The sequence below is a fragment of the Dendrobates tinctorius genome, unplaced genomic scaffold (genome assembly GCF_039654945.1).
Source record: "Dendrobates tinctorius isolate UK_male_01 unplaced genomic scaffold, ASM3965494v1 ptg000159l, whole genome shotgun sequence".
Lineage (NCBI taxonomy): Eukaryota > Metazoa > Chordata > Amphibia > Anura > Dendrobatidae > Dendrobates > Dendrobates tinctorius.
The window spans coordinates 12093021-12154251 of NW_027361826.1; the positions used below are offsets into that span (position 1 = coordinate 12093021).

At 47.4% G+C, this 61231-nt stretch overlaps 1 pseudogene; it reads left to right on the top strand.

The window, feature by feature from the left end:
* Positions 1–17867: 17867 nt before the first annotated feature.
* Positions 17868–56575, top strand: LOC141052318 (neural cell adhesion molecule L1-like protein; annotated as a pseudogene).
* Positions 56576–61231: the final 4656 nt, after the last annotated feature.

The window sequence follows — 61231 nt, forward strand, 5'->3', positions numbered from 1 at the left end:
ATACCATAGCATTATAAAGTGCAGCATTTAAAAAAATATATAATTAAGGTGCACATGTGCAAAAATGTAAATAGCTATATATACAAGAGTACATGAACAACACTATTATTACTGTGTCAACCAATAATATGGCGTTCAAGATGAAGTGTTCATAAGTGTTCATCCTGACACCAGAGGGGTCCTCATATGATGGTCACACAAGAATCCCGTATCACACATACATTTCATGAATAGCCATAAGGAAAAGATAAATCTTCAATAATGTATCAGCTACAAACAGACAAAAAACACACAATTAAAATAAAAGCGCAGAGATATCAGGAACCTTGAATATTCCCTATACAATGGACATTGTTGATGTTAATGGATTATTCAAAGAAATGGGAGAAAGCTTCATTTTTCAGTTAAGCCTTTGGGGGGCCATGGATCCCAAATGACTGATCCATTGGCATTCTAATTGTGCCAATATCTGTTTTAAATCGCAACCCCTAATTCCCCCATTAACACAATCAATCCCCCTTACCTTTAGACTTTTCGTATCACATCCATGAAAAACCTTAAAATGTCAAGATAACGACCCATCAGAGGACATAAATTCTGTACTCCTGATGATATTTTCACAGGCCCAACAGTCACCACAGGGGTAACAGCCCATCTCGGTTTACTTTCAGAAGAGGTGAAGGGATTGGACTCCTTGGCAGTATAGTGGCTCCTCAGTAACATGTCCTTCAGACTCCTACCCCTCCTGGCCGTTATAAGGGGATTTTTTGGCAATTGTGCTGCCAGAATTGGGTCTGTTTTTAGTACAGGCCAATTCTTGTGGAGAATGTTTTTCATCTCTTTCCACTCCGGGGTGGGCCTGTGGGGAGGTCTTCATGTGGTGCTCTTCTTACCTTTTCCTACCGATGGCTTCTGTCAGGTCACTGATCCCTCAGCGATCTGCCCCCTATTTTACACACTGACTATATGCTTTGCAAAAAAAAATTCACATTCAGCAGGCAGGCGCCGGCGGTTTGCTAGAGAAAAAAAAATCGTTTCCACCAAGATTGGTGATCCAATAGAAGCTACTGCGCAGGCGCGGCCGGTGTCAATTTCAGAGAGAATTTTACTTTCATCTGAATAAATTTATATCAGCAAATAAATGAATTAAATGCATATTAAAGATGTGATCTTGCTGCATTTGATGATCTGGAGAATAGAAGCAATCATGTGATCATGGGTTTACCAGAATCTATTACCCGTAGCCAGCTTACAAGTATATGCACACTAGACCTACCAAACGCTCTGGGCCTTAATACACCATTGAAGGTGAAATGCGCTCACAGAGTCGGCCCACCACCACCACCTCCACAAGAATCCCCTGCTTATAAGCCCGGGCCTGGTACTGCGAAATACCTGAGCTATGCAGACAAAGTGGACATCTTACAACGGTACAGAAAATCCTCTCCACCCCTGGTGCTCGATGGACGTAGAACGTTAATTTTCAGTGACTACTCGGTGGAAGTAACAAAGAAAGACGCGTCTTTAGTGGAATATGCAAAAATAAGCCGCGGAGACACCATCACGTGTTTCTCAACGCAAGCAATGACCAGCTAGGTCTTTGTCCGGGAAGGAACAACCACGGGAAGGGCAGTCTCCAATGAAGGAAACCACCTATGCCAAAACATGGTATCCATCCACATACAGCTGTTTCGGGGTATTGCCCCTCATCAGTGTGGAGTAGGAAACTGGCTGGTAGGAGCAATGCCTAGTAAAAAGACTATGAAGAGGAGGATGAATGAACTCATGGAGATCAACATCCGACACTGCGGAGACACCATCACGTGTTTCTCAACGCAGTGATTCTAGAGCACTGCCCCCATCCCTTATGGGAAATATGCAAATCATGCAAAACAGAAGCCGCGGAGACACCATCACGTGTTTCTCAACGCAAGCAATGACCAGCCAGGTCTTTGTCCGGGAAGGAACAACCACGGGAAGGGCAGTCTCCAATGAAGGAAACCACCTATGCCAAAACATGGTATCCATCCACATACAGCTGTTTCGGGGTATTGCCCCTCATCAGTGTGGAGTAGGAAACTGGCTGGTAGGAGCAATGCCTAGTAAAAAGACTATGAAGAGGAGGATGAATGAACTCATCCCCCGAAACAGCTGTATGTGGATGGATACCATGTTTTGGCATAGGTGGTTTCCTTCATTGGAGACTGCCCTTCCCGTGGTTGTTCCTTCCCGGACAAAGACCTGGCTGGTCATTGCTTGCGTTGAGAAACACGTGATGGTGTCTCCGCAGTGTCGGATGTTGATCTCCATGAGTTCATTCATCCTCCTCTTCATAGTCTTTTTACTAGGCATTGCTCCTACCAGCCAGTTTTCTACTCCACACTGATGAGGGGCAATACCCCGAAACAGCTGTATGTGGATGGATACCATGTTTTGGCATAGGTGGTTTCCTTCATTGGAGACTGCCCTTCCCGTGGTTGTTCCTTCCCGGACAAAGACCTGGCTGGTCATTGCTTGCGTTGAGAAACACGTGATGGTGTCTCCGCGGCTTCTGTTTTGCATGTTTTGCATATTTCCCATAAGGGATGGGGGCAGTGCTCTAGAATCACTGCGTTGAGAAACACGTGATGGTGTCTCCGCAGTGTCGGATGTTGATCTCCATGAGTTCATTCATCCTCCTCTTCATAGTCTTTTTACTAGGCATTGCTCCTACCAGCCAGTTTCCTACTCCACACTGATGAGGGGCAATACCCCGAAACAGCTGTATGTGGATGGATACCATGTTTTGGCATAGGTGGTTTCCTTCATTGGAGACTGCCCTTCCCGTGGTTGTTCCTTCCCGGACAAAGACCTGGCTGGTCATTGCTTGCGTTGAGAAACACGTGATGGTGTCTCCGCGGCTTCTGTTTTGCATGTTTTGCATATTTCCCATAAGGGATGGGGGCAGTGCTCTAGAATCACTGCGTTGAGAAACACGTGATGGTGTCTCCGCAGTGTCGGATGTTGATCTCCATGAGTTCATTCATCCTCCTCTTCATAGTCTTTTTACTAGGCATTGCTCCTACCAGCCAGTTTCCTACTCCACACTGATGAGGGGCAATACCCCGAAACAGCTGTATGTGGATGGATACCATGTTTTGGCATAGGTGGTTTCCTTCATTGGAGACTGCCCTTCCCGTGTTTGTTCCTTCCCGGACAAAGACCTGGCTGGTCATTGCTTGCGTTGAGAAACACGTGATGGTGTCACCGCGGCTTCTGTTTTGCATGTTTTGCATATTTCCCATAAGGGATGGGGGCAGTGCTCTAGAATCACTGCGTTGAGAAACACGTGATGGTGTCTCCACAGTGTCGGATGTTGATCTCCATGAGTTCATTCATCCTCCTCTTTTTAGTGGAATATGCACTGAGCTAGTATAGAAGAAAACCCGCTTCTCATTACAATTCTCAGCAAATCTTAAAGTGTTTTTACCTGGAGGAAGAACACAAACATTTTCAGCAGCAGAAAAAGCATCAGACTTTCTTAAAGACAGAGAAGATCTTCTCAAGGAAAACAGCAGAAAAAAGAATCACCAACAAAACGTCTGAGTATTGTCGGGACTTATTCTGATTATCCCCTTTTGAATGATTAAAACTTTTTCTCAAAGAGATAAAAATCTTACACTATGCAAAAGACTGAGAAATCTTATATCGCTATGAGAAGAGAAATTTTGGGTGTTGATATATAATTTACACTTAAGGTGACTTATTTGGGTAATCAGACTTGTACACTCAGCAAACAAATTCTCTCGGTCAGCTTCTCCCCCATACCCCTTCAAAATTATAGTTTTACAAAATAAGAATTTTACATATACACATGAATATTGTCAGGAACACCGCACTGAACTTGCTCACTGAGCCAGTGCGCGTGTCCTGAGTAAAGCGAACTGTGCTCAAACATAGCTGTGGAGCGGGCAGCAGCCGAGTAGATGCGTACTTCAGAACAGCAGGACCTGAAGCACGTGACTACTAGGGGCGTGGCCTAAACTCCAGAGAGCTAGGACCTGCAAGATAACTCCTAGCAGGGTAACTGCGAGACAAAGTTACCAAGGGGCATAGACAGGGAGGATAGTCAGGACGTAGCCAATGAGCCATACACAGAGATAGCTGCAAGGTACAAGAGGGGCGAGCAAGAGTAGTCAGATCACAGGCAATGAGTCATACACAGAGAGGGTAGCGCAGTACAGAATCAACAGGCAAACTCACAACGGGGAACAGAACCGGGTCAGAACCATATAAACAAGCTATAACAACGAACAGGCACACAGAGGTCACCACACTCGGCCAAAGGCAAAAGTATAACTGGCAGGGATTGGAACTTCCCAGGGGTTTATGAAGCTCTCCCAGAACCAAAGAGAGGCCACAATCATTAACCCCAGGTGTGCAGGTCAAAACCTGCACTGAGCTCCAGACATTAACCCCTGACGTGCAGCTCAAAAACCTGCACTGGGATCATGACAAATATAGATTGAATATTGGTAAAAAAATAATCAGGTACACAATATCCCTCACAAAAATAAAACTAAAATAAATATACAGTATATATGGACGAGTGTTTTTACTTTACGAGGGCTCTAGCTACCTTGCAGTTTCAAATAAGGCTATAGGTTTAAAGATTGCTTCCACTACTGGACAACCCCTTTTTAAGGAAATCTGTCGCCAGGTTTTTTCTACCCCATCTGAAAGCAGCATAATGCAGGGGCAGAGACCCTTATTCCAGCAATATGCCACTCACTGGATTTCTTGCTGTTATTTTGATAAAATCACTGTCTCATCTGATGGAGCTCTAACAGTTATCTGAATGCTGATCTCTGCCTAAACCACTGATTGACAGATTTCTGTGTACACTGCACTTTGGTTGTAAACTGAAAATCAATATGCTCGGGTGCTCATTGCTCGATTCGAGCAAATTGGAATACTCGGGTACTCGGACAGAACAACGAGCCCAATGTAAGTCTATGGGAGACCCGAGCATTTTTACCGCAATCCCCCCTTGGATCCTTTTAAGGTCTAAAAATGTCAGAAAATGATGGAAACACTGCTCAAATGACACAGGGACATCATGGGGATCGCTCCTGGAAGCATTCCTGATACCTAGTTCACAGCTTTAAACAATGTTGTCAGAGTTTCATGCCATTTTTCCCGGTGCACCAAAAAACATACATGTCAGGAACACCGCACTGTACTTGGTCACTGAGCCAGTGCGCGTGTCCTGAGTGTCAGGATCCTGTCAGCGCCGGCGTGTAACCTCCGCTGAGCAGGGACTCACCCGCACTGTAGGGGTACCGGGGTCAGGTACAGCCAGAAAGTACCGATGCACAGGACCTGTGGATGCTGAAGTTTAGCAAGCAGACACGGGACCTACGGTCATGTGACTGCAAGGGGGCGGGGCTTACCGTCCTGCTTAGTGAGATGGAAAGATACTATACAGAATTACTCAGAGTCAGGCAAAACGGGGTTGACACACAGAGATTGCCGTAATGTACCAAGGATGAGACAGAGCGGATAGTCAGGGCCAAGCAGCAGTCAAAACCAAACAGACATAGAAGGTACCAAGCAGAATCCAAAGCAATATCCAGAGAACAGACTGTCATACACAGATTATCAAGCAACCAGAACACAGCACTAACACTCTCAGGGGTCACCACACTATGCCAAGGGCAAGAGTATAACTGACAGGGATGGGAGAGTCCTGAGGCTATAAGAAGCCTCTCCCAAAACCAGGGAGAGGCCACAATCATAGCCCCAGGTGTGCAGGTAAGCCTGCACCGGGATCACAACCTTTAACCCCAGAAATGCCAGTCATCAGCACTGGTTCCAGACATTAACCTCACGTGTGCGAGTCAAACCCGCACTGAGATCATAACAGTACCCCCCTCTCAACGGGGGACCTCTGTTCCCCCAGGCTTGCCCGGGTACTTAGCATGGAAAGCCCGCACCAGGCAATCAGCATGCATCAACCGGGCCGGTACCCAGGACCTGTCTTTCGGTCCATACCCCTTCCAATGAACCAGGTACTGTACCGACCGCCGTACCAACCTGGAATCTACGATATGACCAACCTCGTACTCCACCTGCCCCTCGACCAAAACAGGAGAAGCAGCAGACTCGGAGTCTCCCCGGACTGCTTCAAAAGGTTTCAGTAGAGATTTGTGGAAGACGTTAGGCTGCTGTTGAGGTAGGCATAGGAAGCAGTATTGTGGAAATATCCAAGCGAGTTTATTAAAATGACATAAACCGCTCTGGATATTCAAAACAAAGGTACAGCCTTACTTCTATTCAGTAAAACACGCCCCTGCAGTTCCTTGACATCTGGATTGAAGCTTCCAATGATGGGATGATCCATACAGATGTATACAGGAAGCCGACAGCCACAAACTCGTGTTTACAAGCAGGCTCTGCCCACCCAGCAAGCATCATCCGTAGCATCCCTATAGGTCGGTTTTTACACGCTAAGAGATTTTGTTCGGATCCAATAAGGTTTGAGAAACAGTGAGCAGAACTCACCAGGAGATTTGAGGATAGGGGCTACAGTCGAAGGATGATCAGGAGGGGGTATAAAAGAGCGGTTGCAACATCTAGGAATGAACTGCTATATAGTTACCAAATTGCAGATAAAGAGAACAACAAACAGGTAAGATTTATCTCCACCTTTAATAGTTAGTGGCATAACATAGAAAAATTCATCAATAAACATTGGAATGTCCTTCTTACGGACCCCATTTTGAAAAGGGCTTTACCTCCTTCCTCCCAGTGTGTAGCTCGACGTTCGGCCAATTTTAAAGATCTTTTGGTGCACAGTCACTACAATCCCCTAAGAGTCTCCAGCAGTTGGTCCCTAGGCCCAGGGTTCTTCCCATGTGGCCTATGTAATCTGAACAAATCCAAGAAATTCAAAAATTTTGATGGATCACGCCTTTACGATATTCGGAAACACCTCACATGTAGTTCCAAGGGGGTGATATATCACGCTGAATGCCTGTGTGGGAAAGTATATGTCGGGCTGACCACAAGGGAACTTAAATTTAGAGTGAGGAAGCACATGTTGGATATTGAGAAGGCCTCCACTGTGGATAATTACATTTTTTTTTAAAACTTTACCATGTCACTTTACTAACTCAGCAATTTTTTACTGCCCTAATACAGCTCTGGCAAAATTTAAGAGACTACAGCAAAATTTTCAGTTTGTCAGATTTTTCCCTTTATAGGTATATTTTTGAGTAAAATGTAAATTGCTCTTTTATTCTATAAACTACTGATAACATAGCTTCGAATTTCCAAGCACTAAATTTTGTATTTATTTTCTGAAAATGAGAAATGCTCAAAATAACAAAAAAAATGCAGTGCTTGAAGACCTCAAATAATGCTAAGAAAACAAGTTCATTTAGAAACAACTGTTTAAACTCAGGAAGAGTTCAGAAATCAATATTTTGTTGCATTACCATGATTTTTAATCACAGCTTTCATGTGTCTGGGCTGCTTTCCTCCAGTCTTTCACGCTGCTTTTGGGTGACCTTATGCCACTCCTGGTACAAAAATTTAAGCAGTTCTTCTTTGTTTGATGGCTTGTGACTATCCATCTTCCTCGTGATTACATTCCAGAGGTTTTCAATGGGGTTCAGGTCTGGAGACTGGGCTGGCCATGACAGGGATTTGATGTGGTGCTCCTTCATCCACACATTGATTGACCTTGCTGTGTGGCATGGCGCATTGCCCTGCTGGAAAAAAACAGTCCTCAGAGTTGGAAAACATTGCCTGAGCAGAAGGAATCAACTGTGTTTCCAGGATAACCTTGTATGCGGCTTGATTAATCCGTCCTTCACAAAGAAAAACCTGCCCAATTCAAGCCTTGCTGAAGCATCCCCAGATCATCACTGATCCTCCACCAAATTTCACAGTGGGTGCAAGACACTGTGGCTTGTACACCTCTCCAGGTCTCCATCTAAACCATTACACGACCAGGTGTTGGGCAAAGCTGAAAATTAAACTCATAAGAGAAGATTACCTTACTCCAGTCCTCTATGGTCCAATGCTTGTCACGGGGCAGTTGCGGGGAAACAGGAGACGTGGAACCAGGGCCCCTGCCTGAACTGCCCCGCAGGCTAAAGGGGGTGCCCTGACTCTCCTTAACTTGGGGGTACACTTGATGGTAGGGAGGCCCAAGTCCCCGACCTGTCTCTATCTCCTGTTTAGCCCTGAGCTAAACACCCAACCCCCTCCCCAGGAAGTGAGACAGGGAAGTGAACTGCACCAATAACACGAAAGGAAATATAAAACAGACACCACGGGGTTAAAGCAACTAAAAACCAAAGCTTAGCTTTATCTGCTGCCAATGCTCCCACCAGCAGAGTAAGGCACCCGATCAGCATCCAGCAGCATCACCACTGTTCCAGATAAGCTGAACCCCCTCTGCACCAGGCAGGTCCCAGTCTTCTCCAAGGTTGGTTAGCAAATGACCAGTATTACCAACAGTGAATTGCAGCACCAGGTGGCCTTATAAAGGGAAGTGGGAGTAGTCACCACCTGCTGACTAACTAAACATGTAGTAACACCAGCGGCCACCGGGGTGGGGAGAACCCAGCAGCCGACCAACTACAGTTGTAGTAACACCAGCTGTCACTGGAGGGAAAAACTAATATTAACTCCCGATGGCCTGAAAGGAAAAACGTTTATATCAGAGCATCCGGACTCTGACACAGATGACTGACTCCTCTGACGCCTCCTCCTAAGAGGACTCCGACACCCAGGGTTAGCATGTGGTGAGGGTAGAGACTTGCCCCTACTCCCTGGCAGCACCTCTGCTGCCCCCACTGGAGAAGAAGGGGACGGTTGTAGAAAGATGGCAGAGACAGTAGCCCCCAGGCAGCAGCCCTCACACGACTGATCCCAGCTGACTACTTCCCTAGACCGCCAATCTATGTTTGGGTTGTGTTTTTCCACCAAGGGAGGCCTAAAACGATGGATGATGGAATTCACCCCCAAGACGTAGCATGACAGGGACTCTACATGATATGTCCCTATACGCAAATGTATTTTTTCCACGACTTGGGTCAACCTCCCCTGGCTCAGTGGGAAAGAGTCAATGGCCTAGACGCTAAGGGGTTTGGCCAGCGTCCTACACCTCAGGCCATGGTTCTGGACAAAGTGAGCATCCAGCAGATTGACTCACGCTCCACTGTCCACAAACACCGGTATGCCCTCAGGTACCCTGCCAACCACCACTTCTGCTGACAAAGTACACAGAGTGGGCAAAATGGAGGAAATATACACTCCCTGGTCGCCTCCCTCCACACGACCAGGGGGACGCGGCTTCTTAGGTGGTACGGAAGTTTGGCGCAAGCTGAGCAGACCCTGATAAAATGACCAGTCTGCCCACAGCTAAAACATGCCCCCAAACCATGATGAACCGCAGGCAGCACCATTGGGGAACAAACTCCTCCCACCTGCCTGGGCTCGTCCGACTGCACCATTGAGTCCTCCTCCCTAGCAAGGACTACAGGGGGCAAATTCGCCAAAGCCGCAAAATACTCGTCCACCGACCGTAGAGATGATGAATCGGCCGGCAGGGAGAAGGCTCAGGATAGGGGAACAACTTTAAGGAGAGATATGATGAATCCCACCCGCTGTTCCTCACTCCCTAATGAACGAGGGCGGAGCCTGAAGTGTAGCTTGCAGGCCTCCTGAAAAAAACAAAAAATTATCTCTCCCTCCAGAAAACCTGTCTGGGAGAGATAACTTGGGTTCTGGTTGAGCCTGAACCTGAGCTGAGGCCCCGAACCCCACGAACTGCTGCAGCTGCTGCTCCACCACACCATGCAGCACCCCACACTCCTCAGTGCGGGTCTGCAGCAATTCGAGATAGGTCTGCATTAGAGCCATGGCTCACCAGAAAAAAAATGGGTGCTGGTAATAATGTCATGGGGCAGTTGCGGGGAAACAGGAGACGTGGAACCAGGGCCCCTGAACTGCCCCTCGGGATAAAGGGGGTGCCCTGGCTCTCCTTAACTTGGGGGTACACTTGATGGTAGGGAGGCCCAAATCCCCAACCTGTCCCTATCTCCTGTTTAGCCCTGAGCTAAACACCCAACCCCCTCCCCAGGAGGTGAGACAGGGAATAAATCCCTCTGCTAGTAAAGCCAGAATTGAGCTCTTCTTTTCCTCACTCAAGACTTGTCTTTTCAACTCCTTTGGCATGATTAAAAGTTATTTTTTCATTCCTATTAATTTTGGGATATTACTAGCACTTGTTTTGCCATCCAGCTTGTCCTATTGCAAAAGGATTGTGAACACCGCAGCAGGGTTTTTATACTTTCCTTTGTTAAATAAGATTTGGTTCAGGTGATCACCTAATCAGAAGCACATTGAGTAGAATGAGGTGTAGTCTGGTTGGAATTCAAGTGACACTGGAATGGAATGGCTGTGAGACATGTAGAGAAGCTGATTTTTATAAAACTGTGCAGTTGTCTCTTAATTTTTGCCACAGCTGTGTGTGTATGTGTATACATACACTCACTGGCCACTTTATTAGGTACACCATGCTAGTAACGGGTTGGACCCCCTTTTGCCTTCAGAACTGCCTCAATTCTTTGTGGCAGAGATTCAACAAGGTGCTGGAAGCATTCCTCAGAGATTTTGGACCATATTGACATGATGGCATTACACAGTTGGTGCAGATTTGTCGGCTGCACATCCCTGATGCGAATCTCCCGTTCCACCACATCCCAAAGATGCTCTATTGGATTGAGATCTGGTGACTGAGGAGGCCATTTGAGTACAGTGAACTCATTGTCATGTTCAAGAAACCAATCTGAGATGATTCGAGCTTTATGACATGGCGCATTATCCTGCTGAAAGTAGCCATCAGATGCCTGTTCTTAGCTGAGAGGAGTGGTACCCAGTGTGGTCTTCTGCTGCTGTAGCCCATCTGCCTCAAAGTTCGACGCACTGTGCGTTCAGAGATGCTCTTCTGCCTACCTTGGTTGTAACGGGTGGCAATTTGAGTCACTGTTGCCTTTCTATCAGCTCGAACCAGTATGCCCATTCTCCTCTGACCTCTGGCATCAACAAGGCATTTCCGGCCACAGAACTGCCGCTCACTGGATTTTTTTTCTTTTTCGGACCATTCTCTGTAAACCCTAGAGATGGTTGTGCGTGAAAATCCCAGTAGATCAGCAGTTTCTGAAATACTCAGACCAGCCCTTCTGGCACCAACAATCATGCCACGTTCAAAGGCACTCAAATCACCTTTCTTCCCCATACTGATGCTCGGTTTGAACTGCAGGAGATTGTCTTGACCATGTCTACATGCCTAAATGCACTGAGTTGCCGCCATGTGATTGGCTGATTAGAAATTAAGTCTTAACACACAGTTGGACAGGTGTACCTAATAAAGTGGCCAGTGAGTGTATATATATATATATATATATATATATATATATATATACACACACTGCCGTTCAAAAGTTTAGGGTCACTTATGAATTCCCTTATTTTGAAAGAAAAGCTGTTTTTGCCAATGAAGCTAACATTATATGATACAGAAATACACTCTATACATTGGTAATGTGGTAAATGACTATTCTAGCTGCAAACGTCTGGTTTGTAATGCAATGTCTTCATAGGTGTATAGAGGCCCCTTTCCAACAACCCTCTCTCCAGTGTTCTTATGGTACTTTGTGTTTGCTGTGTAAGAAGGCTAATGGATGGTTAGAATACTTGCACAAGGGTATGTTAGCACAGCTGAAAACAGTTTGGCTGATTAGAGAAGCTATAAACCTGACCTTCTTTTGAGCTAGTTGAGAATCTGGAGCATTACATTTGTTGGTTCCATTAAACTATCAAAATGGCCAGAAAAAAAGAACTTTCATGTGAAACTCGACAGTCTATTCTTGTTCTTAGAAATGAAGGCTATTCCATGCGGGAAATTGCCAAGAAACTGAAGATTTCCTACAACGGTGTGTACTACTCCCTTCAGAGGAGAGCACAAACAGGCTCTATCCAGAGTAGAAAGAGAAGTGGGAGGCCGCGCTGCACAACTGAGCAACAAAATAAGCACATTAGAGTCTGTAGTTTGAGAATTCGACGCCTCACAGGTCCTCAACAGGCAGCTTCATTAAATAGTACACACAATGCCAGTGTCAACGTCTACAGTGAAGAGGTGACTCCGGGATGCTGGCCTTCAGGGCAGAGTGGCAAAGAAAAAGCCATATCTGAGACTGGCAAATAAAAGGGAAAGATTAATATGGGCAAAAGAACACAGACATTGGACAGAGGAAGATTGCAAAAAGTGTTATGGACAGACGAATCCAAGTTTGAGGTGTTTGGATCACACAGAAGAACATTTGTGAGACGCAGAACAACTGAAAAGATGATGGAAGAGTGCCTGACGCCATCTGTCAAGCATGGTGGAAGTAATGTGATGGTCTGGGGTTGCTTTGCTGCTGGTAAAGTAGGAGATTTGTACAAGGTAAAAGGGATTTTGAACACGGAAGGTTATCACTCCATGTTAGGCTGGCGGAACGCACCAAGTAATATAGATGTTAATGAGGTGCGTTCACAGCCTGGGGTTCACCGTGCAACGATGGAAACTGCTGCTAGACAAAGGCGGATAGTAGCACGCTCGGGTTACCTCACCCGGAGTGTGCGAGGCGAACCCTGTTACTTCACAAGGTCGCACTAATATAATGTGAGCGCTAGCGATGTGGTCACAGAACTCTGCCCAGAGGCATGGAGTCAGAGTCCTTCTAGAACCACTTGTGCTCAGAGCCGCTGCAGCGACGCTAGAAAGTGACGCTAGGAAAGTGCTGTGCCCTGTTAGCTGTCACAGAGTGCAGCGGATAGACTCGTACCGCCCAGAGGCATAGGAGATATGGCGGCACTATGGCGCTAACCTTTGAGCTAAACTGGAGCACTGTGGCACATGCTTTGCCACCATGAGGCGCTGACTCAGGCTGAACTAACCCTAACACATACGTATCAAAGGAAGGGGTTAATGAGTCAGTCACCAGTTACATGCATCCATCATCACTCACACAAGTCTCAACAAAAGTCTATCTCAGCACATGGCCGAGCGGCCATGCGAACCTTTTATAGCAGCGTCCTTCCGGGACCTTCCTGATGGTCCAAACCGAGCCGGAGAAGGACCTGAGCATGTGACCTCCGATCTCCAATGAGAGATCGTCCCACGGGCATGCTCAGTGGACTGACAGGAGTACTTGGTCCCTGGAGTAGATCGCTGCTGACCAGCATGCGTTGCTATAGCTGGGCCAGAGGTGGCAGAAGCAGCAACCAAACCTACAATGCTGGTGTGAGCAGAGCGCTGGGATCGACGAGTCTGCTGAGCAGGTTCCACTGTGGTCGGAGAAGAATGGGAGACCGCCGAAGGCAAAGCTCGGGATTCCTGCTGTGCAGCGACAGGAACCCAACATCTAACACTCCATTTTGCAATGCCATGCCATACCCTGCGGACAGCACTTGATTGGAGCCAATTTCATCCTACAACAGGACAATGACCCAAAGCACACCTCCAAATTATGCAAGAACTATTTAGGGAAGAAGCAGGCAGCTGGTATTCTATCTGTAATGGAGTGGCCAGCGCAGTCACCAGATCTCAACCTCATTAAGCTGTTGTGGGAGCAGCTTAACCGTATAGTATGCAAAAAGTGCACATCAAGCCAAACCAACCTGTGGGAGGGGCTTCTGGAAGCATGGGGTGAATTTCTCCAGATTACCTCAGTAAATTAAAGGGAATCTGTCACCTATTTTTTTTCCCTATGAGATGCGGCTTCCTCCATCAGGGGCTTATCTACAGCATTCTGTAATGCTGTAGATAAGCCCCCAATGTAACCTGAAAGAAAAACGAGTTATATTCTACTCACCGGGGGCGGTCCGGTGCGGCCAGGTCCGATGGGTGACGCGGTCCGGCTCTGGTGCCTCCCATCTTCTAGTGATGACGTCCTCATCCTTGCTTCTGTTGCGGCTCCTGCACAGGCGTAATTTTCTGCCCTGTTGAGGGCAGATGAAAACATAGCTGGGATTCAGGATCAATGAAAACAGCATGGTTAAACAACGAAATACTCTCCATAAACCATGGAGTACCAGAAAAAGAACTCCCGATGTAACCTGAAAGAAAAAAAAGAGTTAGATTATACTCACCCCGGCGTTGGGTCCGATCCGATGGGTGTCGCCGTCCAGTCCGGCACCTCCCATCTTCTAACGGTAACGTCCTCTTCTTTGCTGCCTGTCGTGGCTCCTGCGCAGGTGCACTGCTCTGTTGAGAGCAGAGTCCTGCAGTGCGCAGGCACCAGGATAGGTCCGGCGCCTGCGCACTGCAGTATTCTGCTCTGCCCTCAACAAGGCAGAGCAGTGCGCCTGCGCAGGAGCCAGCAAAGAAGAAGTCACTGTTAGGCTGGTTTCACATTAGCGCTTTTTAAGCGCACGCACGGCCGGGGGTAGCTCCGCCCCGAGCCGGCTCTCTGCCCGGCGTGCCCGCCCCTTGCTTGTAGCGCCGCCTCCTAGCGCACAGCGGCCCCTGCGATCGGCGCACCCTATCTTTAGCATAGGGTGCGCAGATCGTGCGCAGGCCGTGCGCTAGTTGCGCTTTGATCTGCGCTGCGCACTTTTGACGGTGCGCCGTGCGCGCCAAAATCAAACTTTTCGGATTTTGGCGCGCACGGCGCACCGTCAAAAGTGCGCAGCGCAGGTCAAAGCGCAACTAGCGCACGGCCTGCGCACGATCTGCGCACCCTATGCTAAAGATAGGGTGCGCCGATCGCAGGGGCCGCTGTGCGCTAGGAGGCGGCGCTACAAGCAAGGGGCGGGCACGCCGGGCAGAGAGCCGGCTCGGGGGCGGAGCTACCCCCGGCCGTGCGTGCGCTTAAAAAGCGCTAATGTGAAACCAGCCTTAGAAGGGAGGCGCCGGACCACAAAGCCCATCGGACCAAGACCGGACCGCCCCCCGATGAGTATAACCTAACTCTTTTTTATTATCTTTCAGGTTACACTGGAGGCTTAGCTACAGCATTACAGAATACTGTAGATAAGCACCTGATGTCAGTGCCGGCAGCTGATAGGTGACAGATTTCCTTTAACCCCTTAATGTCTAATGACGGACACAGTCCGCATCAAAGCCGGGACATGTCAGCTGTAATGAACAGCTGACATGTGCCCGCAATAGGCGCGAGCGGAATCGCCGTCCGCCCGCGCCTATTAACTAGTTAAATCCCGCTGTCAAAGCTGACAGCGGGCATTTAAATAGCATTTCCGACCGCCGGGCCGGATATGACATCATCGCCGACCCCCGTCACGTGATCGGGGGTCAGCGTCATGTTGCATGGACAACCAGAGGTCTCTTTGAGACCTCTATGGTTGTTCCAGGCATATGGCTTTCAGTGCCACCCGGTGGTCGGCGCTGAAAGCACAGCAGTAAATCTGCTACATATGGGCGATCTGCTCATCGCCCATATGTAGCAGAGCCCATCGGGTTGCGCATGCTTCTAGCCTCCTTCGGAGGCTATTGAAGCATGCCAAAAGTAAAAAAAAAAAAAATTAAAAAAACCTAAAAGTTCAAATCACCTCTCTTTCGCCCCAATCAAAATAACACAGTAAAAAAAAATCCCACATACACATATTAGGTATCGCCGCGTTCAGAATCCCCCGATCTATCAATAAAAAAAAAAGCATTAACCCGATCGCTGAACGGCGTAGTGAGAAAAAACTTTAAAACACCAGAATTACGTTTTTTTGGTCGCCAAGACATTGCATTAAAATGCAATAACGGGCGAGCAAAAGAATGTATCTGCACAAAAGTGGTATCATTAAAAACGTCAGCTCGGCTCGGAAAAAATAAGCTGTCACCCGACCCCAGATCATGAAAAATGGAGACGCTATGGGTCTCGGAAAATTGCGCAAGTTTTTTTTTTTTTTTTTTAGCAAACTTTGGAATTTTTTTTCACCACTTAGATAAAAGAGGATATAGACATGTTTGGTGTCTATGAACTCGTAATGACCTGGAGAATCATAATAGCAGGTCAGATTTAGCATCTAGTGAACTTAGCATAAAACAAGTGAGGGATTGCACTTTTTTGGCAATTTCACCGCACTTGGAATTTTTTTCCCGTTTTCGAGTACACGACATGGTAAAGCCAATGGTGTCATTTAAAAGTACAACTCGTCCCGCAAAAAGCCCTCACATGGCCATATAGACGGAAAAATAAAAAAGTTATGGCTCTGGAAAGAAGGGGAGGGAAAAATGAAAATGCAAAACCAAAAGTACCCCCTGGTCGTTAAGGGGTTAAGTACGACATTTTAGTGGTAAAAATGTAATTTGCCTCAAATTTGTCAGTTATACAAGGCTAATAGGTGGAACTGGACCCCACAATGGGGGTCCTTTTAACCCCCTCTTAGCCACATAGATGCCTAGACCATTATTATTTAAGGGTCCAATCAACCCCGATCGGCTCCAAAATCAGTTGGGGCCGACATAATATGCAGCTGTCACCTGCGGGGGGCACTATTCACTTATTGTTGATCATAGTTTTAAAACAGCAATCTGGAACTAGGCCTCTTGGCGACCAATGGTTTAATGCGCTGCTGTACTATATACATAAACGCAAACTCAGCTCCACTATACCCATATCACGTGTCTGCAAGCAGATCAGCACCACATCAATGTTACACATGCACGGCTCAGCCGTAACCGCGTTACACACAGACACGGCTCCGCCGCACCCGCGTTACACACAGACACGGCTCCACCGCACCCGCGTTACACACAGACACAGCTCCGCCGCACCCGCGTTACACACACGGCTCCGCCGTACCCATGTTACACACACACACGGCTCCGCCGTACGCACGTTACACACACGGCTCCGCTGTACCTATGTTACACACGCACACGGCTCCGCCGTACCCACGTTACGCACACGGCTCCCGCTGTACCCACGTTACACACACACACGGCTCCGCTGTACCCACGTTACACACACACACGGCTCCGCTGTACCCACGTTACACACACGGCTCCACTGTACCCACGTTACACACACACACGGCCCCGCTGTACCCACGTCACACACACGGCTCCGCTCTACCCACGTTACACACACGGCTCCGCTGCACCCACGTCACACACCCACTTTCCGCTGTACACACGTTACACACACGCACGGCTCCGCTGTATCCACGTTACGCACGCACGGCTCCGCTGTACCCACGTTTCGCACACACACGGCTCCGCTGTACCCACGTTACACACACACGGCTCCGCTGTACCCACGTTACACACACACGACTCCGCTGTACCCACGTTACACACACACACACGGCTCCGCTGTATCCACGTCACACACACACGGCTCCGCTGTACCCACGTTACACACACACGGCTCCGCTGTACCCACGTTACACACACACGGCTCCGCTGTACCCACGTTACACACACACGGCTCCGCTGTACCCACGTCACACACGGCTCCGCTGTACACACGTTACACACACACGGCTCCTCTGTACACACGTTACACACACACGGCTCCGCTGTACCCACGTTACACACACACGGCTCCGCTGTACCCACGTTACACACACACGGCTCCGCTGTACCCACGTCACACACGGCTCCGCTGTACACACGTTACACACACACGGCTCCTCTGTACACACGTTACACACACACGGCTCCGCTGTACCCACGTTACACACACACGGCTCCGCTGTACCCACGTTACACACACACGGCTCCGCTGTACCCACGTCACACACACGGCTCCGCTGTACACACGTTACACACACACGGCTCCTCTGTACACACGTTACACACACGGCTCCATATTCAGGATCTAAAAGCAGAGGACGCTGGCTCATACACATGGGAGGTGTCAAACACTAAAGGAAGGACTTCACTTCAAGCAAGCCTTTTACTTCGAGGTATGGCACATTCACTATTGGAAGATTACACAGTGATTTGCTTTATGGAGTGGTGCAGTAATCTTCTCTACATATTTCTGGATAAGAGCCTACAAAGGGTTACGTGTCCCCTGAGAATCCATGGTTTAGGAGATGGCACTCTATAACATTGACGTGCCGCGTTCAGTGCGATCCCCACCTGTTTTCTTCTCTGAGAATCACCTGGTTAAAAGATGGACAGGAGCTCCGAAAAGTCAACAAAAGGTATTTGTAACCGAATTGGTGAAACTTCAAAATCGTTTTTGTCTATGTGAGAGTGTAGGTCTCTGTCTTATCCGGTCTGGATATTTAACAGGACATTTTCCACCCTATCGCTGTTCCACCCATGAATGTCCCGTAGCGTGTTACAAACACATTATTTTCTGTAAATGTTCAGAAGCCCCTCTTGTTTTAAAGCATGGCCCAATAGAAAGAGGACTGTTAGGATGCTAAATTTGCACCTTTTTCTACCACACTTTTTTCCTTCCACTCAACTTTCCATTAATATGCTTGGATACAGCACTCTGTGAGCAGCCAGCTTCTATAGCAATGACCTTTTGTGACTTACCCTCCTTGTGGAGTGTGTCAATGACTGCCTTCTGGACATCTGTCAAGTCAGCAGTCTTCCCCATGATTGTGGAGCCTACTGAAACAGAATAAGGGACCTTTTTAAACATTTAGGAAGCCTTTGCAGGATTTTATCCCCTTTCTGCCATGTGACGTACTATCCCATCCATGTGCCCTGGGACTTAATTCCCAGGGACGGGATAGTACGTCAAAGCGATCAGCGGCACCCACGTGGTGAGCGCCGCTGATCGCGGCCGGGTGTCAGCTAATTATCACAGCTGACACCCAGCACAATGTGTCAGGGGCAGTCACGGACCGCTCCCGACACATTAACCCCTTGCACACCGCGATCAAACACGATCGCGATGTACGGGGGTTAAATGGAAGCATCGGCAGGGAGGGGGCTCCCTCCGTGCTTCCCTGAGCCCCCCACAGCAGCGCAATGCGCCGCGCTGCTGCGGGGGGCTCCAGCCCTGCAGGTCCCCGGATCCAAGATGGCGACAGGGACCTTCGGGGGCCTGCAGGGAGCTGGCTTCCTCTGTGCCTGCAAAGCGCAGGCACGAGGAAGTCTGCAGCAGTGCCTGTGACAGATCGCTAATCTGTCACAGTGATCTGTGATGTGACAGATCAGCGATCTGTCACAGGACAGTGATGTCCCACCTGGGACAATGTAATAAAGTTAAAAAAAAAAAAGTGTAAAAATAATTTGAAAGAAATTGGTAAATAAATTAATTAAAAAAAAATTCCCTAATAAATTCATTTTTTGGAAAAAAAAACACAATAAAAGTACACATATTTGGTATCGCCGCGTCCATAACAACCCGCCCTATAAAACTGTCCCATTAGTTAACCCCTTTAGCGAACCCCTTAAAAAATAAAAATAAAAAACGAAGCAAAAAATAATGATTTATTATCATTCCACAAATAGAGAAAACAGATATCCGGTACCGTTGTATGATGCATAAAATACCCTCAATGTCAGCACATATATTTTCACATCCACATCGAATATAACACCTTAATCCCATTTAGAATGAGTGCTCAATCCCATATCGAAAAAACAAGAAGTTTCAATGTTGAAAGGAGAAAAAGCAGGATGGCACTCACCGTTCGCATAAAGTAGATTACTTTATTTCACATAAACAAGGCATAGGCACGGGAGCAATATGCTGAAAGACGGACGACAGCCGTTTCGCGCATGGACCTGTTGAAGCGCATTGGGCGCGAAACGGCTGTTGTCCGTCTTTCAGCATATTGCTCCCGTGCCTATGCCTTGTTTATGTGAAATAAAGTAATCTACTTTATGTGACCGGTGAGTGCCATCCTGCTTTTTCTCCTTTCAACATTGATTTATTATCATACCGCCAAACAAAAAGTGCAATAACGCGCGATCAAAAAGACGCATATAAATATCCATGGTACCGCTGAAAACGTCATCTTGTCCCGCAAAAAACGAGCCATCACACAGCATCATCAGAGAAAAAATAAAAAAGTTATAGCTCGCAGAATAAAGCGATGCAAAAATAATGATTTTTTATATAAAATTGTTTTCATTGCATAAAAGCGCCAAAACATAAAAAAAACACATAAATGAGGTATCGCTGTAACCGTGCTTACCCGAAGAATAAAAGCGCTTTATCAATTTTACCGCAGGCGGAATAGTGTAAACGCACCCCCCCAAAAGAAATTCATGAAACTCTGGTTTTTGTTCATTCTGGGTCCCAAAAATCGGAATAAAAAGCGATCAAAAGATGTCACTTACCCGAAAATGAAACCAATAAAAACGTCAACTCGTCCCGCAAAAAATAAGACCTCACATGACTCGGTGGGTCAAAATATGGAAAAGTTATAGCTCTCAATATGTGGTGATACAAAAACTATTTTTATAAAAAGCGTCTTTTAGCGTGTGACAGCTGCCAAACATAAAAACCCGCTATAAATAGTAAATCAAACCCCCCGTTATCACCCCCTTAGTAAGGGAAAAATAATAAAATTAAAAGAAAATGTATTTATTTCCATTTTCCCATTAGGGCTAGGGTTAAGGCTAGGGTTAGGGCTGAGATCAGGGTTAGGGGTGTGTTGGGGTTAGGGTTGGAGTTAGAATTGGGGGGTTGCCACTGTTTGGGCACATCAAGTGCTCACTAAATGCAACATGGCGTCTGATCTCAATTGCAGCCAATTCTGCGTTGAAAAAGTCAAATGGTGCTCCTTCCCTTCCAAGCTCTGCCATGCGCCCAAACAGTGTTTTACCCCCACATATGGGGAATCAGCCTACTCAAGACAAATTGCAAAACAACTTTTGGGGTCCAATTTCTCCTGTTACCCTTAGGAAAAGAAAAAATTGGGGGCAAAAATATCATTTGTGGAAAAAAATTATTTTTTTATTTTTACGCCCGGGCGTTATAAACTTCTGTGAAGCACTTGGGGGTTCAAATTGCTCACCACACATCTTGATAAGTTCCGTGGGGGGTCTAGTTTCCAAAATTGGGTCACTTGTGGGGTGTTTCAATAGTTTAGGTACATCAGGGGCTCTCCAAACGCACGACACCTGCAGACCATTCCATCAAAGTCTGCAATCCAAAACGTCACTACTTCCCTTCCGAGCCCCGACGTGTGCCCGTACAGTAGTTTTCTCCCACATATGGGGTATCAGCGTACTCGGGACAAATTGGACAACAACTTTTGGGGCCCAATTTCTCCTGTTACCTTTGGGAAAATAGAAAAAATTGGGGACTAAATGATCATGTTTGTGGAAAAAATATGATTTTTTTATTTTCATGCCCGGGCATTATAAACTTCTGTGAAGCCCTTGGGGGTTCAAAGTGCTCACCACAAATTTAGAGAAGTTCGTTAGGGGGTCTAGTTTCCAAAATGGGGTCACTTGTGGGGGGTTTCCACTGTTTAGGCACATCAGGGGCTCTCCAAACGCACATGACACCCACAGACCATTCCATCAAAGTCTGCATTCCAAAACGTCACTACTTCCCTTCCGAGCCCCGACGTGTGCCCATACAGTAGTTTTCTCCCACATATGGGGTATCAGCGTACTCAGGACAAATTGGACAACAACTTTTGGGGTCTAATTTCTCCTGTTACCCTTGGGAAAATAAAAAAATTGGGGACTAAATGATCATGTTTGTGGAAAAAATATGATTTTTTTTATTTTCACGCATTATAAACTTCTGTGAAGCCCTTGGGGGTTCAAAGTGCTCACCACAGATCTAGAGAAGTTCCATAGGGGGTCTAGTTTCCAAAATGGTGTCATTTGTGGGGGGTTTCCACTGTTTTGGTACATCAGGGGTTTTCCAATCGCGACATGGTGTCCGATCTCAATTCCAGCCAAAAAAGTCAAATGGCGCTGCTTCCCTTCTGAGCTCTGCCATGCGCCCAAGTAGTCGTTTACCCCCACATATGGGGTATCTGCGTACTCAGGACAAATTTCACAATAACTTTTAGGGTCCTGTTACCCTTGGGAAAATAAAAATTGGGGGTGAAAAAAACTTTTTTTGGAAAAAAATACGATTTTTTAATTGTACCGCTGTACGTTATAAACTTCTGTGAAGTCCTTGTGGGTTCAAAGTTCTCACCACATATCTAGATAAGTTCCTTGGGGGGTCTAGTTTCCAAAATGGGGTCACCTGTGGGGGGTTTCCACTGTTTTGGTACATCAGGGGCTCTCCAAACGTGATATGGCGTTGGATCTGAATTCCAGCCAATTTTGCATTAAAAAAGGTAAAAGGCGCTCCTTCACTTCTGAGCTCTGCCATGCGCTGAAACAGTGGTCCCCCCAACATTTCAGGTATCAGCGTACTCAGGACAAATTGCACAATAACTTTTGCAGTCCAATTTCTCCTGTTACCCTTGGTAAAAAAAAAAAATATTGAACCTGAAGTATTTTTTTTGGAAAGAAAAGTTAAATGTTCATTTTTTTTTTAAATATTCAAAAAATTCCTTTGACGCACCTGAAGGTTAATAAACTTCTTGAATGTGGTTTTGAGCACCTTGTGGGGTGCAGTTTTTAGAATGGTGTCACTTTTGGGTATTTTCTATCATATAGACCCCTCAAAGTGGCTTCAAATGTGATGCGGTCTGTAAAAATAAAATGGTGTTGCAAAAATAAGAAATTGCTGGTCAACTTTTAACCCTTATAACTTCCTAACAAAAAAAAATTGTGGTTCCAAAATTGTGCTGATGTAAAGTAAACATGTGGGAAATGTTACTTATTAAGTTTTTTGTGTGCCGTATCTCTGTGATTTCAGGGCATAAAAATTCAAAGTTGGAAAATTGCGAAATTTTCAAAATTTTTGCCAAATTTCCATTTTTTTCACAAATAAACGCAAGTTATATCAATGAAATTTTACCACTACCATGAAGTACAATATGTCACGAGAAAACATTGTCAGAATCACCGGGATCTATGGAAGAGTTCCAGAGTTATTACCTCATAAAGGGACAGTGGTCAGAATTGTAGAAATTGGCCTGGTCTTTGGGGGTTAAGGGGTTAAAATCATTATTTCAAGCTGGTGTTATATAGTATTCTAATTTACTGAGATAATGACTTTTGGGTTTTCATTGGCTGTAAGCCATAATCATCAACATTAACAGAAATAAACAGTTGAAACAGATCACTCTGTTTGTAATGACTCTATATAATATATGAGTTTCACGTTTTGTATTGAAGAACTGAAATAAATTGACTTTTTGATGATATTTTAATTTTGTGAAAAGCGCCTGTATCAGACACTGGTTGTATGATCCCAGCCAGGTTTGTTTGACTCTGAAACACTGCAACATTTCAGAGAAAAATATATTTTATATGCCACCAGAGACAAAGCAGCACGGGAGAATAGTTGGGCAGGCAGGACCATGGCGGCTTCTACAAGCCCACTCTCCTTGAGTGACACGTCTCTCCCTAGACACACACATAGGGAGAGACCTGTCAGTCACTGGCAGCAGGAGGGGAGAAGCCCCGGGGTCCCACCTGGCTGACCAACCTCTTGTGCGGCTTAGTCCCCGGAGGCTTTTAAAGTGTGTTTTTCTCTAAAATGCTGTAGTGTTTCCGAGTCAAATATACCTGGCTGAGATCATGCAGCCAGAGTCTGATACATGCTGCCCATAGATTGTTTAGGAATCCCTGCTTGATCAACCTTCTAGAACAACCCCTTCTTGATCAAAATGTTTGGCCCCCTTAAAATAATAAAGCCTATACTCACCTCCTGTGCCGGCGCCGTTTCCTCGATGTCATCACTCGTTCTCCCTAAGGCTGTGATGCGGTGTTGTGACACATGACGCCAGCGCACAATCAGCACTGGCGTCACTGTCTCCGCCTTCGGACAAATCGATCATGAAGAGGAAGTCCGGGCTGCAGCTAATCTCGGTCTTCCTCTTCATGTTCGATTTGTCCGAAGGCGGAGACAGTGACGCCAGCGCTAATTGGGCGCCGGGGTCACATGTCACAACACTGCACAAGGGCCCCAGGGAGAGTGACTGCCAACACCGTGGGAACGGCTCGGGAGAGGAGGATAATCTTTATTATTTTATGGGGGGCAAACGAGGGGTATGAGAAGTAGTCCAAGTAGTGGATAACTTCTTTAACCCTAGTCATTACAGAGCTGTTGGCCGTCTTGCCACCTCTAATATATGCATTTTGTAGCACCATAATAATTGTCTTTGGTGAAGTCGGAGATTTTCTCTTGGTTTTCGGTTACTTTACACTTTGTGTTTTTTCTTTAATACAGAATACAAGTGAAATCAAATACTTTTCTATAAATGACGTAAGCTGGGAGGATGGAGGAACCTATAGGTGCATTGGCAATACTTGGCTGGACTCTATGGAAGCTGAGAGTCATCTGACTGTGAAAGGTAAGGCTACTTTCACACATCAGGTTTTCGCCGTCAGGCGCGTTCCGGCGTCGTGCCGGATCCGGCAAATGTTTTGTAAAACCGGATGTGACGGATCCGGTTTTCTGCCGGATCCGTCTTGCGCATGACAGCCAAAACCGGATCCGTCTCATCCGGTTCATCCGGTTTTTGATCCGTTTTTCGACGGATTACGCCGGATCCGGTTTTTAAAAACGCCCCTTGTGGCCTTCCGAACGGGATTGGCTACTGAAAAACTATATATACCGTGTTCCTACAGCCCTTCTTTGACAGGTTGTAGAGGAGAAAGTGCAGGTTGGAGAGAAGAGCAAGTTACTGGCGAAGATGGATGTTGTCATTGGAAATATTTTGAAGAATTTGGCAGATTTTACAGCGGAGGCGAATCGTTTGAGGGTGATTGTTCTGGAGGAGAGAGCGAGACAGCAGCGCATCAGGCATCGTAGACGAAGTTTGTGGATCCACCCCATCACAGCCAAGAGAATGACGCATGGGGTCTATTCTACACTCTGCATGGACCTTAGACGAAACCCGGAGAAATTTTTTGGATATGTTCGGATGAAAATGGAGAATTTTGATTACTTGGTGGAGCGCATTGCACACCCCATAAGAAAATCGGACACCTATTGCCGCTTCTCTGTTTCACCCGCAGAGCGTCTGATGGTGACTTTAAGGTAAGCACATTTATTGGATATGCTCGCATCAGAGCACACTTTCACTGCAATCTTGTTGGTGGTAGTTTGTATCTCCAAGTGTTATAGCTGAGTTTTGGTATGTAATGCTGTTATTTTAAACTAATTGATTGTTTTTTAATTCCCCACAGATTTGTTGCAACTGGAGAATCCCTTTCGTCACTGCATTTCCAGTACAGACTCGGGATTTCCACCATATCTGGAATAGTGAAGCACACATGCCGTGCACTGTGGGACTCCTTAGCTGAAGAGTTTTTACCAGAGCCCACAACAGAGAGGTGGATTAAAATTTCTGAAAAGTTTCAACAGATATGTCAGTTTCCGAACTGCTTGGGCGCTGTGGACGGGAAACATATCCGCATTGTAAAGCCAGCCGGATCGGGATCGGAATATTTCAATTACAAGAAATATTTTTCAATTGTCCTCATGGCCATCGCTGACGCGGAATACAAATTTATTGCTGTTGATATTGGGGCCTATGGCCGCTCCAATGACTCTCAAGTTTTCAAACTGTCTGCCATGGGGCGTAAACTGTATGGAAACACCTTCCAGTTCCCATCCCCTAGACCGCTGCTGCAAACATCTGGTCCACCTATGCCATTTGTCTGTGTAGGGGATGAAGCCTTCCAGCTGTCAGAACACCTTTTGAAACCGTACGGTAGCAGAGGATTGTCAAGAACAAAACGCATTTTTAATTACCGCCTCACAAGAGCAAGAAGAATGGTTGAATGTGCCTTTGGTATTCTGACAGCCAAATGGCGGGTCCTATTGACTGCGATCAACCTCAAGACAGAAACTGTGGACGAGGTGATCAAAGCTTGCGTGGTACTCCACAATTTTGTTATCTGCAAGGAACCCATTTCCATTGAGGACACCTCTGAAGAAACCACCTTGCAAGATTACCAGAACATTACCACTAGAAGTTCTGTGATGGTTTCAGTAATGAGGGACAATTTTGCACTATACTTTATGTCACCTCAAGGCAGAGTACACTGGCAGGATGACAGAGTGTGAAAGATTTGTGCCCTTAACCAAACTTGTGTACCTTCTGTACCAACAGTATATACCTTTGCCAACCAAAGTTGGCTATCTTGTCATAGTCTTACTATTTTTACCTTTAGGCCACAGGTGTGTACCTGGTTGTGTTTTATGCAAAGTATTTCACCTTTTAACAAAAGTTGTGTACATTGTTAGGAAATCACCAACAATAAACACAACTTTTTAGGTGAAATACTTTGCTTCAAACACAACCAGGAACACAACTGTGGCAAAAAGCTAAAATTTATTTACCTTTTACCCACAGTTATATACCTGGTTTTGAGAACCTTTTACCTTTTAAATACCCTGTATTTAACCTTTTTTTTTAACATATTTCGCCGCAGAAAGAAATGACAGACAACCAGTGTAAACAATAATTTAACTTTTATTTACATTATTTTTTTTTTAGTAAACTGTTTTTAAATTTAAATAAACTTTTTTAATAAAGGTTTGAAACCATAAAACTGGTCATTTTTATTAAAATACACACATTATAAATTTGTGTAGTGTGGGGTGGAAATACTGCTGGAGGTGCTGCGGGACACTTCGACACTGGGAGTGTAGAGAGAGGACTGGGATCGTGGTGGGGAAGGAACAGTCAGAGGTGAAGGTGTGGAAAAAGCTAGAGAATGGGTGGACATGTGGGAGGCAGAAGAGGTGGTGGAGTGGAGGGTTGGGCAGGGACTGTAGGAGCAGATGATATTGATGGAAAGTTGTATGGGGAAGGAGTTTGGTACGGGGAAGGAGTTTGGTACGGGGCAGGTTGCTGGAAGTGGGGAGATGTCTGGTAATGGGGAGGTTGCTGGTACTGGGGAGGTTGCTGGTACTGGGGAGGTGGTTGGTATGTAATGGGAGGGGGAGGATGGAAAGTGGCTGGAGGGGGTGCAGGTGGAGGTGTAGGGAAGGTGACCTGACGGACGGACGGACTAGTCAGAGTGAAGAAGGAAAGGTTTGCACGGTGTAGGTAGGTGTCAGTTATTACAGTGGGGAAACAGCTAGGAAAGTGTAGTGGACGTGCAGTACCTTGGGTTGACCATTAGATGGCAGGGAGGAGTGTGAGCAAAGGACTTGACAACAGCTTAGGGCTTTAGAAATCGTTGGTCATGGGGAGGCGGGGTTACAGTGACAGGGGACCGGGAGAGCTATAAATACTGAGGGAGGGTTCCAGAAAGTTCCAGTCCCCAGGGGGAGCTCAAGTGACAGGTGGACTGCGACAGTCTGTGGACTCTGAGGAGAACCATACAAGGGGGACTGAGGAGAGAGAACGTCAGGGGGATGGTCCTGACAGGAAGAACCGCAGAAGGGACGAGGCACTGGGTGTAAGACACCGTATTTGACACGACGACTGAACAGTAGAAGCGCTGTTGGTTTACGGGCCTAAGGCGGCCACAGTGACTGACCTGTCAGGAGCGTCGACGAGTGAAGAGGGGACGGTGTATGCATACACGTCCCTAGTGTAAAGTGCGGTGTGTGGAAAGCGGCCCTGGAAACGGAGGGCCGTGAGGTGAAGGAAGTGCGGTGTGCTTCTGAGGCCGTCAGGCGGACGGCAAGTGAGAAATAAACTTGGACTTGTTGCACCCAGAACCTGCCTTCATCTTGTCTCTGTTTCGTCTCTGCGCGGTAAGTAGAGGGACCACCCCCCAGCTTGGCCCACCGACCCTACATTTGGGGTAGTCGGCAGGATCGCCGCCGCTAATACATCATCTTCTGCGGCAGGCCTGCCTTAAAGGATGGAGAAGGACTTGGACTGTGCTGCTTGGATTATAAATACCTGTGGATTACAACTGGCTTACCTGTGGATTACAAATTGGGAGAGCTGTGGTGACTCAGTGGTGCTGACAGAAGATCCGGGGCGGTATCAGGTGCTGCGCAAGATGGCAGCATTACTACAGCGCAGGGGAGAGGTCCGGGTGTTTGCAGTCGTGTTGGACTGGGACCCCCTCCAATGTACCCCCGTGGACAGCAGTATGTGCCCGGAGGCCGACGCTCCCATGTACTGGACCCTGGCAGATGGGTGGAAAGGCTTGCCGATGCCCCACCCCACAGAGGGAGTGACCCCAAGGGAAAGCTGGGGTGCGGCTGCTTGGCGCCATTTGATTGCTGCCCACCGGTCGGTATGAGACGCTGCGGGTGTCGGGGCATCGGCCGCCTGGAGTGGCGATGGCGGCGAGAGAATGGACTGCGCCAGAACACGTCATCCTCGGGTCCCTGGACAAGAAGCGGAGCTGGTGCGGAGCCCGTGCGGAGCGGCCGCCATTGATACCGGCGGAGAACTTCCCCATGGAGCTCCTGAGCCTGGAGGCTAGGCCTGCTGAACAACGAGTTGGAGAGTGGAGACTGCGGGAGGAGCCGCGTGGTGACGTGATGGAGACAGCGGCGCCGGGGAAGGTGAGAATTCCTCCGGCTCTGCCGGCGGCTTCACAAGCGGCCCCTATCATTCTGCCACAGCAAGCAGTCTCCAGCGTATCGGAAGGTCTGGCTGCAGAGGGCCCTATGGTATATGCGGAGTTGAGTGAGGCCCCTGCCCCCGTCCATGAGCCATCCCGGACGGAGTCATCAGGGCGGAGCTCGTTTGCAGAAGACACGGCTGTGCTCCCTCGGCCGGAAAAAGCTCCATCACCAGAACCGGCCATCACTTCGGCTCTGCTGGAAGTTTTGGATGCGGCCTACCCTGCGGCCGCGGTTATGCCAGCGTTAGAACCGGCTGCGGCCTGTTTGACAGGCCCTGTGACTCCAGCCCTCAAGGACCCGGCTGTCCCCATTTACCACCTGGCCCCAGCGGCTGTTGGGCCGCAGATATCATCGGCCGCCTTTGCCCCACACGCTTTTACAGCGAAGTCCCGCCCACCGGACTCTGGGACTGGCACGGCACCCTCCGTTTGGGTCACGGAGGTGATCAAACAGAAGAAAGTTCGGGAGCAGGAGGTAAGGAGCCTGCTCCACTCAAAGGGGGAGGCTGGCATGGCGGTGCAGAGATCACGGGGACGGCTGGTATACACCAACGTCGACAGGGGGTACGGCTTTTTCCGTGACACGACCGGCCAGAAGGTATATGTGAATGTGGCCTCCATACGGCATGGTCGGGCGCTTAAGGATGGGGACTTGGTTTCCTACTATAAAGAATACTGCCCCCGCGGGTATTATGCGGTGGCAGTGCTAGCGGAGCCCGAAGGAAGCGAACCCCCGGAAAGAGGACTTGAATGGACACCCTCAGTATTCCCAGAACTCCACGGCTGTGGGGTCCCTCACTACTGACCGCTATAAGGCGGATTGAACTGTCAGGAGTTTGCAGCAGCGTTGTGCAGGTTATAAGGACAGTTGCGTTTAAAAAAAAAAAATGTTTTGTTGTTGTTTTATCTGATGCAACTGTTTTTCTCTCTTTCTTTCTTCTTTCTATGTTCCTTGTATGGAAAGTATACGTAAATATGTTTGCCTGACAGAACGGGGATATGAAAAAGCGGAGGAGTGTCCAGGTCCAAGGGGGGAGGACGAAAGGGGATCTGCAATGTTATGTTGTTATATGTTGGTTTTAAAATTAGCAAAAGAAAATGAAAAAAAAAAATATAAAAATGGGTACTTGTGCTATTATAAAGTTGTTTAATGTATAATATGCCAAAGTAAAATGCAACAGGTCCGGGTAAGGGAAGGTCTGCGTGACCAAAGGAAAGTGTGAGATCCGGTAGGGATCTAAGAGTTGAGGAGGTCTGGGAGACCGGGATGCCGACCATGACATGTAATTGAAAGAAGGGAAAATGAGTTGGAAGACGTGAGAGAGACAGCCGTCCTAGGTCAGGTCCCCAACACCACGGACACCCCTGAAGGAGGAAGGCGGGCGCTGGTAATGATCTGGAAGGTATGAGACCTCGATCATGGCGTACCGAATAGTGGAAGGTGACAGTAGGGGAGAGTAGGGGAAGGTACACGCCATAGAGAGAATATGGGTGTACCTAGCCCAATTTGAAAGACGTTGTCATGTGGCGTGCGCGCTGGTGAGTAGCAGTAGGCTGCTCAGAGCATGGTGCTCCCAGTATGGTTCGGCCCCCCGCAGTTAGTGGGTTTGGCTCAACAGCTGGTCCGACAACAGAATGTAGGTGTAGCTTCGGAACGACAAAGGCAGGGATGACGATTGTCGAGGACGACAATGGACAAAGGAAGGGAGAGTGTAGGGAAGGTGACCTGATGGACGGACGGACTAGTCAGAGTGAAGAAGGAAAGGTTTGCATGGTGTAGGTAGGTGTCAGTTATTACAGTGGGTAAACAGCTAGGAAAGTGTAGTGGACGTGCAGTACCTTAGGTTGACCATTAGATGGCAGGGAGGAGTGTGAGCAAAGGACTTGACAACAGCTTAGGGCTTTAGAAACCGTTGGTCATGGGGGCGGGGTTACAGTGACAGGGGACCGGGAGTGCTATAAATACTGAGGGAGGGTTCCAGAAAGTTCCAGTCCCCAGGGGGAGCTCAAGTGACAGGAGGACTGCGACAGTCTGTGGACTCTGAGGAGAACCAGACCAGGGGGACTGAGGAGAGAGAACGTCAGGGGGGTGGTCCTGACAGGAAGAACCGCAGAAGGGATGAGGCACTGGGTGTAAGACACCGTATCTGACACGACGACTGAACAGTAGAAGCGCTGTTGGTTTACGGCAGGGCTGTGGAGTCGGTAAGCCAAACCTGCGACTCCGACTCCTCAATTTCCCTTACACCGACTCCAACTCCGACTCCGACTCCGACTCCCACACATATTGCTTATATTTAAGTGAAAAATTTATTGTAGTACAATGTGAACCTCAGACATTTAATCATTTTTATGATCCAATAATCAAGATATTTAGATAGAACAGAATATATATTGGTGTACTACCCGGTTTTCATTCTTTTTGGTACAGATACGATATGGATAGACAGATATGGATAAATGGATAGATAGAGCAGATTTCTAATCTGCTTTTGCTATTGAAAACATTATCTATGAGCTCAAAAACCTTTCAGGTGATGCAGTTTTTTAAAAAGATGATCAGCTTTTGCAGCTGAAAAACGTATCCTCAAAAAACACAGGAAAAACGTTGTGTGTGAATGTAGCCTTAGATCAGGAATATAACAGCCATTTATAGGACATTTCATAACTTTCCCAAACTCCTATGAAAAAATATTCAGCACATCCTGCATTGAATTACTGTACCCAATTAATAAATTATTAATTATTATATATTAATTAATTATATATTAATATATATTTTAGGAGTCGGAGTCGGTCCATTTTATACCGACTCCAACTCCGACTCCGACTCCACCAAAATGAGCACCGACTCCGACTCCACGACTCCGACTCCGACTCCACAGCCCTGGTTTACGGGCCTAAGGCGGCCACAGTGACTGACCTGTCAGGAGCGTCGACGAGTGAAGAGGGGACGGTGTACGCATACACGTCCCTAGTGTAAAGTGCGGTGTGTGGAAAGCGGCCCTGGAAACGGGGGGCCGTGAGGTGAAGGAAGTGCGGTGTGCTTCTGAGGCCGTCAGGCGGACGGCAAGTGAGAAATAAACTTGGACTTGTTGCACCCAGAACCTACCTTCATCTTGTCTCTGTTTCGACTCTGCGCGGTAAGTAGAGGGACCACCCCCCAGCTCGGCCCACCGACCCTACAGAGGAACTACTGGGGTGGGAGGAGGAGGTTGGGAGGTAACGTGCTGGAGAGCACCGTGGCACGAATGCATTACATGCATCTGCTGGCTAGGAGAGAGCGTTTCCATGCGCTCCACAACAGACCTGAAAAAGGTGTGGTTTGGCGAAGATCTTGCTTCTGAATGCATGGTTTGCAGAAGTGTCTTCACCTCCAGAATGCTGGAGTTGATCTGCTGAAAGCCTGTGGAGATTTGCTCTGACAAGACTTTTAGACAGTTCTGGAAAGATGCATTCAGATGCAAGAACTCTGGCGCATAAGTCTTTTCCTGACCCCTCTGCCGCTGCCGCCCAGTACCCGCAGGTGTACTAGCGGTGGCAGGGGCAGAAGGGTGGGGTAAAGGGAAAGCGATCTCCTCACCAGCAGCTTCATGTAATGTTGTCGGCCACGATGCTCCTGCGCTGGTGGCTGGGACAGATGGGTCGAATGTGTGGGAAGGTGCAGATGTACCGGGGCGGTCGAAGTGTCCCTCGGTGCCGGTCTCCTCAGGTATCGCCTCAGAAGGGTCCAATCGTGCAGGCTCCCGAGTGCTGCTCACCGTTCTGTGGAATAAAGAGAAAAAAAAACAATTAAAATAGTGACATGGCATGGCCCTGGCTGAAAATTTTTTTTTACATCTAAACATTTTTTTTTCACATGTGGTGTGTAATATTTACCTTCTGGTGACCATTGTATCCCGGAGGAACGACAGGGCTCGTGCGTACTTGTACTTGCTCCTGCGTCCTCCAGATCCACTCGGGGCCTGCATCTCTTTATTGAACTCCTTCTTGAAACGATCCCTCACAGACCGCCACAGCTTCACAATTCTGTCCCCTGAAACAAGAAAGGACAAAGTGGTTAGTATACAACATCAGTGTTTCCCAAACTCCAGTCCTCATGGTCCCCAGGGGTCATGTTTTCAGGATTTCCATAGTAAATAGAAATCCTGAACACATGATCCGTGGGGACCACGAGGACTGGAGTTCGGGAAACACTGGTTTACATCAAGCAACCGGTACTGTATATACTTACGCTCTTTAATCTGGGCCCGAGCATCGAGGTCCTCCCAGCGGTCCACAAGGAGCGAACAGATTTCCTCCCAGAGCCGTCGGGTAACTATCAGGTCAGCATGGCGGCGGTCAGCCATATTCCATAGCGGCTCCATAGAGTCGGGAGCACGCTTTGAAGGCTGTTAAAGTAAAAGAGAAAAATAGCAAAATTAGTCACCACACTTTAAGACATGAAATAAAAAGTGTACCAAAATTTAAAACTTAAATATTATACTTACACGCTGGTGACCGCCGCGTTGCTGTCGCCGACGACCCTGGGAGGCACTGCGAGGACCTCTTGGCCGAGCACCAGATTGGGAAGACTAGAGAAGAAAAGAAAAAAATTTATGTGTTTGGATGTTGGCATATTTGTTTGCTGTGTGATGTCTGCGGTACATTGTTTTCTATGTGTTGTGTGTAGTGTGATGTTGTGTTTCTGCGTTTGATGAAAAAATCTTACCAATTGTGAGCCCACTCCAGGTGTCTGTCCACCCCTTCCTTCTTCTTCTGGGAGCTCCTCTTCAGCTTGTGATTCCTGTTTTGAAATAAAAGGCAATGAATAGACATATATTACAGAGATGATGGATTTTGGAAATAAAAACTTACCATCAAACGCTGACGATGCGAGGGAGGGCTCCCAGAAGAAGATGTGGTGTCCTCTTGCTGGCCAGTCTCCATGGCTGTGGGTGGTGCTGCTGCTGCTGCTGCCAGTGCTGCTGCATCTCTTGGGTGGCTGTTGAATAAAGAGAAACAAAGGGCCAATGAATATCTTGATATTCCATGGCCCTAGTTTTGAGGAATGCGGGATTTGATAATTACCGTCTCTCATCTGCTGGTGGACTCCCCTCCCGTTGTTCAGCATGTTCCCTTTGCTGCTCAATTTGGGGTGGTGGTGGTTCTGATGGTGCTGCAGTGGTCTCCTGCCTTATCCTGCGCCTGGTTCCTGTCTTGGGTGGCATGTTGGGTGTGGCTGAGGGTCCCACTGTCATGCTTTTATATATGTGTGCTGTGGGCAGAGCTACTGAGCATGCTCAGGCCCAAAAAAACGGCCGGATCCGGCGCATTGCGGCGCTCATAGACTTTCATTGTGTGAAAAAGCCGGAAGCGCCGGATCCGGTGGGTCCGGCTTTTTCGCCGGAGACAAAAAACAATACAGTTGCCGTTTTTTCCAGACGCCGGATTGCGACACATTGCCGGATCCGGCGAAAACCGGACGAAACGCATGGCCATCCGGCGCAATCCGGCGCAAATGCAAGTCAATGGGGGGGAAACCGGATCTGGCATTGCATTTCGCCGGATCCGGTTTTTGTCAAAAGAGCCGGATCGCCCCTGACGGCAAAAACCTGATGTGTGAAAGAGGCCTAATATCAGTATCCAGCTCCAAAATGTAATGTGTGACTGTCAGAACTCCCATAGAAGTGAGTGAAGTGAGCCACGCGGCCACATCTCAATTCCCTGCGTCACCAGGCCTCGCTCTCACCTTTGGGCAACACATCTATATTTATAAATTATCATGTGTATATGCCATTAATGTCTGAGATCAGAATATCCATTTGAAGGGAGTCCATCAGAGCAAAATGACGGTTCAAACCAAGCACAGGCACTTCGGTACACCCTTGACGCAGCCAAGCAGTTCAGTTCCCATTCTCTACTATTTGTTTGTCTGTCAGCAAACATTTTTTGGATATCTGTTAGCTTGAAATGACTGCTCAAACCAAGCACATGTGCTTGGTGCAACTTTAGTGGGTCACAACAGTTCAGTGCACCTTCCTATCTACTTGTTTTCTATCTGCCTCCACCCGCCTCTTCCTTGATTAACAGTTCTGTCTTTATAGAACCAGAGGAGGATGGAGAGTCATGGAAAACAAGCAAGTTGGAAGGTGCACTGAACTTTTTTGGCACACCAGGGTGCATGCACCAAGCCCTTGTGCTTGGTTTGAACAGTCACTTTGTGCTGACAGACCCCATGTCAACAGCCGTATTATGAAACATTGTCCGAATAAGTAATATGTTGCCTATAGCTTACTACAAACCCACACTGTACCTCCATATGCACATAAGTTTTGCTGCTAAAAAAAATTTAGTGCCTCTTAGAAGGACAATATGGCAGCACAAGGAGGGTTAACAACTTTAACAACTTGGCAATAGTATTTGCTAAGTACTAAATAACTTTAGTTTAAAGATGATAAATAGGTAATCCATATTGTTCATATTTCATAAAGAATTTCTTTATCCATAGATGTTCCAATGCCGCCTGAAAATGTGCAGCTTTTGGAAAAGGAGGACCGTAGCGTTACATTGTCCTGGACACCAGGTGACAGTCACAACAGCCCCATTTCTGGTACGTTACTATTATTGTTTTTGTTATATTGTTTTATTCATAAGGCACCAACTTGTCCCCAAGTGTGAATGGACGGTTGCTCGGGCTTGCACAGTGCCTCTCAGGCAATGCCCATGTCACTGACCAAAGCATGAGTGCCAAGGAAGAGTCCAGCAGCGGGTGATGAGAGTTATAATGGCTTCATACAGGCAGTTTTCAAAGCAAGGATGCAGTGTATTTTGAAAATGTTACATACAGTCATGGCTGAAAGTGTTGGCACCCTTGAAATTGTTCCAGTAAATGAAGAATTTCTCCCAGTAAATTATTGCAATTACACATGTTTTGTTATACACATTGTTATTTCCTTTGTATGTATTGGAACAACACAAAAAAACAGAGCATAAAAGTCAAGTTGGATATCATTTCACACAAAACTACAAAAATGGGCCGGACAAAATTGTTGGCACCTTTGCAAAATTGTGGGTAAACAAGTTTGTTTCAAGCATGTGATGGTCATTCAGATTCACCCGTGGCAAGTAACAGGTGTGGGCAATATGAAAATCACACATGAAATCAGATAAAAAAGGGAGAAGTCAAATATGGTGGAGGTTCAAAAATATTTTGGGGTTGCTTTGCTGCCTCTGGCAGTGGATGACTTAACTATGTGCAAGGCATCATGAAATCCGAAGATTACCAAAGGAATTTGGGTTGCAATATAGTGCCCAGTGTCAGAAAGCTGGGTTTTTGTCCTAAGTCATGGGTCTTCCAGCAGGACAATGACCCCAAACATACTTCAAGAAGCCACCAGAAATGGATGGAAACAAAGCACTGGAGAGTTCTGAAGTGGCAGCAATGAGTCCAGATCTAAATCCCATTGAACACCTGTGGAGAAATCTTAAAATTGCTGTTGGTAGAAGGCGCCTTCACATACAGTATGAGAGACCTGGAGCAGTTTGCAAAAGAACAGTGGTCCAAAATTCCAGCTGAGAGGTGTAAGAAGCTTGTTTCTAGGAAGCAATAGATTACAGCTATTTATTCCAAAGGGTTGGCACCCAAATAATAAGCTGAGAGTAACAACAATTTTGTCCCGCCCATTTTTCAAGTTTTGTTAGAAATTATGTCCAATTTGCCTTTTTTCTGTTTTTTTTTGTGTTGTTCCAATATACACAAAGGAAATAAGAATGTGTATAACAAAACATGTGTAATTGCAATAATTTTCTGGGAGAAATACTTCATTTTCTGGAACAATTTCAAGGGCGCCAACACTTTTAGCCATGACTGTATGTGAAAGTTTCAGGACTTAGAGATATGATGAAGTAGGGAATAAAATATGGAACAGAGTCAAAGATTTCCCAAAGATGGTGGACTTGTAAAGTAGTAGAGACACGTAAAACAGAGATATCAAAGAGGAGAAAAAAACATCTGTACACCACTTTTAAATTCTCATCTTTTCCAAATTATTGTTATCTTCCTAGATTTTATCATCCGGTCAATGAAAAGCAAAGACGAGACAGGACAATGGGAAGATGTAGGGAAAGTTCCTGGAAATGTCACCACAGTCCATGTGCCGCTCACCCCTAACTTTAACTATCAGTTCCGAGTGTTTGCTGTGAACGGATTAGGAAACAGTCCTGTAAGTCTCATCTCGGAAAGTTATGGCACGCAGCCGGCAGGTAACCTTATGGATAATATATTTAGCAATTTCTGTAACCTCGATCATATAATGATCATATAATAGGCCTCTATGTGACCCATACATTATCTGAAAGTCCAGCTTCAGTTAACATTTTACACAGGTCAACATTAAAGGGTTATTCTTATCTTCTTAAATGGATAAAATTGAAAAACGGTTGAAAAATAAGCAACTCTGCACTTTACCTCTCGTTAAAAATATTAAGAAGGGGGTGATTTTTAATTCTATTGCATACTGCTCATTGCCTTGATCTCCAGACAGCGCTGCAGTCTATCAGAGATGGCTGGTTTCCTAGACAAGGAGAGTCATGCCAGAAGCAAAGCTACTACTGCTTGAAGCATCAGAGAGCCTACAGTTTGGGTTAGCAGCTCAGCCATACCTCTGGCTCCAACTGCAAACATCAGGAGCACACCGTTCCCCCGTCAAGCAGGAAGCTAAGAGGCAGGGGAGAAGTGAGCTCCTGAACAAAGATGGAAATTTCATTGGTGCAACCTGTGCAGCCACACAGGGGCCCAAGAAGTAAAGGGGTCAATACCACTTCCAAAGCAGGTGGAATTTTGAATTATGATGAATTATTGGATTACTATGGGCCCATTTATTATTCTTGCCCAGTGGACCCTTCTGTCTGTGTCCAACAGTGCTCCTGAAGATTATACAGAGGCGTAGCTAGGGTTTCGCTTCAGGGGGGGCGAAACTTCTGAGTGGGCCCCTAACCATGTAACTTTGATTACAACTCGGTGACGCACCCTAATAGTGGATGTAGGAGATGACCGCGCTGTTACTGAAAATAGTCTCTATATAAAGACCAACATGAATATTGCCGCCATATGGTCAGTGGTAAGTACCAGTCCTACAAAACATATAAGTGATTACTGCACAGTTATAGTTGGTGTCTTACCGCTGATGTTGTTTCTGATGGAATCGTTCTCTTTTCACGTCTTTTCCATCTGGCCCAGACCGACATGACGACTCCTCCAGCCAGGACTCAGCTACAGATAATACAACAAAGACACGTTTCACTTCTCATATTCCAGCCCCATCACCATGTATCCCCAACCTGCACAAACCCTTATCCTACTGATACCCCAATGCTGAGCCGCTGTTGCCCTCTAAATTCTAAAGCATCCCTCTATAATATAATAATGCCGGGTGCAAGTACCCTAGAAAACAGTGCCCACATTTTGTCCCCTAGAATGTAATATTGCCCTCTGTGTGCCCCGTTTCACAGTCACAGTAACCTGAGTTCCCCTATAACAATAAGTGTCCACTTTACATTTAATAATGTCCTGAGTCTCCCCCCTGTACAGCTCCCCTATACACAGTATAATGCCCCCCACTGTATACATACTGACCCCTTAGTATGCCCCAATGATTGCTCGAACACTGTATGATGGCCCCCTCACTGTAATCTCCACATTGTATGATGGCCCCCTAGATAGCCTCCATATATTGTAATACACCAGATAGTCCTCAATATAGTATAATGCAGCCCCCATAGGCAGACTCTACAGTATAATTCATCCCCCCATAGGCAAGCTCAATAGTATAATGCAGCCTACCATAAGCAGACTGTAATGTAAGGCAGCAGTCCCCCCACAGGCAGACTGTAATATAAGGCAGCACCCACCCTTATAGGCAGACTGTAGTATAAGGCAGCCCCCCATCCCCTATAGGCAGACTGTAGTATAAGGCAGCCCCCCATTCCCTCTAGGCAGACTGAAGTATAAGGCAGCACCCCCCATCCCCTATAGGCAGACTGTAGTATAAGGCAGACCCCCATCCCCATAGGCAGACTGTAGTATAAGGCAGCCTCCCCATCCCCTATAGGCAGACTGTAGTATAAGGCAGCCTCCCCATCCCCTATAGGCAGACTGTAGTAGTATAAGGCATCCTCCCCATCCCCTATAGGCAGACTGTAGTATAAGGCAACCCCCCATCCCCTATAGGCAGACTGTAGTATACGGCAGCCTGTTATGAATGGGTCACCGAGGAGGAAAAAAGCAACACACGCTAAGTCTCAGAAAACCAGAGAGGTTGGTAACTATGCAGATTGCAGATCCCCTGATCTTAACACACAACTAGAAGCAGTCGTGGAGCGTGCCTACGGTGGTCCTGGACGCCTCGTCACAACCGGAGCGCTAAATAAGCCTAAAGTAAGAAAAGAGGAAAACTAACTCCCCAGTGCAGACCCCAAAGGAAAGACAGCCCCCCACATGTATTGACAGTGAAGCAAGATGAAAACACGAACAAAGGCAGAAAAATAGGCTGAGCAAACAATGGGGCCAAACTAACTTGAAAGGACAGGAAAGGAAAGATACTGTCTGCAATCTGACAAAAAAACCCTACCAAAAATAATGTCCAACGCTTCTGATAACAAAATTAACCCTGAAGTCACTAGACTTCTCCCACTATATCAGCACTCTGGAATATTCTGAGAAAGAGCAAAAAAAAAGGCCAATCTAATAAAGGACAAAAAGACAAATTGGCAAATACAGATAAAAAAGAGTGGAAATTCAGCACAGCCCAACCGGGCTGGCTGACCACACAAAAACTGAGTTGACCAACAAGAGCAAGTGTGAACATTAGCAAAAAACAAACTGTAACAACCTTGCTGGCATCACTGCATGGCCTCCCATCCCCCGCACACCAACTTACTTTCTGCTTCAAGCCATGCTGTGATTTCTGTCTGTTGCCAGCTCTGTGCCTCTGCTCTCCATGTTTCCAGACTGTGTGTATGGGGGGCGGCGCCTGAACTCTCTGGTACTTATGCAGTCAGGGTGCACCTGTGTATTCTGTCCCTGACCAATCACCTGGAGCCCTTGACTATTTAGTTTCGCCACTCCCACTGAAACATTGCCTGTGCAATGTCTATACTCAGTTAGTATCTTGCTGCTGAGCAAGCCAGGCCCTGTTCTGTGTGTCTCCTTCTCTGGAGGATTAATCTAGTCTTGCTTTGTACCTTGTCCGCCTGCCAGGAGGCAGAATATCCTGGCCCTTGAGTCTTGTTCCCAGTGCCTTGTTTGTTCTCTGTCCGCTTGCCAGGAGGCAGAATATCCTGGTCCTTGTGTCTTTGTCCCTGAGTCTCTGTCTGAACTCAGTCTTACCTCTGTCTGTCAGTCTCCTTGTTTGTGGTTCCTTCTCTGCCGTGTCTTTCCTTGTGTCCCCCCTGTCTGTGCATCTGCACCCTCGCAGCTTTATCTGTGCATCTGCACCTTCGCAGCTTTATCTGTGCATCTGCACCTTCGCAGCTCTGTCTGCACGGCTCCTTAGCCGCTCTGCCTGCTCCGCACTCCTGCGGCTCTGCCTGCTCCGCACTCCTGCGGCTCTGCCTGCTCCGCACTCCTGCGGCTCTGCCTGCTCCGCACTCCTGCGGCTCTGCCTGCCTGCACCTCCTGTGTGAACAGGTCCAAACCTGTTCTCTCAAATACCACTCCTTCCTGCCTATATCCATATCTGCATCTCCTATGTGAACAGGTCCAAACCTGTCCTCATATACCACTACTTCCTGCCTATATCCATACCTGCATCTCCTGTGTGAACAGGTCCAAACCTGTTCTCTCATATACCACTCCTTCCTGCCTATATCCATACCTGCATCTCCTGAGTGAACAGGTCCAAACCTGTTCTCTCATATACCACTCCTGCCTGCCTGCATCCATACCTGCACCTGCTGTGTGAACAGGTCCCTACCTGTTCCTTCTCAAGCCGTGCCCGCCTGTCCTGTGTCTCAAGCCATGCCCGCCTGTCCTGTGTCTCAAGCCGTGCCCGCCTGTCCTGTGTCTCAAGCCATGCCCGCCTGTCCTGTGTCTCAAGCCGTGCCCGCCTGTCCTGTGTCTCAAGCCGTGCCCGCCTGTCCTGCGTCTCAAGCCGTGCCTGCCTGTCCTGTGTCTCAAGCCGTGCCTGTTAGCCCAGTGTCTCCAAGCCACGCCTGCTTGCCCTGTATATGTCGTACCTTCTTGCCCTGTGTCTCAGTCTGCCTGTCAGTCACATCTGTCCAAGTGACTTGTCTCCAAGTGGGATCAGCAGCCACAGCCAGACACCCCCCTGGAGTGGCACCCGACAGCTATCTGCCGCACAAGCCTGACCTCACCATCAGAGGCTCCAGAGAAGACCAAGGTAGCTGTCGCAGTCACGCCCCTTCCAGGTTAGTCTGGTCTTTGGCACAATGGGGCCACAACCCCCGGCTCGCGCCATTCAGCCAAGGCGCGAGCGTGACAGTTTGCACAGGCCATGGTCCCCGCTGAGTCCCATGTCCTTCAGCTTGCAGAGCATGAGCGACTTTCTCTCTGCCAGTATGAGCATCTGGAAGAATTTGTTCCGCCCTGTGTGGTTCCGATTGTTGAGACTTCTGAACCCATCATTGTCTCCAATGCCATCTACAACCAGCTCCAGGCTTATGAGAGGCTTGACCCTGAAGATCCTCCAAGGTTCTATGGAGATCCTAAGGAGTGCCAAGGGTTCCTGGAGCAGTGCCTGCGGTACATTGAGTGGAATTCAGCCTGTTTCCCCTCTGATTGGGTCAAAGTGGGATATATAATGTCCTACTTAGCAGGAGAAGCTTTGATGTGGATCTGTCCCCTGTGGGAAGCAGGGGATCCTATCATCACGGACATAGAGGCCTTCCGTAAAGCCTTCGAAGTACCTAGTCCAGCTACGTCTGCCAAGTCTTCCCTTTCCAGATCTGAGAGGCGCGCCAGACGGGCGAAACCAGTGAAGAAACCGCCTCGTCTGACCGCGACCACCGTCCGAAACCCTCTAGTTCCTCCACCTGTTAAAGCAGCTACTCGAATTGATCCCAAGAAGACTGTTAAGAGTGGGCTGGCAAAGCAGCAGCCTGAATCCAGTCGTAAGATGGGCATACAGTATTGCTGCGGTTGTGTGGAACACTCGGACGGCTTCTGTCCGAAGGAGCGCAAGCTCCAAAACCTTGGGTCAGTGGGAGAGGCTGCCCTTGGTAAGAGTCCCTCCTCCTCACTAAGATCGGTGACTGTTCGTGTGCCTTGTGGGAGCTTCGGCCCTGCAGATGTGTTAAAGCTGCAAGCCAGACGGAGTCTGTGTAGAGTTCCTGTTCCACAGCTCCAGAATCCGGTGACGGTGTTTGGTGATGGTCGTGCCCTACTTATGAACAGTCGAGTGTCGAAGGGACAACTACAGCTCCAAATCAGAGCATTTTATTTGGAGAAGTTCATTTTTCACTTGATGACCAGTTTGCCCATCGGTCCTTCTGAGCCGGATACTCTACTGCCCGTTCCGGTCCGAAGACCCAGCGTGGTGCCACACTTGGAGCTACCTAGTCACCAAAGGTATCTAGTTCCAATGTTACAAGGTCAGGCTACAGTGTTACCTTCCCCATCTGTTCTGCTGGCTATTGGGTCATGGTGTGCTGATGTCACTGAAGAAAAGGAAGCAGTGGCGCCCTCTCCACACACCTCCTGTGACCAGTTCCCAGAAGCATCCCTGTCGCTTGAAAATTTTTCTTTAGGCCATGGGCAGAAGATGGATCCTGTATGTATGCCTCCAGCTTCCATTTGGCAGGTGGGTGGAGAGGTTGGAACAGTGACCCACGTATCTCCATTTCTCACCAACCTTGAAGGGGAGGACCAGTTTTTTCAGGGTAACAGGCTGAAGTGGCTCCCTGTATGTATGCCTCCAGCTTCCATTTGGCAGGTGGGTGGAGAGGTTGGAACAGTGACCCACGTATCTCCATTTCTCACCAACCTTGAAGGGGAGGACCAGTTTTTTCAGGGTAACAGGCTGAAGTGGCTCCCTGTATGTATGCCTACAGCTTCCATTTGGCTACTTGGTGAAGATACCTGGGCAGAGATGCTTCCTCCTGATCCTAAGGAGGAGGTCCCATTTTCTTGGGATTTCGGGCTGAAGTTGGACTCAGTGAAGGTCTCTTCTGTTTCCAGCTGGCCAGCTGATGTAGGGGTCAAGTCTGAGGCTTCCTGGTCCCTGCCCTCTGCCAATCAGGAGGAAGAAGTCTTTGTACCCTCTGTGTTGGATACTGACTCCCTTAGGCACCAAGAAACCGGGCAATCTGGGATTCCTGATGGCACACATACTCCACCCTACCTGAAGGATGTTGTGTCAACCTGGACTGTGTGTGGCCCCATACTCCTTCTTCAGGTCATTCTGGCAGGCTTGAGGAAGAGGGGCCGTAAAGGGGGGGTACTGTAACAACCTTGCTGGCATCACTGCATGGCCTCCCATCCCCCGCACACCAACTTACTTTCTGCTTCAAGCCATGCTGTGATTTCTGTCTGTTGCCAGCTCTGTGCCTCTGCTCTCCATGTTTCCAGACTGTGTGTATGGGGGACGGCGCCTGAACTCTCTGGTTCTTACGCAGTCAGGGTGCACCTGTGTATTCTGTCCCTGACCAATCACCTGGAGCCCTTGACTATTTAGTTTCGCCACTCCCACTGAAACATTGCCTGTGCAATGTCTATACTCAGTTAGTATCTTGCTGCTGAGCAAGCCAGGCCCTGTTCTGTGTGTCTCCTTCTCTGGAGGATTACTCTAGTCTTGCTTTGTACCTTGTCCGCCTGCCACGAGGCAGAATATCCTGGCCCTTGAGTCTTGTTCCCAGTGCCTTGTCTGTTCTCTGTCCGCTTGCCAGGAGGCAGAATATCCTGGTCCTTGTGTCTTTGTCCCTGAGTCTCTATCTGAACTCAGTCTTACCTCTGTCTGTCAGTCTCCTTGTTTGTGGTTCCTTCTCTGCCGTGTCTTTCCTTGTGTTCCCCCTGTCTGTGCATCTGCACCCTCGCAGCTTTATCTGTGCATCTGCACCTTCGCAGCTTTATCTGTGCATCTGCACCTTCGCAGCTCTGTCTGCACGGCTCCTTAGCCGCTCTGCCTGCTCCGCACTCCTGCGGCTCTGCCTGCTCCGCACTCCTGCGCCTCTGCCTGCTCCACACTTCTGCGGCTCTGCCTGCTCCGCACTCCTGCGGCTCTGCCTGCCTGCACCTCCTGTGTGAACAGGTCCAAACCTGTTCTCTCATATACCACTCCTTCCTGCCTATATCCATACCTGCATCTCCTGTGTGAACAGGTCCAAACCTGTTCTCTCATATACCACTCCTTCCTGCCTATATCCATACCTGCATCTCCTGTGTGAACAGGTCCAAACCTGTTCTCTCATATACCACTCCTGCCTGCCTGCATCCATACCTGCACCTGCTGTGTGAACAGGTTAGGGACCTGTTCCTTCTCAAGCCGTGCCCGCCTGTCCTGTGTCTCAAGCCGTGCCCGTCCGTCCTGTGTCTCAAGCCGTGCCCGCCTGTCCTGTGTCTCAAGCCGTGCCCGCCTGTCCTGTGTCTCAAGCCGTGCCCACCTGTCCTGCGTCTCAAGCTGTGCCCGCCTGTCCTGTGTCTCAAGCCGTGCCTGTTAGCCCAGTGTCTCCAAGCCACGCCTGCTTGCCCTGTATCTGTCGTACCTTCTTGCCTTGTGTCTCAGTCTGCCTGTCAGTCACATCTGTCCAAGTGACTTGTCTCCAAGTGGGATCAGCAGCCACAGCCAGACACCCCCCTGGAGTGGCACCCGACAGCTATCTGCCGCACAAGCCTGACCTCACCATCAGAGGCTCCAGTGAAGACCAAGGTAGCTGTCGCAGTTACGCCCCTTCCAGGGTAGTCTGGTCTGTGGCACAGTGGGGCCACAACCCCCGGCTCGCACCATTCAGCCAAGGCGCGAGCGTGACAGTTTGCACAGGCCATGGTCCCCGCTGAGTCCCATGTCCTTCAGCTTGCAGAGCATGAGCGACTTTCTCTCTGCCAGTATGAGCATCTGGAAGAATTTGTTCCGCCCTGTGTGGTTCCGATTGTTGAGACTTCTGAACCCATCATTGTCTCCAATGCCATCTACAACCAGCTCCTGGCTTATGAGAGGCTTGACCCTGAAGATCCTCCAAGGTTCTATGGAGATCCTAAGGAGTGCCAAGGGTTCCTGGAGCAGTGCCTGCGGTACATTGAGTGGAATTCAGCCTGTTTCCCCTCTGATTGGGTCAAAGTGGGATATATAATGTCCTACTTAGCAGGAGAAGCTTAGATGTGGATCTGTCCCCTCTGGGAAGCAGGGGATCCTATCATCACGGACATAGAGGCCTTCCGTAAAGCCTTCGAAGTACCTAGTCCAGCTACGTCTGCCAAGTCTTCCCTTTCCAGATCTGAGAGGCGCGCCAGACGGGCGAAACCAGTGAAGAAACCGTCTCGTCTGACCGTGACCACCGTCCGAAACCCTCTAGTTCCTCCACCTGTTAAAGCAGCTACTCGAGTTGAACCCAAGAAGACTGTTAAGAGTGGGCTGGCAAAGCAGCAGCCTGAATCCAGTTATAAGATGGGCATACAGTATTGCTGCGGTTGTGTGGAACACTCGGACGGCTTCTGTCCGAAGGAGCGCAAGCTCCAAAACCTTGGGTCAGTGGGAGAGGCTGCCCTTGTAAGAGTCCCTCCTCCTCACTAAGATCGGTGACTGTTCGTGTGCCTTGTGGGAGCTTCGGCCCTGCAGATGTGTTAAAGCTGCAAGCCAGATGGAGTCTGTGTAGAGTTCCTGTTCCACAGCTCCAGAATCCGGTGACGGTGTTTGGTGATGGTCGTGCCCTACTTATGAACAGTCGAGTGTCGAAGGGACAACTACATAAGAGAAAACAAGGGCGGGGGTGCAGACATAGGGCTTCACCTGGTATAAAACAATTAAAATATAAAAGTACTCTGGAGTACTCACCCTTTATGGGTTGTGTTCAGACACAACCACTCTCAACGTTTGTTGCAGTCATATAGCTGCTGCAGAGCTCGTGCAGGTGGACAGCGTCCACTAGGTATCATAAGTTGAGGATCCAAGAAAAGCACTTCTGAGCATCCGCGCTGCTTTAGTGATAAGAATTCTTCAGAAATCCATATAAATCTTTCAAGTTCTTTATTATATGTACTACAGAAACTACGCGTTTCGAGGTGACAAACCGCACCTCTTCTTCAGGTTACAGTACAGAGTTCCCCTGGCTCGCGCCATTCAGCCAAGGCGCGAGCGTGACACAAACTTAACTTGAGATGACTGGAGCAGAGCTGACGTCCAAGACCTGAGAAACAGACTGAATCACCAGCAACAGGATAGGGCGTTGGCTGTCTTATATCCAGTCTGATACTCCAGAGATCCAATCACTATCCTCCTCGTCAGGTGGCAGACCATTACCAATTAAACTAACCTCACTACCTCCTGTCACTACCAGAGGGAGAACGGAAGGAGAACTCCCAGCTGGTGGAGCAGAAAATGAGCTCATAACAGCAGCCTCCCCATCCCCTATAGGCAAACTGTAGTATAAGGAATCCTCCCCAACCCCTATAGGCAGACTGTAGTATAAGGCATCCTCCCCATCCCCTATAGGCGGACTGTACTAGTATAAGGCATCCTCCCCATCCCCTATAGGCAAACTGTATAAGGCAGCCTCCCATCCCCTATAGGCAGACTGTAGTATAAGGCAGCCTCCCCATCCCCTATAGGCAGACTGTAGTATTAGGCAGCCTCTCCATCCCCTATAGGCAGACTGTAGTATAAGGCAGCACCCCATCCCCTATAGGCAGCTTGTAGTGTAAGGCAACCCCCCCATCCCCTGCAGGCAGACTGTAGTATAAGGCAGCCTCCCGATCCCCTATAGGCAGACTGTAGTATAAGGCAGCCTCTCCATCCCCTATAGGCAGACTGTAGTATAAGGCAGCACCCCATCCCCTATAGGCAGCTTGTAGTATAAGGCAACCCCCCCATCCCCTGCAGGCAGACTGTAGTATAAGGCAGCCTCTCCATCCCCTATAGGCAGACTCTAGTATAAGGCAGCCCCCCTTTATGCAGACTGTAGAATAATGCACCCCCCATAAAAAAATTATAAATCCAATACTCACCTCTCTTGCTCCCGGCTCCTGCATTGCTCACTGCTCCCGTTCATCTCCTTACAGCGGCCGCCGGGCAGTGAATTCATCGCGCCCGCTGTCAGCGAGAGAAGGATGATGGGAGGTCAGCTGTATCGGCAGCTGAACCTGCGATCGATGACAGGTGGGGGCCCACTGCTGGCACTGGGCCCCCCCTGCTTGCTCAGGGGCCCATAGCGGCCGGGCGACAGAGCAGGGAGACCGATTCTCCCTGCTCTGCCACAGAATGTAACTGTATCCGTGTGCTACGCACGCCGATACAGTTACAGTAGCGTAGCTCTGGGTGGGTCCCCTCAGAGCGGGGGGCCCGGGGCCACAGCCCCCTCTGCTCCCCCGGTAGCTACGCTACTGTGAAGATACTATTATGAGTACAACCTTTAAATGCAACAGTCCAAGAGATTTTGCTACTCTTCATTTACTGGACATGTCATAATAATCTGATGGTTGAGCACCAACCTCAAGAATGGATCACTGTCTTTTGTGCTGCCACTTTGTGTTATTTTAGCCTGTGTGCACTCACTATTTCTAAACTAGTAATTATTGCTAAGAACTGGACAACTTCTAGCACACCCTCTTTTATGCATGGAAACAACAGGGTAAGTTCTAGGTTCCAATATTTAGAGCCGGGATAATAAGTATCAGCAAAAGGTCTTTGAAAAATAGGCATAAATTATTATTTGGGTTTTTTCTTTTCCTCTGTCCTTTGTGGGGTAGGGGCTAGGATGGATTTAAAAGTAGGGGAGAAAAATGGAAAAAACAAAGTTGATAATTATATAAATGTATCATTTTCCATGTGCTTATGTGTCTCCTGTGTATGATTGAATATAGAAATAAACATTTAAAAGCATTAAAAATATATAAATAAATTGCCATGAGAGGTGGTGAGTTCTCCTTCAATGGAAGTCTTCAAACAGAGGCTGGACAGACATTTGTCTAAGATGGTTTAGTGAATCCTGCATTGAGCAGGGGGTTGGACCAGATGACACTGGAGGTCCCTTAAAACTGTGCAGTCACGTCTACACTGCAAACAGGACTTGTGAACCATTCTTGGTATCGGTGGTGTTCTGGCCAACCAAAGGATGTGCCATGAGGCTAGGGCTCCATGGTGACATGTGTCTAGGGACAGCATGTGTCAGACAAGTGAAATTTTAAGAGGGTGTAGACAATCACAGTGTGGGAAAATTACTATAATGCATGCTGGAAAAGTGACTAAAATCTATAGCATAAATGTCACAACACAGCTGTTGGGTAACCTGGGACCAGGGGCTCCTTCCCTGTCCCTAACACTAGGGAGTGCCCTAGCTCACCCTGCTCCCTGGGATACTTCTGCTGGTGAAGATGCCAGGGCCCCCGCCCTTGTCTTATCTCCTGAGTTAGCCCTCCATCCATTCTCTTCCCCCACCCAGGGATGAAGGGGAGCTACTGTGCACCTCAATACACCAACCTGACAAACAAGGGTTAACAAAAAACTCCAGGCATACAAAATGTTCACTCACAAATAACAGGAATGCACCGGGGTGTGGAGGTACGGGAATAAACCAAAACAGAGAAGAATAAGGAATTACCACACATACAAACCAAGCAACAGTCACAGATAACTCATTTAACTCTCCATCTCATATGTGCTCCTCTCCCTCCGTTAGCCATGCAGCAAAAGATAGCTTTGACAAGGATTAGAAACAGAGCCCAGATTATACTGCAAAAAAGGGAAAGAAAGTGGCTAGCCGAGCTCAGCTGTGAGCTCAGGGTTTTCCAACATGGCCGATTAACCCCTGGTCTGCCAGAAGAAATAAACCCATTTAAAATTAAGGAGAAATGCTTCTTCTCAGTGCCGGAGTAGGAGGAATCAGACACTGCAGTCTTCTGGCTCCATGCTGACACGGTAACCCCGTGACAATAAGGTTTGCTGTCTTTGGCAAGGACAGTACAAAAATATGTTAAATTTATAATAAATGCCTAACAAACAGGCAATCCCTGCATGTATTGCGGCTGTTGAATAGCCAATAGACATACAGCCGTGAGGATCGGACACATTTTTTGATCACAGCGAAGACACTCGGTTAGCACCCGAGCATGCTCAGATAACACCTTATCTGAGCATGCTCGCTCATCACTACCTTGGATAGACCAGTATAGGAAATCACCGTTCCCAAATTAAAAACTCTCTAAAAGAAGTCGGCTTTTGTATTGTGGTATAGATATGAAGGCTTGACAATGCTGAATTCCTGTTTCTCTTTTGTTTTAGCTCCTGACAATAATCCCCAGACTTTATTCGTTGAAGCAAATCGTCCAGATGAAATGACAGTGAGATGGGAGGTGCGGTATCAGGGCAGCACATAATCAGTCACATATTTTTATTTTTTTTTCTCCTTCAAAATGGGTGTACTTGGTCTTTATCTCAATGAATGTGATTATCAAAATATGTTGGGCCCGATACCTGCAAATCTCATTATATATCGTAATGTGCCAGGTGCAGACACTGACGACCACGAGCTGATGTGCAGGTCTTGTGTCTGAGACCCCCATTGTCATACCCCACTGGTGTATACGTCTTCCATACATCCAAACTTTGAATTAAATGATCTTCCAAATATGAAAAAAGTAAAGGGGCTGTCCACTATAGGACAATCCTATCTGAATCATTTCAGGACCCTAATCAAAATAACAACAATCTATACTCGCCTCCGGTAGTGGCTCCATTCCAGCGATGTTGATGCCTCTGTTCCAGAAGACTGACGTGACTTGTTTTGTTTGCCAGCTGCAGCATTTACTGTTTCATCAGATCAGGCATCCACCCTGATGGAATATTAATGAGCTCCAGCCGTTACATGACAAAACACATCACGCCGCTCTCCGGGAGCAACAGCGCCAAAATAGCAGAGTATTTGACTGCAGACTTGTGAATCATCACATCATGTGCAGCGTGTGCTGTGAGGCTTTTCTGGTGCTAACGGCGAGACTAAGCGGTCATGTGACAGCAAGTGCATGGCCTTGCTCAATTTACTTTATTGAGCCAGGCCGTGCACGCCTAATTGGAATGTGGCCAGAAGCATGCATATCTCATACTTACAGTCACATGACTGTTTGGTCTCGCCGCCAGCTCCAGAGAATCCTCACAGGGTGCGCTGTCAGGATTCTCCAGTGCCGGCGCTGGGCAATTGCCACATTACGACGTAGACTCCGTGTCCGTCCTTGCTCAATATACTTGTATTGAGGCCTGGTATGTCTAGTTGGCATGTGACTGCATGTATGTGTAATATGGAGGTGCTGGGATGCAGTAACACAAATGCTGCAGAGCAGAGATTAACTATATTTAATTCTTCAACAGCAATGAACTCGCAGGGAGGTAACAGGGAAAAAGGGATGCCAAATTATACTGTATAGCGGTTCTTTAACTAAGCAGTCTTTTGTTAACAGATTCACTCATCGTGGCTCCGCAGCCCGTCACTCTCTGAAGGTCCAATGGGTAATAGAGTGCCAGCGGAGGTCGCTGTAGCGTTCTCGCCCAACACATGGTCCTGCTTCTGGCAGCAGTGGGCAGTCTCCGGTTTTGCCCGCTGAGCCCCTACTCCATTTAACTGCGGAGCAAAAGGATAGAGGTCACCGCAGGGTTCCATCCGGCACGTGTCTCTCTGAGCAGCCGCCGTCACTTGAATGGCTGTGCTGCAATGCTCTGCCCGGCGTGCGCCTCTTTGCGTGTCAGCCGACACCGGAACGTCCATACTGCGATGCTCTGTCTTTCACATGTTCCCCTGCACACCTGCCGATATGGGTGAGTCTCACGGCCGCCCTGTCTATGCACGCTATGGCCTATCGCTCCCCTCACTGGAGCCGCGGTCCGCACCTGCTCAGCGTCCTAGTGAGAAGCCCCATTGCGTTCCTGCTTTTAACTTACTTTTCCTGGCACACCCCCTGCACCCAGGTTACTGGCTCGCTCCATCTGCAATGTCATTCCCTCAGCAACAGGAGGCTCGGCCCCAACAGTTCCGGATCCGGCGTTTCAGCAGCCCTTGCAGCCCGGTCCTCTCTTCTACATCTGCAGGTCACATACTTGCAGTCAAGCGCCCACCCGCTCTCTGAATCGACACCGGAGAATCCTGATAGCGCGCACGGTGCACGCCATAAGGATTCACAAGTCTGCATATAGAGTGACTGGACAACCCCTTTAATTATGGTATCATAATGCTAATGCTCTGAGAAAATAAAATATATTAAGATTTTAATTGACACAAAATTTATGAAAAAAAATGAATTTAGGAGTCAAAGAAGCTTTGGCTGCGCTCTCCATCACTGCACTGTATCCTTCACACACTGATTCATCACTCCTGGCGCTGTGTTATACACCACTGGGCAGAGAATACTAAAGAAGGACGTCTGGCAGGTTTCTGGAGGGGCGAGAAAATAACAGAGCTACTTCCAACAAATATTGCGGAATAGTGAAGTGATGAAGAGTGATTCTCTGATATATGGCCAGCGTCTACTCAAGGCTTCATGTTGTTTCGTGTTATCTTCTGTTTCAGCCCCTGAATTTAGATGAACAAAATGGTCCAGGATTCGAGTACAGAGTCAGTTGGCGTTTACAGGGTGCAGAGACAGACTGGCATCATAAGAAAGGGAAACGTCCAGAATTTACGATGAGGAACACTCCGGCTTTTGTGCCTTATGACATTCGTGTCCAGGCTGTTAATGACATCGGTGCTGGTCCAGATCCAGAAATACACACTGTGTACTCGGGAGAAGACAGGAAGCATCTCTTACTATATTGTTAAAAAAATAACTATTTAAAACTTTCATTAATTACCATTGAAAGAGGACCGGTCTTAAATATGTCATTTTTATTATCTGATGTGAACGCTACCGTTCTACTGAATCTGACGTTGTTTTTCCTTTGTTCCTGCGCCTCTCCGTTCCTGAGATATGACCCCTTTTTCTCTGTATATAAACCGAGCCTTTTTATGAAAGTGGGCGTGAACCGCAACTTTTTTCTATAAGAGTTTTCATGAAGACCACACCCACGTGGCTACCATAACTAGATTTATGTACAGGGTAGAGGGGGCCATATCTAAGAAATGGAGAGGAGCAGGAAGAAAAGAAAAACATCGCCGGATTCAGGAGAACAGCGGCATTTACATCAGATAAAAAAAATTACATATTTATGGCAAGTGATAAGACCCCTTTAATAGTTGAAAATATTAAATTACATGTCACACTATGTCACTGTTCAGACATTTCCACTGTTTACACATCTTAACACACACAGAAGAATAGTTTGGCCATTCTTACAGGTTTTGTTTCCATTGCCTTTGGTTTCAAAATGGTTGTCTACGAACAAACCCTGCTTAAAGGGAACCTGCAACTCAATTTATCCTGCCTATTATTGTTGGATCATTTCAGAGAAAACACAGCTTGAAGAGCCAGGTATTGACCATAGGAATAGAGATGATTAGTCTGGCGCCGTCCTTGGCTAGTTTCCTATTTTCACCGCTCCTGTTGATTGATAGGTCTTTTCCTGGTGTGTACATAGGGAGAGACCTGTCAATCACCTGTAACAGCGCCAGTCTGGGAAGTCAGTATGTTATTTTTTACCTCTGATTCTTTAGCATTTAAAGGAATGCTAACAGGTTGCCCAGGCCCTTCAATCTGACACCATGTAATAATTGCTTCATTTCTACCCTTTCTAACCACCTCTTTTGTATTGTCTTATTAATTTCTGCACATGTCAAAAATCTATTAGCAATATGCTAATTAGTGGGTGACTAGTCATGGGGGTGTTGTTTTCCCAGAGGCTAATCATCCCACTAATCAAATTATCATATCCATGATTTGCAAGAATGGCAACAAGCCGTCTCGGTGTGAATCTCTGCCTCTCTGACGCGCAGTAATTTGGATATATGCACCTTGGCTGCATGGTCTCAGCGGTGACATAGGACTGCTGGCTTAGGATTACTGGCGCAGTCATGCGTCACTGCTGCCTACCTGGGCACGCACACTGCCCAATGAAGCCAGGGACTCTACACTCGGTTTACGGCGCATTGCTACAGAGGCAGAGATTTGCAAAGAGCTGGTGGTTACGCTGCTCTTACAAATCATGTTACTCATGCCCACAGGAGCGTGATAACGTGATTAGTGGCATGACTTGTCTGGTGAAAGTAATGTCCCCACGACCAGTCACCCACTAATTAGCAGACACCACCGCAATTATAAAATAGTTTTTGTGGAATATAAAGAAATCAATAAGACAATTAAATCGTCTTGTTAGAAAGGTATAAGGATAGCAGTAAATACATTTTCGTGGTTCGGGGGACCCAGAGAAGGGGTCAGATTTCCTTTAAGAATGAGTTGTCCAATAGGGCACGACCCCTTTAACATCATGAGCTGAGGTACCTGGAGTTTTTTCATATTGGTAAAACTTCTTAAATGGGATATCTAGGACTTTAGAAAAAAAGTGCCTCTGTTAGCAACAACCTGCCTGTTAGTGCTTACGCGCCTTTTTTTTTTTTTTTAAAGTCCCCTTTAACAATCTAAACGGTTTCATTAGTTGATTAAATATATTGCTGCAGAACATAAAAATGCACAAACAATACATTAATATAACCTGTCTTTTCAGCTCCTGATGCAGCTCCATCTAATCTGTCAGTGAACGTTGTAAGCAACATGATAGCCAATGTGACATGGGCAGAAATGTCACAGGACAGGATACGAGGACATCTGTCAGGTTACAAGGTATAGAGTTTCTGTCATTTATAAAAAAAAACATTCATAGTGTAAGAGAAACACGAAATGGGATTTCAGTATAAAGCGAATCTGTCACTAGGTTTTGGTACCCCATCTGAGAGCAGCATGAGGTGGGGGCAGAGAGCCTGATTCGAGCAATGTGTTACTTACTGGGCTGTTTGTCCAGGAGCATTTCGCCTTGCTGCTTCCGCTTCTTAACATACCCACAGAAGAAGCAAGTCGAAACGCGCGTCAGGGTGGAGGGACACTGTGCCTGGGATCCCTTTTGCAGTGACTTCATTATTTTAGGTAACTTTACCATTTACATAACTGCTATAGGATAGACCTATGAATTTGTGACTTGACAGTTTTTCATACGTGTAGTTTAGTGATTTGTTCACTTAGTGCATTTGTATCTGCTTATTGCTCCTGGCCATGTTGTTTGTCCCACTCATTCATCTTTGTTTATCCAGGTGCATTGTGTGTCCCTTTCAGTGAGGCACCTTTTATCATTTACAATATTTAAAGTTTTTCCTAATAAACTTATACCTTTTCATTTCTATTATAGCAAGGTTTTCTTCTTTTCTGGGAATATGCACATGTCCCTGGTGTGTTGTTATATCTATATTGAAGTGTCCTGCACTTTTGTGGATTGTTGGACTTTATTTATAATTAAGTAAATTACCAGTAATAAAGTAAACTTACTAATTTACCAAGTTATTATTGTATCCTTAATAAGTGGAAGAGGCAAGTTCTGCTTTCTTTCCTTGTTGGTCCTATTGCGAAGAGAATTCTGAAATATCTCTCTTGTTCTATGTAGATAATTTACTGGAAAGTAAAAAGCCTACATGATGGAAAGATGCATCATGTTGAGCGACATACGCTATCATTTACCGGTCAGAGGAACTCGGGGATAATCCCAATAGTTCATCCATTCTGCGAGTATCAAGTGTCTGTCGCAGCCTACAACACGTGAGGTGATGGCCCTGAGAGCGTCCCGGTCACATTCCAAACTCCGGAAGGAGGTGAGAATATCTGATGGAAACTATTCTTATTAGCAATATGGTTTGGTGTATGTGACAGTTGTCTGACATAGATGATCAGTGAATAACGAAGCATAATGTACATGTTTTAAAGCCGTAGTTTTATTGATTTCTCAGTGCCTGAACAACCACAGTTTCTACGAATTGTAAGTTCAGACCAGGAGTCCTTCACGCTGTCCTGGGCCCCTCCAAAGAGAATAAATGGCGCTCTTATCGGTTACGTCCTGCAGCATCAGATAAGTAAGAACATTTACACTGACCTTCAGAAAATATACGATGCACAAAAATGATATAAACGGTACTGACCATCAGTTATAAAAGCACATCCATTCCCTGAAATAAACGGAATAGATGGTCCCACCTCTTCTCTAAATAAAAAGCGGATTGATGCAGATCCAGCAGCTGAAACCATGAGTGATCATAGCATAAATGGGTGACCCACTCTGTAGGAGCCATTTTTTGGCAGTAACTCTATGATTTGGCTATTAGAGAGGCACCAAGCTGGACTCCATACTATGATGTCAATATTTCTAATAGAATATCTCCTATTCCTCACAACAGTAATGCACTGAGACCCATAGGATATTGGATGTAATTTACAGACCAGCATGGATTCAGCTTTTACTCATTCACATTTTATAAACATTTGGTGAAATACGGAATACAGAGTGCATGTAAAAACGGTGAAAACTCCACCCGACTTTATATATTACGGGACTCCGTCTGTAGTCACCAGCAACTCTAAGAATAGTTTAGCACAAGCCTCTCCATTTACTAGACCCCAGGGGTTGCCCTGGTCTTCACCCTTTAATCCCGGCACAGGGATCTGGACTAACACAGGGGCATTGGACTGGAGCCATGGAGTCATCTGTTGGCTGATGGTGCGAGCTGGCAGGAAGCCTGGTCAGAACCAGGAGGACAGTCAAGGTATAAAATCAGAAAGCAAAGGAATTGGCAGGAAACGGACAACAGAAATATCAACAAGCTAAGCAGGAGTTGAAAGCACATTCCTGAACCAGGGAAGATACACTATTAACTGGCAGTGAGAGTCAGAGATTCAGGAGCTTAAATAAAACACAGCCCCACCCATGGCTCACAAAAGGAGTGAGGAACTAACCCCATATCTCCCTGACTGAGCAGCACAAAAAGTCCCAGGATTTACACATGACTGCCGTGTCTCTGCCCTGCATCACCTGAAACAAAGGCACTAGACTGGTGTTATAACAAATTCTTGTTTTGCGGTCAGACCCTCAAAAAATGTAAACTATCATTCTAAATCATTTTTTTTAACATTATTCCAAATAATTTTCTGTTTTCTATTGCCCAGGATAAGGGACATACACCAGGATGGGGGATATAGATAAAAGATGGGGACAGGATGAGGGTCATAAAAACCAAGATGGAGGTTATATACATATCAGAATGGAGGAGGTTATACATAAATATAATCAGGAAGGGTAGCCCCCGGTCCAAATCTTTCACAAGAGCACATCAGGGTTGAAGGGCTTCAAATTATGTTTCTGTTTATTTAATATACAATATATATTTATACATTTCATTTTTATATTTTGTGCGCCTAATTATGTTCATTTTTATATCTTGTAGTTAATGAAAGTGATGTTATTGGGAGTTTATATAACATCACCATAACAAATCCACAGGCGGTCAGACAAAGGATTCCTCGTCTTGACCATGGTGCAAAGTACAAGTTCTACCTTCGAGCCTGTACCTGGATTGGATGTAGTAACCCTGTAAGCGAGGAAGGGCTGACCTTAACACAAGCAAGTAAGAAATCAGCAAATACTATAATGATGGGTTCTACATGATCATATATTGCATAATAGCCAAAATCCAGACAATTGGTGCTTTCGCTCATTACTAAAGAAATACAATTTTTACAAGGATTTAAGGACGACCACCAGTGTTGATGACAACAGATAATTGTCTGTCTTGCCTATAAAACGTAAGCAGACTATGGCAGACATGGTACACCTGGTGACCAGAAAAATGCCCACAGGAAAATTTCCCACAGGAAAAATTCCTACAGGAAAATTCCCCACAGGAAAAATGCCCACAGGAAAATTGCCCACAGGAAAATTGCCCACATGGAAAAATGCCCACAGGAAAATTCCCGACAGGAAAAATGCCCACGTGGAAAATTGCCCACAACGATAATTGCCCACACAGAAAATTGCCCACACAAAAAATTGCCCACACGGAAAAATGCCCACATGGAAAATTGCCCACACGGAAAATTGCCCACACAGAAAATTGCCCACACAGAAAAATGCCCACAGGAAAATTCCCCACAGGAAAAATGCCCACAGGAAAATTCCCCACACGGAAAATTCCCCACACGGAAAGTTGCCCACACAGAAAATTGCCAATTGCAGCATCACAAAGTTTCAAATCTATGATATTTGAGATGCAAGGTGAGGAAGTTCACATGATATGTGAAAAATGCCCACAGAGGTGAATTTCGTGTGCATTGCATGCGCATGCGCTTTTTTGAGACAGGTCGGACGCACAAAAAAATGCAACAGGATGCATTTTGTGTGCCCGGGCGCACACTGCAAAAAAACGCATGCGCATACAAATGCGTACAAATGCATGACAATGCGCACCCATGTTAAGTATAGGAAAAAATGCATGCGCATGTATGAGCAAAGACGCAGCGCAACAAACGCAAGTGTGAAACCAGCCTTAACTCTTGATCTGTCTCCTACTGTGACGACTTCACGCGTTCCTGCAATTACATCAGTGCTAAAAATAATTCCACTCTCAGTGTGGTGTGTATGGGCCTAGAGACCCTTATTCAAATCCATTCTACATTTTCTTTCATCCTATGCCTGCCTACACCTGCAGTATATGTGTATGATACATAACTATGTAGGATCTGTTCGCTCTTACTCTTGGTAGTCATAAGTGGACAGGGAAGGAAGTGCAGGCACCAGATTCACTGCCACTGAAATCAATGGGAGAGCGGCGCTACTCTGGCACTTCCACCTCCTCTGTTGGTCAGTGACATCACTATGGAGATACACCGGTCAGTGGGTGCTCTTGTCTGCTGACCTGGCTGTCTTTTGAAAGCCTGCAAGAACCAGGGCTCATCCCACTGAATGCCCGCACTCGATACCCTTGGGTAGAACACCACTCAGACTACACAGGGTGAGGGGTACACACATTGGTAAGACTATTGGTTAGCTAGCAGAAACACAGAGGTGTAACGACTGTGGCTGCAGGGATCAAGGTCACGACAAGGCACGGGGGTACAGATGCCTGCTTCTGCTGGATCAGCGTCCTCACTGAAGACGCAGATCCAGATGACATGCATCGTGTTGCAGAGACCCGTCGGGTCCCTGCACTGCAATACATGCTGCCGTCGCAGTGGTTGTGAGCTGATGTCAGAGGTGCAGCCACAGGGAGCTGCGCATGACAATGGCGCACACTGCAATGTCAGCTGCTGGGCTGTGCGGTGGCTACAAAAGACACAGGGCGAAGTGGGAGCAGAGGAAAGGTGAGTAGAATGTTTTTGTTTTTAATTATGCATTAGGGGCAGAATGGGGACATACACCAGGATTGGGGACCATGTAAACCAGGATGGGGACATATATGCCAGGAAGTGGGCTTATATACCAGGATGGAGACCATGTGGACTATACATACCAGGATGGGGAGCATATATACCAGCATTGGGACATATATATGCCAGGATGCGGACATATTCTGCAGGATGATGGGCATATATACCAGGATGGGAGACATTGCTACATAGTGAAGGGGGAGGGGAGCAATTCATAAGTCTTTAAAGAATTTAGAACGCAACAGGGGCCCATACATCTGACCAACATGTGTGTGGGGCAGGTCCAAATTTTGCACTTGGGCCCATCAGACTTCAGTTACACCACTGCAAACACATATACATTCTCAGCAAGAACATAAGGTGGTAAAAGTGACAGAATCTCACCTTTCTGCTGTGCCTTGTGGGCTTCCAGGAATAACTATCTCTGCCAGCAGCTCCCTGCTTTTGGTGGGCTCCCACTGAGATGATAATGTATTAGATGTGACCTGCAGTCCCATGTAACTCCACAGATAACACAGTGATACTTTTGTGAGTACTCATAGCAGTGATGGCTCCTCTGGATCACACTGCTACTGGTTCTGCATGTGCTGCTGTTTTGGGCTGGTGGGAGGAGTAAGGCAGAATCAGTGAGAGATGAGAGCAGACTAGATCTATCTATTGCTGGTATTGACAGTGTTAGCGAGGCTGGTCTAGAGCCGGAATCTCCAGGAGTGGACCCTCTGGGCCGTGGCACTGAGGGGCCCCGGGCGAGCTGCCAGGTGGAAACGACCCCTATATAGGGACCGTTAGGAGCAGGCCCAGGGGTTCGAGTACCACGGTAGCTGGTACCGAGAGGGGCGACTCAGGATAGACTGGAGTACGACTGTATGACTGAAGTGTAGATGACAGAACAGAGCTGGAACACAGGAGACTGGAGTAGGGTAAAATTGTAGACTGAAGTGTAGATGACAGGACAGAGCTGGAACACAGGAGACAGGGATGGAGTAAGACAGTAGACTGGAACGTGGAGGGATGGTAGGAGCAGGAACACAGGAGACAGGATTAGAGGAGGATGGAAGGATTGGAGCAGGATGGAACAGGAACACTGGAAGCAGGACTGGAGCAGGACGGCAGGACTGGAAAAGGATGGAACAGGAACACCGGAGGCAGGACTGGAGTGGGACGGCAGGACTGGAGCAGGATGGAACAGGAACACCGGAGGCAGGACTGGAATACGACGGCAGGACTGGAGCAGGATGGAGCAGGAACACCGGAGGCAGGACTGGAGTAGGACGGCAGGACTGGAGCAGGATGGAACAGGAACACCGGGGGCAGGACTGGAGTAGGTCGGCAGGACTGGAGCAGGATGGAACAGGAACACCGGAGGCAGGACTGGAGTAGGACGGCAGGACTGGAGCAGGATGGAACAGGAACACCGGCGGTAGGACGGCAGGACTGGAGAAGGATGGAGCAGGAACACCGGAGGCAGGACTGGAGTAGGACGTCAGGACTGGAGCAGGATGGAACACGAACACCGGAGGCAGGACTGGAGTAGGACGGCAGGACTGGAGCAGGATGGAACAGGAACACTGGAGGCAGGACTGGTGTACAGCAGGAGTCACGGATAGCCGAACAGCGAGGCTGCTGCTGGGAACACACGAGAACGGGACTGAAACTGCAGAGAGCACACAAAGAAGCGAGGCCCAGTGTGCTAGGAAACACAACGATCAGGAGCCTCCCTCAGGGGGAAGCGACCTGATATGCCCCTGTCTGGTCTGCCATTAGTCAGGGAGGTGCTTCCAGGTCAGGGCATAGTCGGAGCACAAGAAGCAGAAGGGAGGCGCGGCCCATGGCGCATGGGCATTGAATGCTGAGACGCCGCCGGCTGCGAGCCTGTCAGAGATGACCTCCGTGGATGTCGGGCGGCGGGGGGCTGCAGCGTGGGAGCGGTGGCCGGGTGAGTATGCAGAGACGGCGTGACAGACAGACTGCTACAAACTACAGATCTTCATCATTTTTGCAGTTTTGCACTAGGTCAACTCTAAAGCTATGTGCACACGTCCGGAATTCCTGCGGATTGTATGCGTTTTTGCAGCATTTTTTCCGCCGTGAAAACGCATAAAATAAGCAACCCATTGAGTTCAATGGCATTCCGCACATGTTGTGCTAATGCTGCGGATTTTTCTGCGGCGGAATCGCATCGCGGAAAAATACGCAGCATGCTCATTCTTTTTGCAGAATTGCGTGAATTCCGCACACATAGGAATGCATTGTTCCGCTTACTTTCCGCATGTGGTTATGCCCACCATACGCAAAGTAAGCAGAAAATGTGTGGATGGTACCCAGGGTCTGGAGGAGAAGAGACTCTCCATGCCCTGGGTACCATATCCCTGTAAAAAATAGAATTAAAATACAAAATAGTGATATACTCACCTTCCGGCGTCCCCCGCAGCGTTCCCAGGCCTCAGCGTAGCTCCCGCCAACTTCCGTTCCCAGTGATGCCTTGCGACAATGACCTGTGAAGACGTAGCGGTCTCGCGAGATGCTGCGTCATCTGGAGTCATTGTCGCAGTTGGTCACACTTGTCAAACACTATATTTGACGAGTGTGACCAACCTGTAAATCAGTTTTCCAAGTGATGCTACAGGTCGCTTGGAAAACGCTAGTATTCTGCAAGTTAATTACGCTTGTAAAACGCTAGATTTTCGTGGGAATTACGCATGCGGATTTCTCGTGTATTTTCTGCAGCAGGGAGTTGCTACAAGGCCATCTATAACCTGTCTCCCCCATATGTCTCTGAACTCATCTCCCAATACCTTCCCTCACGTAATCTCCGGTCCTCCCAAGACCTCCTTCTCTCCTCAACACTTATTCGCTCCTCATTAGAGTTGAGCGATACCTTCCGATATCGGGAAATATCGGATCGGATTGGATCGGACCGATACCCCAAAAAGTATCGGTATCGCCGATTCCGATACCGGAAGTCCCATTCAAGTCAATGGGACAGAAATATCGGAATTAAAATAAACCCTTTCTTTCCATGTAGGTTAATTCTACATGAAGAAAAACAACTAAGAATAATGTAGAATGTATTGGGGGAGGTGGAGGAGACATTAAAGGCATAG